A 72,089-nucleotide genomic window follows, 5' to 3' on the forward strand; every position below is an offset into this window, starting at 1 on the left:
GTGTATAAAGACATCTTCGGTGTCAGTCCATAGGTCCATATATTACTGAGACCCAGTGCAAGTACACAAAAACAAAAAACAAAACAAAAAATCAAGTGGTACATTCACCGACATTCATACAAAATAAGACTGAACAAAATAAAACCATAAATAAGGCCATGCACCATTGAAAAAAAGTGTGTTGATGCTGAGAAGAGGACAAACATGTTGGTTTGGCAAGCATCCTGTCAGCACAGTGTGGATCGGAAAATATGCGAGCTGCTTGAAAACTCCATATGTAAAGAGATAGTTGCCCACTTAGCCTGATCCCAGATCTGTTTGTGGCATCTTAACAACCTTAATCATTGATTAATTGTCATACTAAACAGCACAAACAGATCTAGGACCGGGCTAAGCACTCAGCTTTCATCTGCTTCCAGGTTGATGTTGTTCCCAAACTTGGCATAGAGCTGGACCTTCAGATCACCCAACAAATGTTGTATCTTTGACACCTTCCCTTCTAGGTCTTTAATCTCCTGCTGCAGTAGTTCCTGTAGCCACAAACATTGCACGTTAATATAACTATTTATACTAAGGTTTGACATAGTAATAAATCAGAATTGTTCAAATGATTTAAGTTGCATTCTTAGTAATAGGGTCAACCATAATACCTTGACATCTCGGCCTTCGGCTTCATTATGAAACATTAATTAAAATGAGTTAAATAGCCCATCCATGTTTGCCTTAGGAACAGGCATCCCGGTTTCTGAGGTTGGCCCATACCCCTAACTTCTACATGAGTCATATCATAGCAACCAATACCTTTGCAGCTTCCAACATCTCTTGGGTCTCTTCCTGGGTGTGACTGATGAAGACGTCTCCAATCTGATACGGGACGAGCAGAGTGTCATCCTCAGCCATCATCAGGTCATCACTGGCATCCTGCAGATTCTGTAGAGATTTCTAAGAGAAGAAAGCAGATTGCTGGTAAGGGCTAGGCGATATGGCCTAAAACTCATATCTTGATTAGCTCAAACTTATGGCCGATTCACAATATATATTGTGATTTAAATTATTTTATCAAAATAGTTGCTTTTTGTTGTTGTTGCAATAATCACTGATCTGGCTTTCAGGTCTGTCTATAAAAATGCCCTTATTGATACAAATTTAACCAGAACCATGCATAATGCACATTCACTAATAATGTAGTAGGCATTATAGAAAATGAACACCGGTCTCATAAACAATCTCTCAAGCACAAGCCAACATGCTAGTGAGTAGCGAGCTAATATTTATATTTCAAGTTTAGTCAACTTGGATCTAGGTGTAATTTCACAATCTCTGAATTCAGCTAACAACACAAAACAGTTACATTGTTATGAACACAACCTTTTGTCTGTCTCAACTGTTTGAACAGCATGCTAGCCTGTCCACTTTGTTCAGATGTTGAACTCAAGTGGCCTACTTTATTTCTCAGAATGAGAACGAGTTGACAATTCATGATATAATTGTTTTATGCTTATTGCTCATTTATACAACACACTAAACAGCTAGTATAGAAATCTTTATTTGACTAAAACGCTGCTAGGGATACGTGGTACAGTAATGCACCCGCGAAAAACTGAGCATAACATTTCCAGAATGAATGTTCATTGGTAACGTTACATCGGTTTTAGTAGTGTCTGCTCTGCTCGAAATTTGAGGAGTTATAACATGAACTGGGTATGGTTCGAAATGTTAACTTCTCTATTGCAGTTAAATAATGTCTCCATATGACCGATTGTTGGACCAAAATAGCGAGTCGATAGCGAGTTGAACCCGTTTGTCAGAGAGGAGGGGCTTTCAGAAAGAGGCGAAGCGATAGGTTTCACTCTCGCCAAAATATATCCAAAATAATCCCAATGCGTTTATAAACGCTTATTTTGAACGTACACTTGACGCCTGTCTTCCCACCTTTGGGACAACGATTCCCACCCATTGTTAGGGCGGAGACATGACCATCTCGTCATTATATACAGATCTCTGGTGTAAATGGGAAAGTGCACAGAACGTGCGAACGAGACCAAAGATACAGCATGACAAGTGGACATAAACGCTCATGAAAACGAAAAATACAACAAAAATTATTCTGCGATACAGGCCTTTGGAATATCGCGCAAAAACAAACGAAATACATAATATATATTGTTCAGACCTAATTTATGGTTATAGATAGACTACTGTATATAATATACCGGTAGTGACATAATGTACTAGAATAAGAAACAAGTCTAAAGAAAATCGAATTATTCTGAATTTCATGATCATTACACTAGATTGACCAATTACCTTTTTTCCTTCTATTTCATCTTTAAATTCTGTCATTCGATTTGTGTTTCTGGCAAATGTATTAATCTTCTTCTGGTCTTCAAATGTGACATTGACATCTTCAACTGCCTGTGAATGAGAAGAAAATACAGCTTGTAGACAATTAGCCTGGCTATATTGATATCTATAGGTAAAGAACAGAACACAATTAAACTTGTTAGATAGAAAATAGGGATAAGAAAAGTGAACAACTAGCAGGATACCTTATGGGAGGGGATGTAGGTAGCAAGCTAGGCAACATATAGCTGCATAGGATAACAAACTAGCTGAGTGTTTTTATCCAAATGGTACCATCATTAAACTAAAAACCATAGCTAAATAAATCAGTGAGTATCCTAAGAAATTGTAGATAGATTGGTCGTTTGTAGATCATCTTAGCATCTTAGCTAGCTAGTAAAGTAACCGAACGTAAACTGGCAACCGGACCGTTAACGTGACTACTGCTGCTAGCAGCTTGCTCACTAGCTGTGATCCCAACGCACGAGGAGAGCACGAATATCAATATAGTTTGACAATTATGTATTTTACCTTTATTTAACTAGGCAAATCAGTTAAGAACACATTTGTATTTACTATAACGGTCTAGGAACAGTGGGTTAACTGCCTTGTTCAGAGGCAGATCTAGCAACCTTTCAGTTACTGGCTCGACGCTCTAAACACTAGGCTACCTGAATTGATTTGTTTACAATCTAAATTGTTTTAGATAATTACTTAACAAATGATATGGGTGATTCATTCAAACAAGTTTTAGCTTACAACTGTCTTCTTCACGATAGCCGCCATCTTTCTTTTGCTTCAGGAAGAAGTCGACTTCTTTACATACGATACGGTTAGTGACGATCAGTACCAAAGATCCATACCGCCACCTAGTGGATATTCTTCTTTTATGGTATATTGGTGAACGCACAATTTAATGTCATTCCGCCACCTACTGTGTGGGATGGAAACATGATTCCCAAAAAAGGAACACGATACCAAAACAACTACCAAACTACCAAAAAATAAATAAAATAAACTAAATAAAATAACTTTTATGTAAAAAATAATATGAAACAGATCTCATTCCTACACAGGCTCAAGGGGAACCTGGGAGGGCGGGTCTTCCGGAGCCTGTACCCCTTTCAAGTCTTCAGATGTAAAATCCTTAAGTCCCAAAAACCTTTCTGCCGCAGCCAAAATAATGACCAGTTTCTTAAATGTCTTTGAGACTTGTGCCATACAGTTTATAACTGTGGTAATGAATGCCACAAAATCCACCTTTTTAACACCCAAAACTATCTTTTGCCTGGCAGCAAACATTTACTGCAGGCTGTGGTGCGTCCACTACCATCTCTTCAATAGCATCGCTAGTTTTATAAAATATTTTAATCACCTCCTCATAGGAGATTCAATTGACTGCTCTAACTTTTGCCACCTCAATCTCCTTCACCCTTACAGGGCACTCCAGGAACTCAGGATAATGATCCCGACAACAATTGCAATACCGTCGTCCTTCTACACACCGTTCTTCAATAAATCAAATTGTATTGGTCACATACACATGGTTAGCAGATGTTAATGTGAGTGTAGCGTAATGCTTGTGCTTCTAGTTCCGACCGTGCAGTAATATCTAACAAGTAATCTAACAATTTCACAACAACTACCTTATACACACAAGTGTAAAGGAATGAATAAGAATATGTACATATAGATACAAGGTTCAGTAGATAGTATAGAGTACAGTATATACATATGAGATGAGTAATGTAGGGTATGTAAACATTATATAAAGTGGCATTGTTTAAAGTGACTGGTGATACATTTATTACATCCGATTTGTAATTATTAAGTGGCTAGAGATTTGAGTCAGTATGTTGGCAGCAGCCACTCAATGTTAATGATGGCTGTTTAACAGTCTGAAGGCCTTGATAAAAAAAACAGTTTTTCATTCTCTCTGTCCCAGATTTGATGCACCTGTATGGACCTCGCCTTCTGGATGATAGCGGGGTGAACAGGCAGTGGCTCGGGTGGTTGTTGTCCTTGATGATCTTTTTGGCCTTCCTGTGACATCGGGTGGTCCTGGAGGGCAGGTATACTCTGTTCTCAATATACTCTGTCTGTCTGCACACACTTGAAACATGGCCTAATCCTTTACAATTCTTACACTGCAATGGTTTGGGGACAAAATCTCTTACAGCGTATCTTACATAACCAAGATTCACATGCGTAGGTATTTGCTCTTTATCAAAAAACAACAGGACTGACAAACTTTCTTATTTTTCTCCATTCACCCAGCGGGTCAGACGCCGGGCACCAATCACACTAGGAATTCTCTTCAGGGATTCAAATATCTGTCGTCACCCCTGAAATGACCCCTTTGACTGGTGCTCTACTTCGAAGTTAAAAACACAAAACTTCTGTTGTCCGGATTCTTTTGAGGCTCACTGCAATCTTCCTCTGTTCTTCAGAAATACAATGCATCAAAATAAGACAATTGCTGGTCACTCTGACAGACCACTTTTCCCAGCGCATACTTCACAATTTTTGACACCTCAAAGGGGTCTCCCACATATGCATCCTTACTCAACAAACACATCCCAACAAGAAGTGATTCATTATCATTCCTACAATCCTCCAGTCCAATTTTAGACAATTTCCTTTTTGTTCCGTTTTTTCGATACGACTTTTGTCCATTCAGAACATTCATCTTCACCAACTTTGCTCGACGCGCTGATTGATTCAAACTTTTCATCCACTTCCGCCATCTTTCCTCAATTGACACAGTCCCACCATTCTCATGTGCCCATCCACCTAGAAGATCTTGCATGAAATTAGTCATTAAATCTTTTTTACATGCCAAATTGATCATCTAATTTCATGGCCTCATTTTAAAACCACAAAATGTATTGATAACTGTATTGTCCTGCAAATGATTTCTGAAAGCCAATTGAACCAGATCTTCCAAGGGAACTACAAAGACTTATGGCACTAAAGCTCGAATATGGAATGTTTTGCTTATAAAAAATAGTTCCAAAAAGTGGGCTTAAGCATTTCTACATTTCCACTCATATGCCAACCAGAGTCACTGCATTCCAAAAGTACAACAACTCTACACGTGATTGGAGTAACCGGAACTTCTGCTCTGTAAATAATCAGAACAAACAGAACTGCTCCCAAGTTCAAATATTGGCAGAATGCATGAGTTGTCGTAAGGCAGCTACGGGCAACGTACTCAGATTTTATTATAACAAAGATGAACATGGCAAAAACAATTTAGAAAGTTCATTTAAAATACATATATGGTAGGGTTGGTTTAGATAACAAATAGCACAAGATCAATGTTCTATACTATAAACATCTCACTGATGGTAAATGCATAGTTCAAGTGGTGCTCCAGAGATTTTGTATAATTTCAGCCAGTAGTTTTGAAAGTAGTGCTCACGAGCCAAAACCGGTCCCCAATTCATAAATAGGTTACACATTTTTAAGTGCTTGGGATCCCAGACTGCATCTTTAAAGATTCCTTCTTTCATTTGAAATATCTTGGTTAGCTCTTACATAAAGTTTTTTAATAGGGGTTGCATGAAGTCTCCTGTGTGCTGTTCAAAGCATGCCTTGCGGGATGTCAAAAATCATGTTCACAGTGCGACCACAGAGGAATCCGTTATGCAAAATGCACAAAATAAGAAAGCATCAAGGACTAATACAGCATACTCTACATGGGGTAATGTGATTTTTTCAGACCATAATTATTGTGTTAATTCACAAAGGTCATTCTTGCATGCTTTGGCTACAGTAGTGGGAGTGATTTGGCATGTCTCCAAGTGTCACGACTTCCTCCGAAGTTGGCTCCCCTGCCTGTTCGGGCGGTGCTCCTCACCGTCCTACTAGCCGCCACCGATCCCTTTTTCATTTGTCTGTTTGTTTTGTCTTATTAATTTCCCCTGTGTTTCTGTTGTTTGGTTTAATGAGCTTCCCTATATTTAGTGGGTAGACCCGCCCTTGTTTTGTGCGGGATTGTCTTTATGTTACGTGTGTGCATTTTAGGTAGAGGTGGATTTATTTTCTTAACTTGGCACCTTGTGTTTTTTGGGTTGTCAACGTTGTATGTCCGCGCCCTGTATTGTTGGGCTTATCATTTTGTGTGCCGAAGTAAAGAGCACTTTTTCCCAGTGGAACTCTCTGCGTCTGATTCCTTCATCCACCTAGTCCCGCGTGACAGAATCCCGCACCTCATATGGAATCAGCAGGAGCAGCCGCACCTCCTCTCCCATCGATGGAGGAAAGGGTCCTCCATCATACCAGTGTTCTCCACAGGATTGGTTCTGCAATGGATCAAATGATGGAGAGGATGGATCAATGGGAGAGGAGTGGCCTTCCCACCTCATCTCCAGCACCCCCTCCTCCTGCTACCACATTCGGCTCCAGGGCTCTTCGGCTGGCGCTCCCACGGGAGTAGGCCGAATGTACCCCTGTCCCAGCGATTCAGCAACATGATGGAACGGCAGTGGGGTGTCAGGGTTTCCTCCTACAACTGGAACTTTACCTGGCGACCGTTCGTCCTACTCCCTCCGGAGAGGAGAGCGTGAGCGCCCTCGTCTCCTGTCTGACTGGACGAGCCCTAGAGTGGGCCAACGCAGTGTGGAATGGTCCAGACTCGACAAGGGATCATAACCCCGAGTTCACCCGCCGATTCCGAGCTGTATTCGACCACCCACCAGAGGGTCGTGCGGCAGGTGAACGTCTGTCCCACCTGCGTCAGGAGACGAGGAGCATGCAGGACTTTACCCTGGAGTTCAGGACCTTAGCCGCAGGAGCGGGGTGGAACGACAGGGCCTTGATAGACCATTTCCGATGCAGCCTCAGGGAGGACGTCCGCAGGGAGCTAGCGTGTCGGGACACCACCCTCACGCTGGAAGAGCTCATTGACATGGCCATCCATCTCGACAACCTGCTGGCTGCCCGCGGGCGTTCGGGAACAGGTCCTGTCGTTTCCACCTCCCAGCCCTCCTGCTCCTATCCCTATGGAGTTAGGAGGGGCGGCTTTGAGGGGGACCGAAGGAGGAGTGTCCTCCTGCACCAGTTGTGGTCGGCGAGGACACACGGCCGACCGGTGCTGGAGGAACTCGTCTGGGAGACGGGAGGGCAGACGGAGCACTACTCAATCACCCCAGGTGAGTCAGCACCAAACTCACCCAGAGCTTCCTGTCGGTCATACGTATGTGTTAACCTCTTTCCCTGGGTTTTCTCCCTCTCTACAGCATAAGGCGCTAGTCGGTTCAGGCGCAGCTGGGAATTTCAAGGATCGGGGGCTCGCGTTAAGGCTAGGGATTCCCCTTGTGTCGTTAGACCTACCATTCCCCGTGCACTCCTTAGATAGCCGACCATTAGGGTCAGAAGTGGTCTGGGAGGCCACGGAGCCGCTGGACATGGTAACGCAGGGGAGTCATAAGGAGCAGATTAGTCTGTTCTTTATCGATTCACCTGCATTTCCAGTGGTGTTGGGAATTCCCTGGCTAGCTCAGCACAATCCAGTGATTTCCTGGCGACAGGGGGCTTTTAAGGGGTGGTCAGAGGAGTGTTCAGGCAGGTGTATAGGAGTTGCTGTTGGTGCGACTACGGTGGAGAGTCCAGACCAGGTTTCCACCGTGCGCATTCCCTCTGAATATGCCGATTTGGCTATCGCCTTCAGTAAAAAGAAGGTGACCCAATTACCACCCCATCGTCGAGGGGACTGCGCGATAGACCTCCTGGAAAACGCTGCACTTCCTAGGAGTCACGTGTATCCATTGTCCCAGGAGGAGACAGTAGCTATGGAGACATATGTTGCTGAATCGCTGGGACAGGGGTACATTCAGCCCTCCATATCACCCGTCTCCTCAAGCTTCTTTTTTGTGAAGAAGAAGGATGGATGTCTGCGTCCGTGCATTGATTATCGAGGTCTAAATTCCATCACAGTGGGGTTTAGTTACCCACTACCTCTCATCACTACGGCGGTGGAATCATTTCATGGGGCGCGCTTCTTCACAAAACTGGACCTGAGGAGTGCGTATAATCTGGTGCGTATCTGGGGAGGAGATGAGTGGAAAACCGCATTTAGTACTACATCTGGCCATTATGAGTAAGGCGTCATGCCATATGGGTTGAAATATGCTCCCACCGTCTTCCAATCCTTCGTAGATGAGATTCTCCGAGACCTGCTCGCATGTGTCTCTGGTGCGTAAGGTACTTGGGCGACTGCTGGAGCATGACCTGTATTGCAAGGCGGAGAAATGTGTGTTCTTCAAACAAGCCGTTTCCTTCCTGGGTTATTGTATTTCCACCTCCGGGGTGGTGATGGAGGGTGACCGCATTACAGCCGTGCGTAATTGGCCGACTCCGACCACGGTGAAAGAGGTGCAGCGGTTTTTAGGGTTTGCCAATTACTACCGGAGGTTTATCTGGTTTTGGTCAGGTGGTTGCTCCCATTACCTCACTGCTGAAGGGAGGACCAGTGCGCTTGCGTTGGTCAGCAGAGGCGGGCAGAGCTTTCAGTCATCTGAAGGAGCTGTTCACCAATGCGCCCGTGTTGGTGCATCCGGACCCCTCTTTAGCGTTCATAGTGGAGGTGGACGCGTCCGAGGCGGGGGTCGGGCCGTGCTGTCCCAGCGCTCGGGCATGCCACCCCAGCTCCGCCCTTGTGCCTTCTTTTCGAGGAAGCTCGGTCCGGCGGAGCGGAACTATGAAGTGGGGGACCGGGAGTTGTTAGCTGTAGTCAAGGCTCTGAAGGTGTGGAGACATTGGCTTGAGGGGGCGAAACACCCTTTTCTCATCTGGACTGACCATCGTAATCTCGAGTATATCCGGGCAGCGAGGAGACTAAATCCACGTCAAGCTAGATCGGCCATGTTTTTCACCCGGTTTCGGTTCACCATCTCGTACCGGCCAGGCTCCCAAAACACCAAAGCCGACGAGCTTTCCCGCCTCTATGATACCGAGGAGCGGTCCGTTGAGCCAACTCCGATCATTCCACCTTCATGTCTCGTGGCACCGGTAGTATGGGAGGTGGACGCGGAGATAGAGAGGGCCTCACAGTTAGAGCTGGCCCCCCCTAACTGTCCAGCGAGGGCTCAGTTCGTGCCGAGGGGGGTCCGGGATAAGCTAATCCATTGGGCTCATACTCTCCCCTCCTCGGGTCATCCTGGCATCGAGAGGACAGTGCGGAGTCTTAGAGGGAGATACTGTTGGCCCACGTTGGCTAAGGACTGCTCGGTGTGCACTCAGAGCAATGATCCTCGGTACTTGCCTATAGGGAAGTTACAGCCCCTCCCCGTTCCACAACGGCCGTGGACACACTTATCGGTGGACTTTCTTACCGACCTTCCCCCGTCCCAGGGAAGTACTACGATCCTGGTCGTTGTTGATCGGTTTTCTAAGTCCTGCCATCTCATCCCGTTGCCCGGTCTCCCTACGGCCCTGCAGACCGCTAAGGTTAGCGGGAGAACAGCAGAAGAGGAGCTCTGACCAGCACCACAGTGAGGCCCCCGTGTTTGCACCGGGGGACAGGGTCTGGCTCTCGACCCTAAACCTGCCCCTCCGCCTACCCTGTCGGAAGCTTGGGCCGCAGTGTGTGGGGCCATTTAAAGTCCTGAGGAGAATAAACGAGGTGTGTTACAGGTTACAACTTCCTAGGTATTACCGTATTAACCCCTCGTTTCATGTGTCTCTCCTCAGGCCGGTGGTGGCTGGTCCCCTGCAGGAAGGTGAGGTTCCTGAGGTCCCTCCGCCCCCTCTGGACATCGAGGGGTCCCCGGCGTACACAGTACGTGGCATTCTGGACTCGAAACGCCGGGTGAGGGGCCTACAGTACCTCGTGGACTGGGAGGGGTATGGTCCGGAGGAGAGATGCTGGGTTCCAGTGGGGGACATTTTGGATCCTTCTCTCCTGAGAGACTTCCACCGCCTCCACCCGGATCGCCCGGCACGTCAACCTCCGGGTCATCCTCGAGGCCGGTGGCGGCGCGCTGCGGGAGCCGCGCGTCGGGGGGGGGGGGGGGTACTGTCACGACTTTCGCCGAAGTTGGTTCCCCTGCCTGTTCGGGCGGTGCTCGGTGGTCGTCGTCGCCGTCCTACTAGCCGCCACCGATCCCTTTTTCATTTGTCTGTTTGTTTAGTTTCACCTGTGTTTCTGTTGTTTGGCTTAATGAGCTTCCCTATATTTAGTAGGTAGACCCGCCCTTGTTTTGTGCGGGATTGTCTTTATGTTAAGTGTGTGCATTTTAGGTAGAGGTGGATTTATTTTCTTAACTTGGCACCCTGTGTTTTTTGGGTTGTCAACGTTGTATGTCCTTTCCCTGTATTGTTGGGCTTATCATTTTGTGTGCCGAAGTAAAGAGCACTTTGCCCCAGTGGAACTCTCTGCGTCTGATTCCTTCACCCACCTAGTCCCGCATGACACCAAGGAATTTAATGGAGGAAAGTCTGTCAATTGTTCATGAGACTCACTCACAGCTGAAAGAAAGTTGCTCACAGGCTATTATTTCCTTAAAAATTGTACTATCAGCGTCTGAGGACAATATTAGTTATTTTTGTTTAGTTTCAGGATCCTTCTCCTACTTAATTCACAGTCCCGGACAGACAGAAAATTATTGGTTGCCTTACTCATTAGTTAGTCATTTTTAACTATAGCCTACAGCCAGCCGTTCCTAGGCAGCTGTCACGTTCTGACCTTTATTTCCTTTGTTTTGTCATTATTTAGTATGGTCAGGGCGTGAGTTGGGGTGGGCAGTCTATTTTTGTTTTTCTATGATTTGGGTATTTCTATGTTTCGGCCTAGTATGGTTCTCAATCAGAGGCAGGTGTCATTAGTTGTGTCTGATTGAGAATCATACGTAGGTAGCCTGGGTTTCACTGTGTGTTTGTGGGTGTTTGTTTCCGTGTCTGTGTTTTTCACCACACGGTACTGTTTTAGGTTTCGTTCATTCCACGTTTATTGTTTTTGTATTCAGTTGTTCATGTGTACATTTTCGTATTAAAAGAACCATGGACACTTACAACGCCGCATATTGGTCCTCTGATCCTTTTCGCCTCTCCTCTTCGGAAGAAGAGGAGGAAATCCCTTACAACAGCTTGGCATCGATAATGAGTATAAGCTGTTCAACTTCAACTTGATTGGGCCACTAAAACACAAACTAAACTAAACTGATACTGATATTAGTTTTGTCATAAATTTGTAGTATTTCACTCAGTCTGGATCAATTGCTATTCCCTGGAGAAGCATCTCTGTTTTGATTGCCTGTTATCAACTTTCGGTTTGCTCTATGAAAGCCAAACAATTGACTTATTGTGGCAGGTCCATGGATGATGATCCACATTGATTAGATTATAGAACCCTTTGTCTTGATTAACTCTTAGATGTTAAGTCCCTTTATGGGCGACTTTGAGCGGTTCAGGACCGGTTCTGACTAATATTTTGATCTACAAAGCGCTCTATGAACGGCATAGGGTACTGTGCCTTATAGTGCCAGAAAGTCCCATTGGTCTGCTCTCTGCTACCACTCTCTCATAGAGATGACTTGAAGTGTCAGGTTTCAGACCCCACATTTGCATAGGGAGTGACGTGTCAAATTATCTGGCCTATCCAGACAAATCATTTATTTGCTCTTCCTCTGAGTGACATAGCCCAGTCTGGGAGATGGCTTATTAACGGGGACACTCTATCAAATCCAATAGTTGTGGTTTCATCTCACTGTGACATTCAGCTGGATTTAGATCTCTCAACATGAAAATATACTAAATCGTGTCATAGAATTGAAAGAAGACCACCTTCTCCTGGTCACTGATGGACGAAATCACTTTCTGCTTAAAGCAGATGTTATAACAAGTCTGCACAATTTTGAATAGCGTCTCTGCATTGCTCAGTGGACATTTAGGAGAAAATTCTCAGTCTTCAGTTATATGACATAGTGCCAATATTGTACGGTTACTTAGTAGGATCGTATTCATTTTACAGTTATAAGGTGGAATCTTATAATAAGTTGCTTATAATTACATTTTTACTATATTTAGAAAGCATTTAAGTCATTTCAGGCCTTATTACTCAACTTTTGTTGTAATAGGAAAAACATCTTAAATGATTTCATAAAATTTGTACTATGTATTTGACCTTGTGTCCTCAAAGGTGAGTACACCTAAGAAATTAATAACTTTTCTTTGACCAGAAATGTGAGTTCCTGACCTTTCTTAAACTATGCATCATTACCAGTTATTGTTTATGGCCATCTCATGAAACATAAATATGTTTCGGTATGTCTATTTAGGCGGAAATCTATTCAAAAGGTTAACAGTGATCTTTTTTTTATTTTATTTTTTATTTTATTTCACCTTTATTTAACCAGGTAGGCCAGTTGAGAACAAGTTCTCATTTGCAACAGCGACCTGGCCAAGATAAAGCATAGCAGTGTGAACAGACAACACAGAGTTACACATGGAGTAAACAATTAACAAGTCAATAACACAGTAGAAAAAAGGAGAGTCTATATACATTGTGTGCAAAAGGCATGAGGAGGTAGGCGAATAATTACAATTTTGCAGATTAACACTGGAGTGATAAATGATCAGATGGTCATGTACAGGTAGAGATATTGGTGTGCAAAAGAGCAGAAAAGTAAATAAATAAAAACAGTATGGGGATGAGGTAGGTAAAAATGGGTGGGCTATTTACCGATAGACATATTCAAGGTCGGAACCATCATCCAGGGTGGTGATGCTAGTCAGGCGTGCTAGTCAGGCGTGCATTTGGTTTTACTAGCGTTTAAGAGCAGTTGGAGGCCACGGAAGGAGTGTTGTATGGCATTGAAGCTCGTTTGGAGGTTAGATAGCACAGTGTCCAACAGGATCTACTGTTAGGATCATTATACATAATAGTATGTGATGTCATTGATCTAAATTAATCCAGCTTTCAGGCCAAATAAAAAACTCTACATGACCATAGATTTATTTGGTGATATGCTGTCAATTACATTTTAGTTCATTTTAAACTTTTGTTCATGATCATATTGGCCATGAAGTATTTTTTTCTTCTGTCATATTAAGTCATTTAATCCTGTAGTATAAATAAAACACTGTAAAATAAAGCTGTTTTTAAGATGTATAACAACTTAATATCAAAGTATGTAGTCAGCATCATGTGTCAGGTATTTGGATTACTAGTAAACCACTAAGCAAATAAGCAATGCTTCCAATGGTTCCACATATCCTACATTCACATCCTGTTTCAATCCCAACCACACCTTAGGCATCATGAGTTTACCTCTCGCTGCAGTTTCTCATGGGCTCTTTGAGAAATACAGTATTGTCATCTAAATCTGTCTGATAAAGCAAAGCTTGTCATCATGTTCTTATTTTAAAATTTTCAGAGAGAATTCAAGAGATTAGCATGAGTACATCAGAGATGCTCTGACAGTTGACAGAGTATTTTTGCTGTGGTTGTGTGTTTGGTATTCAAATAGATCCCTTTTTGATGAGTAAGCGATAGCCCCACCCCTTTAAGAGCAGGGCTAAACTCCTATGTCCATATTCTTAGTTGAGCAGGTTGCAAAGCAGCAAGTTGATCTCTAACTTGCTCCCACTAATAGCTGGAATACTACAGACAGATTGTAAACACACAACTTTCACAGCAGGGGTGTGCTATTGCTGCTTTTACTCTGCCATAGGAGTTGGCACAAGGTAAGACATAGCCTCAAATACTTTTGTCTTCGAAATGCCACTGGTTTAGTGTAGTCCATTCCTTCTCTATAGCTTTTTTTTTTTTTAAGTTGTATCTATTAGCTTTGCTTCAAATAATATTCATTTATATAAGATGAGTATCCTAATTTATTGATATTTATAATCATCGCATTTGAATTCATCTAACTTCGTTGTTGTATTTGGAGACTATAGTATTGTGATACAAGAATGAAGTATCTCATTCTCAGCATTGATGTTACGACATATGTTGCACACACACACACACACACACACACACACACACACACACACACACACACACACACACACACACACACACACAGATAAACAGTTTCTTCTGCAGGTTTCAACTGCGATCAAGATGGGCAATGAGCATTCTAAAAACAAGGTATGTTTGATAATAGCCTTCTTTGACAGCATGCATGTTTTACTTTGAATGTTGGAATACAGGGGAAAGAAGGCTGGTTGTGGCATTTTACACCCAATGGAAGTGTTTGCTGTCTAATAATAGTAGTTTCAAGTTTCAAATTACAGGCAGTAAAATATTAGAGATATTACGTGTGCACATGCATCTAATACTAATTGATGGTCCGTACAAAATGAAGTAACGATGAAAGTGATATGATGAAAACAATGATGACAAGAGAAGCTCATGCCAACCATCTTTCTTCTCATAGGCTGAGCAGGCTCCAGAAAAGCCCCTGCATGGAGGATTGAATGGCCATGCTGTAAGCATCTCATCCAATGGCCTGGAGAATGGTGTGTCTATGAGTGATTTGATAGCCATTTATCCTGTTGTCACCTGATTGTTACCCCATGATCAATAAGGCCCAAACTGTGGGCCCAACTGATTGCAACACCTCTGTCTATGATGTCTATCATGGTAACCAAGTTATTTATGTACTACTCCAATGGGATGACATGACACTAACACTATCCTTTGTAATCAATCTTGAATTGCTGGATTAGTCTGGATCAATTACCAAGTCTCTCATAATTCTCTGTAAATACAGCCGTCTGTCAGTGCTATTGGGCGGTGTTCAATGTTAACTATAGGCGTAGCCTTCAACATAGAGGATGAACAGATGTTTGATCAGTCCTTGTGTATATTGTCTCACTGGATCAACAGTTTTGTACAAGGATTTGCAGGCCAAGTACATATGTATTTTCTTTAAGGGCGATAATATTGATATTGGTCATCTAATCACTAGCAAGTGAGCAGCTACAGCCACTATTTCCAGACTGTGTTTGTTTCACACGACTAGCCTGTGTGTCCCCAGTAGCACATAGTTTTACATACAGCACAAGGAAAGGTTTGGCTTGCATTTAGCTTAGGGTAATGAGCCTAGCACTGCATTGATTAGTCATAGAGGTAGTATCGTTAGGAAACTCCTTTGGTAAAGTTGCATGCCATTTCCTACACCCTCCCATGTTCTACTGAATTACATGTTGGGAACTAAGATTAATCATATTTATCCTCTTAGATAAAGGTCCTGTTTTGGGGACCTTCTTATTTTTATTTTTTTTTTAAATGTAAACTTAATTTAACTATGCAAGTCAGTTAATAAGAAAAAAATAGTATTTACAATGATGGCCTAACCTGGCTGAAACCTAACCCGGACGACGCTGGGCCAATTGTGCGCCGCCCTATGGGACTCCCAATCACAACCAGTGTGGTTCTGGTACCGGTTCCGATCGACATTTTTCCCTTATAAATCGATCCATGGACATAGTAGGTCGAAATGGCTTTCATTGAGCGATTGCCCTGGCTCCCACCGAAACAGTAGTATTTCTTTCCGTGCATATGTGACGTAGGATATGACATTTGAAACCCCGTGAAGCTGGGATATGCCTCCTACCATTTCATTCGCACTTCCGACTGTCCATTAACTCCTGGCTGAACCCTACATCAAAGCACATAAATATGCTCATTTTCTCTAACATTAAACATACAGATTTTTATTTTTCCAGTTAGTTATAAGGAATGTGAATGTTTATAGTTAGTTATTTTATCATTTGATTATGCTATATTTAGAAAGCATATAAGTAATTTCAAGCATTATTCATACAGTTTTGTTGATATAAATATTTCATATTTTTCATATTTTTATCATATTTGTACTGTGTACTTGAGCAATTTATTAAAATAAATACCAGAAAGCTGGGATGTTAACCTTTCTTTCAGTATGCAGCATTACTAGTTATTGTTTATGGCCCTCATGATAAATAATTACTTTTGGGGATTACATAGATTACGTTTTCAATTATGTTTAGGTACATTTAATTGGCTAATTTCCATTACCGGACATAAAAAAAGATAATAGTCAGGTATTACATGATGCCTGTGTACAAAGGATGAATCATATCAAATAACTTTCTTTGTCACACCAACTAACTGACTTATATCTTGCAGTTATCAGTGAAGCAGCTGTGGAGCAGAACAGTATGCCTCCCTCACTGCCTCCCTCTGAAGAGTCAGGTATAGTGGAGGCAGATGGCAGTGGTCTTGGGCCTGTGGTGGTGGAACAGAAGTCTGCCATCAAGGAGGTTCCAGAAGTGGAACCAGAGACACAGAATGCTAAGACTCAAAACACACCGGAACCAGAACTGGAACCAGCCACCCAAGAGAAGGAGGAGCCCAAGAACAGCACGAAAGAAAAAGTGAACATCTTTGAAAATCTGTTCAAGAAGAAAGCTAAGCCTCAACCCACCCCCAACACGGATCCAGCCCTGGAAAAGGAGGAGCCCATAAAGGACAAGATTGTGGAGGAGATTGAAAGTTCTGCAGAAGATCAGAAAGTCCCTGTGGCTGTGACCGATGGGATCCAAGCTGTAAGTATCTAATCAGTGATCCCTTCAAATTGGGTTGGCATTAGTTCCATTTCAGTTTCACTCAGTGTACTGATAATTAATTCATGATCATCAGCTCCTAACTTGAGATTGTTACATTTCAAAATCGAAATGATTTTGGTTATTCCAAAGTAGTTAACTACGCATATAGCCACTGTAATGTGAGGTGTACTGTGAATTGGCAACATTTATTTACAGTAATATTGCATCTGTTGCGAGAAAAATTCACAGATCATTCTTCACTTTCCAGTGTATAACAAAGCCTATTACAGATCTAACAAACATCCCTGTTTATTATTATTATAAAGGAGACAAACGAAGGCGTAATTTCCTTGCAATCATCCATTGAACTGGATTGGAAAATATTGATGGCTGCACATTTGTTTCCAATGCAACTTCCATTACTGTCTGATTTTCGCCACTGAAACCACTGAAGAGCAGCCAGAAACCACTGAAGCTCACCCAGAAACCACCGACGAGCAACCTACAGACAAGAGTGTCAGCCCACCTGAAGAAGAGCCTATGGAGGATAGTGTCAGCCCACATGAAAAAGAGACAACAGAACTGGCCATTGGTGAAGAAGTCACAGAGGATAAAACTTTAGAGGAGTGCAATGCACCTGAAGAAGAGCTGGAAGACATTGCAAGTGTTAACGAAGATACAGCTGCTGTAGAGTCAGCAATGGCTGAAAAACTTGCATCTAGCCCCATAAGAACTGTACAGTCTAAAGTGAAGAGTGTCAGCCAACCTTAACAAGAGCCTGAGAGTGTAAGCCCACCTGAAATGGCTGAAGAACTAGAAGAGATGAAAGAACTTCTTGAAGATGTAGCTTCTATAGAGTCAGAGGAACCTAAATCCAGCCCACCCAAAGAAGAAAGATGCCACTATCCTTTCTTGGTGTTGCAGAATGATATTACTCTAAGTCATATTACCTTAAGGAATATTCAAATACAATTAAATATCGTGAGATAAGAATGGGGGATTTTCTTACAAAATCAACACAACCCAAAACAAAACAAGAAATTTGAGTTTGCTGACATTTTTCAGAGCAAAAGAGACAGAAGTCTCCAACATTGCTGAATATCAATGAGTGTGGGTGGAAACAAGCATTAATAAAAGGATGATTGTTGATGGTGCCCCGAGTAGGCAGAGGCATGGTTGGAATTGTGCTTCAATCTCAATGCTGCGTCTAACAGACTCCTTGCTAAGCGTTTCAGCTTCACTGATAAAACACTCACATTTCTGAGGGCTCATTCTTTGCCGTTGTCTATAGGAGCCACTTGCTGAGGTAAAGGAGGATACAGAGACTTCAAAGGAGCGTCCCAACCCTAGTCCAGAGGCAGAGGAGGTCAAAAGCCCCAAAATTGCAGAGGAAAGCAGTCATATTCAGGAAAACCAAGAGGGAGAGAGTCAAACAGAAGAGAATCCAGTTATGAACTTCTTCAAAACACTAGTAAGTTGAATTTTTCTTTGGATTTAATTTGTATTGTTTAAAGAGTTGTTTTAACAGTAAGATCCATAAGTGAATAGATATGCACACAATATTTGATCTATTTGCCTAAAGTTTGTAAACTTATTTTGAGAAAAATGATTTCAAGCCTTTGTAAAAGTCCAACTGCGAAACCACTACAAACACTATTGAAGAACCATCATTTATTTGGTATGGAAAAGAACGTTTGCCATGCTGTCCTAATTCCAAATATGCCTCTGAATAGCAAAACATTTAGCCTAATGCTTGATTATGGTATGGTAATCCTAACCTTCTGTTGTGAAGTAAGGGACCACAGATAATTAAATGAGAAAACAGTGTTCCATCAGTGATGTCATTGTATTTTAAGACTGTATAGTGCTGTCAGTGATCATTGTGTGTGGAAATATGTGTAGAGGCGTCTCTGAGAAAGAGTGACCACGTCTTGAAGGAATGATTACACAGGCAGCTATTGTCATTTCTCTTCATCATGCCTTCTTTTGGAATCATGCCTCCATAAAGAGTTAACATAACCCCAGCCCCATGTTAATCAAATCCTTTGAACATGCGGGAATGTGGTGGTCTTTTGTTCAGCCTATAGTGTGAGCTCACAAGGGAGGCCTGTGCCATTGGAAGTTGAGATGCATGAAAATATAGTGAGGGAAGGCCTACGCCATCCCCAGAGCACAATGGCCACCCCAGTGAGAGAGCATGTACTGTATGTGCTTTGCCAAGGACCTCTTTGTGTGCCATCAGTTAGACAACCGTAGATGTCAATGGCTACAGTGCCTTCTAAAAGTATTCATACCCCTTGTCTGATTCCACATTTTGTTATTACAGCCTGAATTCAAAATGGATTAAATAGATTTTTGTGTTTCTTCTCACCCATCTACACACAATAGCCTATATTGACAAAGTGAAAACATGTTTTTAGAAATGTTTGCAAATGTATTGCAAATGAAATACAGAAATATCTTATTTACATAAGTATTCGCAACCCTGGGTCAATACATGTTAGAATCACCTTTGCTAGTGATTAAAGCTGTTAGTCTTTCTGGGTAAGTCTCTAAGAGCTTTGCACACCTGGATTGTACAATATTTGCCCATTATTCTTTGCAAAATTCTTCAAGCTCTGTCAAATTGGTTGTTAATCATTGCTAGACAACCATTTTCAAGTCTTGACATAGATTTTCAAGCAGATTTAAGTCAAAACTGTCCACTCAGGAACATTCCCTTTCTTCTTGCTAAGCAACTCCAGTGTAGATTTGGCCTTGTGTTTTAGGTTATTGTCCTGCTGAAAGGAGAATTAATCTCCCTGTGTCTGGTGGAAAGCTGACTGAACCAGGATTTCGTCTAGGATTTTGCCTGTGCTTAGCTCCATTCCATTTTTTATCCTGAAAAACTCCCCAGTCCTTAACGATTACACGCACACCCATAACATGGTGCATCCATCACTGCTTGAAAATATGGAGTGTGGTACTCAGTAATGTGTTGTATTGGATTTTCCCTAAACTTAACACTTTGTATTCAGGACAAAAAGTGTATTTCTTTGCCACATTTTTTGCAGTATTACTTTAGTGCCTTGTAGAAAACAGGATGCGTGTTTTGGAATATTTTTCTTCTGTACAGGCTTCCTTCTTTTCACTCTGTCAGTTAGGTTAGTATTGTGGAGTAACTACAATGTTGCTGTTCCATCCTCAGTTTTTTCCAGTCACAGCCATTAAACTCTGTAACTGTTTTAAAGTTACCATTGGCCTCATGGTGAAATCCCTGAGTGGTTTCCTTCTTCTCTGGTAACCAGGTTAGGAAAGACGCCTGTATCTTTGTTGTGACTGGGTGTATGGATACACCATCCGAAGTGTAATTAATAACTTCACCATGCTCAATGTCTGTTTTTTACCCATCTCTCAATAGATGCCCTTCTTTGCTAGGCATTGGAAAACCTCCCTGGTCTTTGTGGTTGAATCTGTGTTTGAAATTCACTGCTCAACTGAGGGACCTTACAGATAATTGTATGTGTGGGGTACAAAGATGAGGTGTTAAACACTAAATCATGCTAAACACTAGTATTGCACAAAGAGTTAGTCCATGCAACTTATGTGACTTGTGAAGTACATTTTTACTCCTTAAATAATTTAGGCTTGCCATAACAAAGGGGCTGAATACTTATTGACTCAAGACATTTCATCTTTTCATTTTTAATTAATCAAGATGTGTAGAAACATAATTTCACTTAGACATTATGGGGTATTGTGTATAAGCCAGTGACAAAGAAATCTCAATGTAATCCATTTTAAATTCAGGCTCTAACACAACAAAATGTGGAAAAAGGCCAGGGGTGTGAATACCATTTGAAGGCATTGCATATGACTAACTGAAAGACATCTGTCCTATGAAAATAGTAATTCCACTGTTCCCTGTGACTGTAACTCTCTTAAAATACTTTGATATGGCTGATATCTACTGTAGGTATCACATTTCATTTGAAATATTTTTATGAAACATCACGATACACTTAAATGCTAGATTTGTTTTATAGAAAACAAAAAGTAGCGAACAATTTTGCCTGCCATCCAAGATTGTACACAGACACTCAATAAACACTGAGTATACGAAACATTAAGAACTTCTCTTTCCATGACACAGACTGACCAGGTGAATCCAGGTGAAAGCTATGATCCCTTATTGATGTCACTTGTTAAATCCACTTCAATTAGTGTAGGTAAAGGGAAGGAGACAAGTTAAATAAGGATTTCTACGCCTTTAGACAATTGAGACATGGATTGTGTATGTGTGCTATACAGAGGGTGAATGGGCAATATTTAAGGACCTTTGAACTCGATATGGTAGGAGGTACCAGGAGCACTGGTTTGTGTCAAGAGCTGCAACGCTGCTGGGTTTTTCATGCTCAACAGTTTCCTGTGTGTATCAAGAATGGTCCACCACCCAAAGGACATCCAACCAACTTGGCGCAACTGTGGGAGAGGAGGTATTTGGTATTTGTTATTTTATTAGGATCCCCATTAGCTGTTGCAAAAGCAGCAGCTACTCTAAGGAGGGGGCAGGGGGGGGGGGGGGGGGGGGTTCAACTCAATATTAGGAAGCTGTTCCTAATGTTTGATATACTCAGTATATATCTGTGTGTTACCTAGGTGACTCCCACAAAAAAAAACAAGCAAGAAACAGCCACCCCTGCTGTTGCAAAAGACCAGGTAAGCATGTATTTTCATTTGAAACATAATGCATTATGCAAAAACACCAAATTCAATTATTCAATACAGAAACAGTTATGCACAGAGTTTATTTAGTATACTTTATAGTCTACATGTAATGCTATGCAACCATGTGCCTTTGTTAAAGTCATCTAAAAAAATAATGAAAGCTTTTCATGACGCAGCCTTACTTTACCTTTACCTTACTGCTTACACCAACAAAGGTGAAAAAGTAACAAGTGAAAGACATCTCACTCTTACCGCTTATCACCTTCATCCCATTGGTAACATAAGGCCTCATTCAACATTGCGGCTGTTAGCATTTACACTTGAATTCTATTCTGTTCCAGTAGCAACATATTAATCTACATTGAGAGACTTTTGGATGACTGTGATTGTGACTGTTATTGAATTCCTCAGGGAAAAAAATTACGAATTCAATCATTTAAAATAAATACATTTAATCCCAATTAAGTTAATCAAGTCAATGATTCTTGAACCTAAAACAAGTAGTTAGTAGTGTCAGTAGTCGTAATTGGCATCCATCTTCTGCTGAAGACCAAACACAGCTGAGAAGACCTGTGCAGGTCAAGGGGCACCTTCCTCAGCTGTGAAGCCTGTTGCAAAAGATGCCACTGCAGGTCCTCTAAGCAAGCTATTTAGAAAGAAGATATATGATCTCTTCACGGAACCAGAATGGTGATCTCCTTTTTACCAGCACTAACTATTGTTTGTTGTTACCAAACATTCACAGAAAGAGGCCCAACCAACAACAACAACTACTGTGAGTACTAACTAAATACATAAACATAAATAAATCATGTTTTGTGAGCTATTAACTAGATGTCGGTGATCAACTATTCCTATTTTCCATTGTGTGTCTCTCTCGAATAGGCTGCACAACTAGTGGATGCTCCAGTAACAGCCAAAGGAGGAATGTCAATCCCACCATCCCCAGCCCCAGCCCCAGGCCTAGGCCCAGGCCCAGCCCTAGCCCTAGCCCCAGCCCCAGCCCCAGCCCCAGCCCCAGCCCCAGCCCCAGCCCCAGCCCCAGCCCCAGCCCCAGCCCCAGACTCATGTAAGATGGAGGTTAAAGCTGAACTAGCTGCCCAATCTGTGACCAACACACCAAAAGAAGAACCAAAGGGTGCTGCCAAAGAACCAGAGGCCGCCAAGCCGAAATCTGACCGCCCGTTCAGCAGACTTTTCAGCAGAAAGGTAAGCCAACTCCTGTAGAACAAGGCACTTAGAGGCATTCTTTGGCAGCAGATAATATTTTGTAAAAGAGAACATAAAACATAAATGTGTGTCAGATTGTAACAGTTTGATGTGAATTTGAGGCACTGATAGGCCTCAAGTCTAAAATCAAGGTTAAGTCAACAAGTGGAGCCAGAGCCCCTGCCAAGCCTGCTGCAGCGGTATGACAATACAACATTCAGCCATTTTGAAACTAACAGAGTTAAGCTCACTGTGACATCCTTCATTTCATTTAACTGTATTCAAATCATTGCATCTTGTGGGTACAAGATCTACTAGCTATATCATACAGACTGCTGCCCTTTCTCTTGAGCAAAGCATCAATACAGATATCAAACAAAACAGTCTCTCAGAGCAGTCCCTCAGAGCATTCCTGTAAATGTAAATCTATCCCGATACTTCCAGTGACATATTGTGACATTCCCTAGAGTTTTATTGCTTATGTTTTTCTCAATGTGGAATCAACACACTTTAGATAGTGCTGCATGTAGCTGGACTGATGGCATGACTTGTGGAGAATGGGCTGAGGTCTGCATCTATTCATTCATCATCTGTGAACATAAATAGCATAACAGCATCCCAAACAACATCAGAAATCCAACTAAATCTAATTCAGTCATTTTAACCCAAAGAAACAGCAGACCAAGTATTAATTTCATACAGAAACTGAATTACATTTTCATTCTGACTGTATGTGTTCATACAGAAACTGAATTACATTTTCATTCTGACTATGTGTTCATACAGAAACTGAATTACATTTTCATTCTGACTGTATGTGTTCATACAGAAACTGAATTACATTTTCATTCTGACTATGTGTTCATACAGAAACTGAATTACAATTTCATTCTGACTGTATGTGTTCATACAGAAACTGAATTAGATTTGCATTCTGACTGTATGTGTGCATGTGCGACTTTGTGTCTTTATTTGTGTGGTGAACTGTGCTTCTACACACCTATGGGTGCTTTGCCATGCAGACCATACAGTAGAAGGTCTAGTTATATGGAACATGTTCAGATTAACATCGTTCTGCTCTCCTGTAGACAGTGGAACCAGTGGAGCCACAGCCGGTTGTGGAAGTACAGGTAAAAGGAGAGAACTCTTGGCATACTCCATCCTCACGTGCCATCTTTGTCTCTTTCTGTTGGGTTGCATGGTGAAAATGGGTGTTCACGCTATCAGTTACAGAGGAGGCTGGTGGGAGGAGCTATAAGAGGACAGGCTTATTGTAATACCTGGAATGGAATCAATGGAATGGAGTAAAATACATTCTCCATGTGTTTGTGTTTGGTACCATTCCAGTGACTCCATTCCATCCATTACAATGAGCACATCCTCCTATAGCTCCTCTCACCAGCTTGAATTTGAGGCACTGATAGGCCTCAAGTCTAAAATCAAGGTTAAGTCAACAAGTGGAGCCAGAGCCCCTGCCAAGCCTGCTGCAGCGGTATGACAATACAACATTCAGCCATTTTGAAACTAACAGAGTTAAGCTCACTGTGACATCCTTCATTTCATTTAACTGTATTCAAATCATTGCATCTTGTGGGTACAAGATCTACTAGCTATATCATACAGACTGCTGCCCTTTCTCTTGAGCAAAGCATCAATACAGATATCAAACAAAACAGTCTCTCAGAGCAGTCCCTCAGAGCATTCCTGTAAATGTAAATCTATCCCGATACTTCCAGTGACATATTGTGACTTTTCATTGAGTTTTATTGCTTATGTTTTTCTCAATGTGGAATCAACACACTTTAGATAGTGCTGCATTTAGCTGGACTGATGGCATGACTTGTGGAGAATGGGCTGAGGTCTGCATCTATTCATTCATCATCTGTGAACATAAATAGCATAACAGCATCCCAAACAACATCAGAAATCCAACAAAATCAAATTCAGACATTTTAACCCATTATCATTCTGACTGTATGTATTCATACAGAAACTGAATTAGATTTTCATTCTGACTGTATATGTGCGACTTTGTGTCTTTATTTGTGTGGTGAACTGTGCTTCTACACACCTATGGGTGCTTTGCCATGCAGACCATACAGTAGAAGGTCTAGTTATATGGCACATGTTCAGATTAACATCGTTCTGCTCTCCTGTAGACAGTGGAACCAATGGAGCCACAGCCGGTTGTGGAAGTACAGGTAAAAGGAGAAAACTCTTGGCATACTCCATCCTCACGTGCCATCTTTGTCTGTTTCTGTTGGGTTGCATGGTGAAAATGGGTGTTCAAGCTATCAGCTACAGAGGAGGCTGGTGGGAGGAGCTATAAGAGAACAGGCTTATTGTAATGCCTGGAATGGAATAAATGGAATGGAGTAAAATATGTTGTTTGCATGTGTTTGTGTTTGGTACCATTCCAGGGACTCCATTCCATCAATTACAATGAGCACATCCTCCTATAGCTCCTCTCACCAGCTTCCTCTGATCAGTTACAAGTTGTTTCATTCATCTCAGCAATAAAGTGGCCCTAAGGGGCAAACCACATAATATCTATTTTACAGTACCAGTTTTGGTACCTGAGTAGAGATTTTTATCACCCTCTTATCTCTTTCTTATCTGTTTTAGTGGGTTATTTTCTGGTTCTTCCAGGTGGTGGACTCTTGTGGGCTCTTACACCTTCCTTAATCCTGACAATCGTTTATAATTAAGTTTTCTCTTTTGCTTTTTCGGTAAAGAATGTAGACTTCTCAAAGACAGACACTCTGGAGGCCTCTGCCACACTAGAACCACCACCACCTGCACCGGAGGAAGAGAAGACACCTGCTGCCTCCAAAGCCTCTCCTTTCACTTCCTTTTCTCTTTTCAAGACAAAGGTAAGGCAGACATTTACTCACATCTCACTTTGGTTCTCAACGGGAACTACTCATGAAATGTAATTTTGGAAATACAAGAAAATGTGTACATGTGATAAACAATAACAGAATGGTGTGATAATTTGAGGACCTGCTAAACCAAATGGCCTCAAAAGCCCAGACAGCTTCAACAAGTGGAGTCCGACAACTCAAGAAACCTTTCAAAGGGCTAAATGACAATACTTGCCAGCCAGTGTGAAATTACCAAGAGTGATCTCACTGTGTTCAGCTTATGCTATGCTGGTACTACCATGTTGAAGTATCCTGCACAAATAATGAAATATCCTCCATAAATAATGAACATTATTTGGTACAGCAATTGATATGTTGCATACACATGATAGCGAAAACAGCTGGTAGTGATACTTTCTAATTTCTCATCATGTTATGATGTTTACCAGCCAGAGCAATGCTCCCATTTATGTAGTCATTCCATTATACAGCCACTATTTAATTGCATCAGTTGTGCTCTTGTATTGTGCTAGTCAGTGTGATAATGTGTGTGCTCAGCTTTAACTGGTGAGAGCAAGGAGGCAACATCATATTGGAAGCCCAATATTGGAAGCCCAATTTAAGAGGAACATTAAATGACCCAAATTACACTTTGAAATTGATCTCTTGATTATTTGTCATAATTCAATTAGGCAGCTGTGCCGAAAAAGGAAGTCCCTGCCCCAGCTGCAGAAGCGGTAGCTGAACCAAGTGTAGCCAAGGATGAACCAAAGGCCCCAGAGGACCCTGCTGTTGACAGCAAGCCCGTGTCAGGGCCCTCCGAGGTTATGGAGAATTCCCCCGTCCTACCTAAAAGACTGGAGAAGAGGAACTCCATCCACTTGTTCTTCAAAAACCTGGTAGGCTGAATTTGCAACCACTAGATGGCCTCGGCAACTCCCTATGACTATGAACTATACTTCACTATGAAATGTCATTGAAAGATATTGCTTTGGGCAAAGTAATGTGAGGGAAGCAAATGTAGGTTCTTACATGCAGTTGGAGCTATATTGATAAGCGAAATGACCCTTCCCTTCCCTTGCAGGGCAAAGGCCAGTCAGATGCAGGAGTACAAACAGAACCAGAGAAGACCAAATAAAACGGAAACACCCTTTCAAACTTCACATGCCATATCTGGAAATTAACTTTTGATTTGTTAGATACATTATGTTTCTGATCACACTATTGAAAGGATGATGGTAAGAGCAAGTGGTTTGAGGGAGAGAGGTGGACTGGTTTGTTCTAGTCTAATCTGTGTGGACGATTTCAGAGAATTGTTCTTTGTGGAGGAGGTAAATATATTTTCTGGTTTAAAGGCTTGATAGGTAGAGAAGAGTGCTTTTGTAACATGTACTGAGAGCAAAATCCATTTTCTATACAGTATGTACCCTTCTTTTAACATACATGTCAAACTCATTCCACTGAGGGCTGAGTGTCTGCGGGTTTTTGTTCCTCCCTTGATTGATTGATTAATTAAGGTCACTAATTAGTAAAGAACTCCCCTCACCTGGTTGTCTAAGGTCTTAAAAACTAAACACCCGCAGACACTAAGCCCTTCATGGAATGAGTTTGACACCCCTGCTTTAACATATTAATATGTGTAAGGATCTAATGCAAATATTACGTTTAGCATATTTGTTCCCCTCTTCACATACACATTTTACTAGTCTGAGAAGAACTTGTGGAGTGCATGCAATGGTTTCAGATACATTCATAGGACTTCTTGGAGAAGAGATGCATAAAGCTTAGCTTGGGATAGAGAGATAGTAATGGAATAAACTCAAAATGTAATGGAGGAGTTGGTGAAATGGTGGATATTCCTGCCAAGATTTTTTTATTTAGGCTAGACACATGCAATTTACAATGTAGGCTTTAAACTTTGCAGGAACTGTACACGGATGCAAATATATGCCAAACACTAAATTACAATTTATGATTATAATCATACACAGGGGGACCTCACAATCATTACTTTTTTTGGGAACTACACAGATCATCTGGTAGTCTATATAGCTAACTGCACAGTCATGAATCATATTTGATTAACGTTTCACTGAAGTATAAAGGTTTGTTCTAATTTGAGTGCACTGCTTTACATGTGTGTGCCTGTTTGAATGCAGATGTTATAATCTTGGGTATCTTGTCTCTTAATTTCTGCACCTATAATTTGATGAACTGGAACTGGAAGTAGAATATTTATTGTGACAGCAATTTCCGGGGGGGGGGGGGGGGGGGGGGGGGGTTCTACTGAGCTAACATATGGATTTATTTTAAAGATCATACCATGGATCCTTTAGCTATTTAATTTTTCATTTAGGTAAAATATTGAATTTGGCCTTTAATGCTACAACCTATAGAAATGCTTGTTTTTATTATGTTAATTAGATTGACGCACGGGTGCGTTGATCAACTCTAGGGGGTATTTAAAGCTATTTTTTTCTGTAACTGTTAAGAGAATAAATGTATACAATTATTTGTTTTCTTGTTTTCTATCTCACAATTTAGGCCAAAAGCTATCAGTATAGGGAAATATGAAAACATATTTAGAGTGAAATTAAATGTCCCTGTAATATATTGATTTAATGTTATCAAGCAGGACTATCAAGTGCTGCAATACCTGAAAAATACATGACCCAACAAGTTTATCAACACATCTTGTATTCCCGAAGTAGGGAGCCAAGCTGTCTCAGCTATGTTAGAAGACCACACCTTGTTAAATACAAACACCAAACAGCACCCTTGCTAATTACCCAAGCAACTTGGTCAGGCATTCATGTTAGATGAGAAGAAAGGAGAGCCTTACATAGTATGAAACATCCACACAAGCAAATAATTTTACCAGCTGATCTGAGGGATTGTAAGCTTGCCTGTCATAAAGGAGTGACTCTAATCTTTTTATAGTATCCTAATATTAATTTGTGTGGGGATTCATAGCAGAGTTTGCATCATGGAGTCCTCTGTCTGTGGAGGAATGTGTTTTAGATGGCTGCGTCTGAGATCATACACCTTTAAGTGATGAGTCAATGTTCCTGAAGTAGTAACTCATACTGCTCCTTTGTTAACTGAAGCACTGTTATACTTGCATTGCCCCCTGTAATCACTGTGATCAGTTCAAATTGTGCATCAAAGTCATTTCACAAGAAGTGTCCGGGAAAAAGACAGGAAGGAAGGGAGCGATGCTACGGGTATGGTAGTAACAGAGGGTTATTTGGTCCATTGTCTGTCCTTTTCCCCATGCGGATCATTTCAATTTAAGATGCAATATCACATTTTGTTCTGACAGTAACCATATAACACTAATGTGTCTGAGAGAAGTGAGTTAAATTGTATTATCTTCAGAAGAGCTGAAGTAAATGGTAGCACATGATGGACCAGGAGTAAAACAGCAGCTGGGTTGTTCCACCACTTCTGTCTTTTGAGAAGTGTAACTTGGTAAAAAAAACAAAAAAACATTTGATTTCACCTAATGTTTACATTTTCATAAAGAGCACATGTTCAATGCAATTAAAACACAGTCTCCCATCTCAAGAGGTTTAATAAAACAATTACTACAGTAATTGTCAAATAAAGTAACAAGGTTGACTGTAACAGGGTTGACAATGACAGGGTTGATGATTAAGTGAGAATTCTCGACCTGCTCAGTTTTCCACCACAAAACACCAGCAAATGGTCAAAAAGAGTACACCAGCTCACCTGATTCTACACTATGATTTGACTTTTAGATGTTCAATGTTTCTTTTGAAAAACAACTTCTGAAACCAGAGTTCAGTTCACGTAACAAGGTTGACCGTAAAATGAGGGACAGACATAAATTAATCTCTAATTACATTAAATAAATAAGCATTTGTTAAAGCAACAAAATAACTAGGTCTTTACAATGATGGTCAAAACTTGGAGAAATGTAGGGGTTAAGTAGATTAAAATCTTCCTAGAAGTCATAGAGGGTGCATGGAGGGACATGTCAAAATGTGGATATTTTGGCACTTTTGCAAGCCTTTATTCATATACAAAATCTGAATGATTGAATTATCCATGTGGTCTATATTAAAGGGTACTTCAAATAATATAATATGCTTTTAAACTTCTATATTGGCCCACAATTTCTACTTAAGATATCAAAGGGGATGCAAAAGACCCTCGTTTTGTGGAGGGCCTTTTTCAAAAAATTTGCTTTGACTAATGAGTTCAAATCAGACAGACAGCTATGAAGAGTGATAGACTTTATGATAATGCATTCACTGACTGATACATCTGAACTTACTTTGACTTCACTTTTGTGGCAGTATAAACACTCTGGAATATGTCTAATGCCAGATGTTTCATAGTCATATTCATAGTGAATCACTATGCCACTACAACAGGTAGAATGTTCCTACACTCCATAATTGTTGAGGTGCTTCTGCAGAAGACAAGAAGGGTGCAGCATAGCAACATGGCTAGAAACCAGTTTGAACGTTGTGCAATAAGAAGATTTAACCATAATATCTCCTAGTTAAGAAACTGACATCCTCCCCCAGAGGCGATAATCTATGACCATGCTGGTTCAGTTGATCACAGGACAGTAAGTGTGAGTGTGTGTGAATGAATGCAGACCACACAGCGCCGAGTACCAAGAGGGGGTAGGGGAGCCAAGGGACCAATGGGCTGCTTGGGAGGCCTATGGGGACTGGGGAGGGCTGCTGTCAGCACTAATGTTTGTCAAGGCTATGCAGCGCTGTGCTGCTCTGCTCTCCAGCACCATGCACACAGGGAGGCATGGGGGATCACATTACAAGGACCAATGAAGACACAACATATTCCCAGGCCTTGCAATAAGTTTAATGGCAATATCCAATCACCAGATGATGTTAAACTAACTGATATACTACATTGTCAAGTCTTTATCAGCAGGCAATTGAGCATTATGTGGATGTATAGTATTCAGTATTCAGATGTATTCAGACGAACAGAGGCACTCTTTAGAGGTGTTGCACCGGAGGGTGTTTTTGTCATGTATTTTGTGAAATTCTTTTGAGTTGAGTTGCTGATCTTGTTGGTTTGAGGGGCTGGGTAGACATGGCTAACAACCTTGTTTAGATTGTTGTTGACCTTAAAGCTCATGAAGTGTAATAACTTTCCCAGTTCTTAGCAGTGTAAATCTATGGGACGCATCCTCTTATAATATCAAGTTCTTTCTGGCTTTGCAGATTAAAGTGATCAATCGAAGGTCCATATTCCAATGAATATAACATAAATACATGACATTCATAAGGAAATGTGTTTTGGGTGTATACTGCAATACAGGAAAGAATAACTGTATTTCCGAGCAGCGAATGCGTTAGAAGACGACTGTCAACACAAAATAAAAATGTCTCTATGAAGCAGATGTAGAATATAACAAATCTTGATCTTGACCAGATTAGAATATTACAACTATAAGAAATATTGTACCTTAGGTTGCAAGAATGTTTATCCTTCTTAAATGCCTACAATTGATGATGAAAACGTCTTTCAGACGGAGCAGCAGTATGGTTATAAAGTTGATCCATGAATCTGGAAGGGAACAATGCAGTCAGCTGTTGCTGACACATTCAGACAAGATCAAGTCTACTTGCATAATAGTCTGTGAGGACGACCTGACTCATGCATCCATCCCTCCATCACATACCAGAGCTGCGGGTTGAATACAAAATAATTATTTGTTTTGCTAATATGTTAAAAATTATATGCACACTTTTCTCACCTACTCTATAATACAAATTGTTTTGTTTTCTTATTTTGTAGAATAGAGGCTGATATTAGCTTTAATAATATACCAATGACCTGAAATATAACAATTCATTTAAGTTCACTTTTGGGAAAAATGTTAGTTATTCTTTTTTATTTGATTCTATTCTATTCTAAATGTCTGTTAATACAAACAATAGTGTATTGTACTTATTTTGTGTTGCCAATACGATATATTCTTGGCATATGTTCTTTTGTGTCTTCTTGCAACTCAAATCAGAGGCAGACGTGTGCTTTATTGCTCCATGAACTATTGACTGAACAGAGCAACTTCTTTGCTCTGTTAGGATCATCGGACAATACAAGCTGTAAGCAACAAGTTATGCACCAGGACTAGCTATGGAATTTCATGTTTAGATCGCTCATCAGTATCAGACATTATACTGCCATTCCAGATTGCTAGCTTTTCACGAAGCCTTTGTGGCCAGGGAACAATGAGAAATGAGCGGGAGGCCACCGTGTGTGTCACATGTGGTGCCTTTGATTAACATTCTAGACTTGTTTGTATGACAGGAACTCAGGATAAAGCAAGGACATAAAAAAGGCTACAAATAACCAAATGTTGTTTTATACACTTAAAGTAAAATAGGTACAGTATTGCTTCTTTATTCAACAATAAGCAATATGTTGGTGAAGAATAGAATCCCCTCCTTGGCCATATGTTCAGTTCAAGACATTTACATAGGCCAAATAAATGAAGCAATGATCACATGAAATTATGATCAAAACTTAATTTGAATATAAACATGACACTGGAAATCTATTTGGCTGTCAACACAATATTAATGTATCTATGGTGCCAGAAAGATATGACTGCTCTGTGAGTTTGTTTCTCCCATAACAGGTTTTATTTCTGACATTGATGTATTATGTAGCCTAAATTCATGTTTCTGACACAAGCCTGGTGGGTTATTGAGACATCAAAATCATGTTACTCAGAGACCAGAATACCTCCTGGGGACATTTTCTTGGTGTTTGCTATAACCTGCTCTGTAGACAACAGAGGGAGTTGGACATGTCCCAAATGGCTGTGGTGGTGCTCCACACAATTGCCTGTGTGTTCTGGGTTCTTTCTGGGTTCAACATGCAGGCTGGGTGGAGCTACTGTACATGCCAACGTTTCAGCCAGTTGCTGGAGATGTTTTGGCAAATGCCTGCAGACAGCAGTCCATGTGGATTTGTTCACTGTTCTTCACCCTCAACAGTTGGGGATGGGTTTCATTGAGAACATACATTTTTTTAAAGAATGGTTCAGTCTGGTGTGATGAATGCCTTCTTCATTGGACATCAAATCAAATCAACATTTTATTTGTCACATACACATGGTTAGCAGATGTTAATGCGAGTGTTGCGAAATGCTTGTGCTTCTAGTTCTGACAATGCAGTAATAATCAACAAGTAATCTAACCGAACAATTTCACAAGAACTACCTTATACACACAAGTGTAAAGGGATGAAGGATATGTACATAAAAATATATGAATGAGAGATGGTACAGAACGGCATAGGCAAGATGCAGTAGATGGTATAGAGAACAGTATATACATATGAGATGAGTAATGTAGGGTATGTAAACATATAAAAGTTGCATTGTTTAAAGTGGCTAGTGATACATGTATTACATAAAGATGGCAAGATGCAGTAGATGGTATAGAGTACAGTATATACATATGATATGAGTAATGTAGGGTATGTAAACATTATATTAAGTGGCATTGTTTAAAGTGGCTAGTGATACATTTTTACATTCATTTTTTTATTATTAAAATGGCTGGAGTTGAGTCAGTATGTTGGCAGCAGCCACTCAATGTTAGTGGTGGCTGTTCAACAGTCTGATGGCCTTGAGGTAGTAGCTGTTTTTCCGTCTCTCATATTCATCTCAATGTCTATTTTGTTGACTATGCCAATGAAAAACAAGGAGATCTTATAATTCTTATGTGTTTTCTTCTATATAATTCTGTGATGTAATAATTGTTTTAAGTCTAACCAGCAATGCAAGTAAAACTATCTAGAGCTCGTTGTTCATTAATCATCAAGTCTCTAAATGAACTAAAACTAACAAAGCTGTAACATAGAACCTTTATCACTTAAGAGTTGTTTACCTAAGCTAGTAGAAAGAGGAGGATTAGGGTGGGGTTAACATCCAACATCCAGAGACAGTGTGATTGTGTTTGGGTTTCCTGACTATCTTGAGCCATCACAAAATCAAAAAGGGTGAGTATTCATGAGGTAAAGTAGTACTAATACATACTTTCTGTGAAAAAGCACATTGTGAATAGAGTAGTCAATGGCATAATAATTGAAAGTGGAACCACAATGAGATCCATGCTATTGCCAGCTGTCAGAGGAGCTGGGGTGGGGGAGGGGTGAAGCAGTTGCTTTGACATGCATGTACTCTGATGAAAAGAGGAGGAAATGTGATCAATTGTACTAAGAAAGAATAAAGTATTGGTCTTAACTTTACATTGATTATTAGTAAATACATGTAGAAATCAAGTTTTGTCTAGCTCACCTTGAATACAATGTATGTTAGTTCACTTCATAGATTTTTCATTTTCCATTCAGTAGATCCCTGTATTTCATGGTTGCATTGTAGGCTATGGTACGCTATGGATTGAATTATCATGGTTATTTCTGAACATTTTGGTGTCTTACAATAGGACAAGTATTCATACTTTTTGAGTTTCCATAGTCTACATCTGACCAAAACTAAAATATAACCTGATTTCCAAAAAACATTCAAATGTGTATCTCAAATAAGAAAAAAGGGTTGAATAGCCTAATTACTTTTGCAGTGATAATTTGATATAAATACAAAGCTATAAGGCTATCACTCAATGCTGGAAACACACAGTGACCTGTTGCTGCATAGCACATCATCCCACATGTAGCTGTGAGTTGCAGGTCCCCATCCCCCCTCTCCACACGGTGCTCTGTTCTGTTGCAATGGGAAGTGGAGTGAGAGACATGTAAAAGTCAACTCTTTGTCTGAACAACATGGCGTTGAGACTTTTGCTTAGAACAAAGTTCATATAACATTGCTATTTTATTTAGGCCTATTTGCTAACTAACTGTGACTGTCTCAAATGGGAAATGATGTAGGATACAACCAAATGTGTACCATCCCATATACAGAATAGAATCACACTGTTATCTTTCAACAAATAGCCAATAATCTTATCTAGGCCTGTCCTCTAACTTTCAGACCAACTCAATAGGTGACTAACCATCCGCATGACACAACCGCCATTACAATGAGGGCAGTCCACCTTGTTATTGTTCTTGTGTTTTGTAATAGATCTACAGACGTTCTGTTACCTTGCTTTCATAAGAGATAAATATGTGTGTGCAATAGATACATATGTGTGTGCCCCACTATTGTTTATTATGTAATTATGTTACATTGTATTATACATTTTACTTTATATAATTATTTACTTTGTCAAAAATTGCGACCACGTGACTGTTGTCCCTGTTTCGCTTTTGGGGCTGTAGTGCACGCTCTACTTCTGTCCCCGATTCGTTGAGCGCGCGCCTCACAATTCAACAGCTCCACATAGCGACTTGCAAACATTGAGTAAGAACAATATGACCGAAAATTGTAGCAAGGTGAACAAATTTGTCTAGCTGCTATTATTCATGAATTGGCTAGTTTAGCGACAGGATGTAACACGCAGTTTATTTCACTTAGATATATAATTTCGATTAATTGAACGTTTACCTGGAAAGCCTGAATTGGTAGGTATTGGTGAGTTATCTGCAGTTTATATAAAACGAGCGTATTGATTGATTGCTAGCTAACTAAATTAGCTAACGTTATTCAACTATTTCGTAAAATGAACTGAAATGATGGTTAATTAGGATATGTTTCATTTCCTATCTTTCACCCATTAACTATGTCTTTGTGCATGTTAAATTAGGAATTTCCGCGCTTGGCTAGCTAGAAAGCTAATTTGCTGAATTTCGCAATGTTTGATAGGAAGTTGCTGTCCCCGTGTCTATCAGTGGTTAACTGGCTAACGTTAGTAGGATGTAGCAGAATGAGTTACAGAAGTGACTGTATTGAGTTCTAACTATATTGAAAATAATCCAATAGAAAAGCACGATTTATTTTTATGTGGGACATTAATAACTAGCTAGCTATGTACTTTAAGCCTTCACATATTAGCCTTCTAATTTGGCTTGCATTACAGATTCATAACCTTTGGATTAACTCGACGAGTGGCTCATTTGTCTTTTATCACGTTGCATGTGTTGGATAACAAATTGGAGACCTGTTTGCAAAGCTGATTAAACATCAGTCAAATAACGTGCTACTTTACTATCTTATATAAAATAGGTGGCTGACTGGGATGGGTCACAGAGAATCCTAATATTTTAAGACTATATTATTTTCTCATCATGTTTGATGACACTTCCTTAGTCGACAACTTCCACTGATTGCCAGCACAGGTCATCTTGTCTTGGCTTGTTGAACAAAGAATGAACACATTCTGCTATTTCAGTATGGAAGTGGAAACCAAAATAGTTAAACAAATATTTAATGATTTCATTTAAATTACAAGCTGTTTGTAGAGACTATCAAACTGTTTATGCAATGCCATACTTTTAATTAGGATGTATTCATGTATCTAGTTTGTCCATTTATTCCACATTTTATCCAACTGCTAAAAATATAACCACAAGCCAAGGCTTTGCATTAATGGCAAACTGTCAAATGATGTGTTAAATATGTAGCCATGTGCAATAAAATTATGCATTCTTCACAGTACTATATGCTAAGAGGAAATCTCATATTCAGTTTCAATTTGAGAACTCAATTTCCTTGTTATTTGAGGTAGCTTGGTGCCTTTTAGCATTCATAGGCCTCACCTTGCCATAATGATAGGTCTGTGCTCTCTGGGATCCTTGGGATGTCCCTACCCCATTGAAGTTGAAATGTAAAATGGTTAAGGGTAGGGGTTAAGGTTAGGATTTAGGGTAGGGATGTCCCAAGGATCCCCGGATAGCACTGTTCCATGATGATACTACATTAGCCTAACCTTTTCCTTGTTATTTTGTGTTTTACAGGAATCTACCTACGAAGACGAATCACTGACAATCTTCCACATTGATATTCAGAAACGTCATCCAGTAACTCCTTACTTATAGAATACTTAAGTATATAGATCAATTGCACAACTTTTTAGGAAATGCCAACTCACCTGTTGCCATATGTGGAAAGTCCAGATGGACTTGGACAAGACATTCTAAATATTAGTAGTGGTGCTAGCATGCCAGGGTCTGGCTCCAGCATGACTCCTCACAGTGCCACCATCACTAACAAAGCCGAGGCTCAGCCCGAGGGAAGTCTGCTGGAAGTCCTGGACTGTGTGTTTTGTGACCAGACCTTCACACACCAAGATGACCTGGGCCCACACGTCCTGACCCAGCACCCCACAACACTGTTCGAAACGACAGTTCTGCGTGTGGAGGCAGAGTTCTTGATCCCAGGTGAGAGGGCCCGGTCCAAACCCAGGTTGCCATCTGTGAAGGAGGTGGTATTTAGCTGCGTTGTGTGTGATCAGGCCACAGAGGGTGCCAGTGAGCTGGAGAGCCACATGAGGACACACAAGGACTGTTTCACATTTCACTGTAACTTTTGTGGCCGGCGGTTCAAAGAACCCTGGTTTCTCAGGAACCATATGAGGTTCCATAAGGCTAAGGCCCAGCAGAACCTGGATGGTCCAGTTATTATCAATGAAGTCATCCAAGACCAAGTCCCAGAGCCCGTAATCACCCCTTACAAAATGTGCTTTACCTGTGGCTTCTTTTTTCCCGATAAACACCATTTGGTGGAACACAGCAAAGTACATAGTAAAGAATTAGAGGCTGATGAAAACAGAGAGAAGGATAGACAGGAAGATCCCCTCAGTCAACAAGGTTTTTTACAGGTACTCAACCTTCGCCCCCTCTCTGAGGAAAGTAGTATACCAGAGAGATCTTCTAGGGGGATTGCCCAACTAGACCCTTTCAACACCTATCAGGCCTGGCAACTTGCCACCAAGGGAAAGATAGCAGTTTGTCCAAGTATGGCTAAAGATCTAGGCCTAATCCAAGACCACAGCTCTAACAACGAGGACTCTGGCTCAGATAAAGAACTGACAAACATCTGGTCAGAAGGCCAAGAAGGTGACAAGTGTGTTAAAGACAACTTGGGTAGAGAACTGAGATCCAGACAGACTGCTGGAGAGACCCCATCACCAGAACCTGATCAGAAGTCAAGTCGAAATGACAAGCCGACGCACTGTGAGGACTGTGGGAGGACATTCAGGACGTACCACCAGCTTGTTCTCCACTCCAGGGTGCACAAGAGGGAGAGGGGTGAGGAGGAGAGCCCCACCGCCTTCATTGATGGCAAGCTCTCCAGAGCAGGGTCCCCCAAAGAAGAGGGGTCTGAAGAAGGGTCAGATGACGGAGCACCGGGAGATGCCTTATTTTCAGGTAAATACAGCAACTTAATGTTTAAGAAACAAACATTTGTTTTCTAATGAGGAAAGGTGGATTTACAGTTTTTCCCAATTGTTAACACACGTTTGCTGAAACTACATCTCTGGTACTCAAAACTCTGAACACAAAACAGTTAGCCAATTTCCCCAAACCCCACAGACATCTTCCAAAATGAAACACAGAAATCAACATCATGTACTCCCTGCTCAAAATGAAACTGCATACAAATGAGAAAAAAATCATCAAATGAATCTAACTTAGTGACAACCAAGATCACACTGTGACATATTCAACACACTGTCTAGGGATGCACGATATATCGGTGAACATTTCTGAATCAGCCAATATTAGCTAAAAATGCCATCATCGGTATCGGTTCGATGTTTAGTTGTAGGTAGGTACATTACGTAATAACGCCACGTAAATTTTGCGCGACACGTGTAACACAGCATTCCAAACCTAGCCCACACAATGTCTGCTGTATGGATCGAGCAGTCAACAAGTCGAGCAGTCATTTGAAAGAGTAAGGAAAATTCAGCGAGACAACTCAAAGGCGAAATCCATTAACTCCAAGATAATGGAATTCATTGCCCTTGACAATCAACCGTGGGTGATGTTTGCTTTCGCCAACTGGTCAAGCACCGGTGCACACTAGCATGTGTACTATTTTTCAGATGTTGCCGTACCGGAGTTACACAGTAATAGTGTCACTGCTATTAGCGTCACGATATACATACTATGGAATGCCGTTTGGGTCTTTGCTTGTCACAAAAGATAAGAGTAGCACTGTCAAAGCTGTACAAAAGTCTGCAAACACCGGCTACGAATGATGTTTACAATACCGCGTTGGTAATAAAGCATTATTTGTTCGACTGCAACTTCTGGGGTAGCTAGCTTTAGCTTGGTACCTAGCTAGCACCAATATAACCAGCCTGAAAACAATGACCGGTCAAAACTGCAGTCATTTTCATTATTCTTAGCAATGATTTAGGAATCCTTGTAAGTATTAGCAAGGTTGCCACTTGTTGTTTGCCTATTGAATTTTTACTTAAATAGCTAGCCAGCTACTTAACCCTGTTGCCCAAAGCTAACGTTATAAGCAGTCAACTAGCTTCATCTGGCTAGTGAGGCACGACCAGACCGGGTTATGTGTTGTGAAGCTAGCCACAATAAGGATTAGGCACAATAGTGGAATTTACAGTTTGCCTTTAAAATAAGTGTGTCATTGACAGTGATGCAGATGAATACATATAGTACAATTATGCCACACTTCACTTTTGAAGGCTAACCGCAAATCCACTGTTGTGGCTAATCCTTATTGTGGCTAGCTTCACATAGATGGGTCCGGCCACCATTAATCAAATAAGAACTTATAAATTAGGGTTATTTTAGATGACACCTAGCTATATAGTTAGCTCGCTAACTATAGCTACTAAAATGGATTATGTCGTGTTATTTGACGTGTATCTTTTTTGACACGCAAAGACACAAACAGTTTTCCATAGAAATCCTGATTTGAAAATGAAACAACTGAACAACGAAACAGCACAGCAGGTAAGTGAAAGAAATCGGTTTTGATTACGTTTTACTGGTAATGGGTACATACGTAAATGCCAACAAAAATAGTTTTTGATCAGTGTAGTGTGTGTAACCTTTATTTAACTAGGCAAGTCAGTTAAGAACAAATTCTTATTTACAATGACGCCCCGGACGACGCTGGGCCAATTGTGTGCCGCCCTATGGGACTCCCAATCACGGCCGGATGTGAGAGAGCCCGGATTCGAATCAGGGACTGTAGTGATGCCTCTTGAGCTGAGATGCAGTGCCTTAGACCTCTGCGTGTGTGTGTGTGTGTGTGTTAACTATTTAACTGTACTAGAATGCTTAAGGCTGCTAAAATCTTAAATATTGGTTCAGTATTGTTTTTTTGGCAAGGAAAATATCGGATATCGGTTTCGGCCAAAAATTCAATATCGGTGCATCACTACTACTATCAGAACATATTTCAGTGTAAAGACTAATAATTTGTTAGTGGGGCAAAAAAGTATTTAGTCAGCCACCAATTGTGCAAGTTCTCCCACTTAAAAAGATGAGAGGCCTGCAATTTTCATCATAGGTGCACTTCAGCTATGACAGACAAAAGGAGAACAAAAAAAATCCAGAAAATCACATTGTAGGATTTTTTTATGAATTTATTTGCAAATGATGGTGGAATAACTTCGTCGATATAAAAGGTTAACAAGAAAGGCACTCTCTCGGTCACGCGCATGAAAAAGCTCTGTGACACTGCAGGGTCCACTCATTCAGACTTCTCTCACTCCCTAATTTTTCAGAATACAAGCCTGAAATTTTTCTAAAGACTGTTGACATCTAGTGGAAGGCATAGGAACTGCAATTTGAGTCCTAAGTCAATGGATACTGTAATGGTATTGAATAGAAAACTACAAAACAAAAAATAATCCTACTTCCTGGATGGATTTTTCTCAGGTTTTCGCCTGCCAAATCAGTTCTGTTTTACTCACAGACACTATTTTAACAGTTTTGGGAACTTTAGAGTGTTTTCTATCCAAATCTACCAATTATATGCATATATCTTCTGGGCCTGAGTAGCAAGCAGTTTAGTTTGGGCATGCTTTTCATCCAAAATTCCAAATGCTGCCCCCTAGCCTAGAGAAGTTAAACACGGTTTCCATGCTTGTTCAATGAACCATAAACAATTAATGAACATGCACCTGTGGAACGGTCGTTAAGACACTAACAACTTACAGATGGTAGGCAATTAAGGTCACAGTTATGAAAACTTAAGAGGACTTTCTACTGAAAAACGCCAAAAGAAAGATGCCTAGGGTCTCCTTAGGCATGCTGCAAGGAGGCAAGAGGACTGCAGATGTGGCCAGGGCATTAAATGGCAATGTCCGTACTGTGAGACGCCTAAGACAGCGCTACAGGGAGACAGGACGGACAGCTGATCGTCCTTGCAGTGGCAGACCACGTGTAACAACACCTGCACTGGATCGGTACATCCGAACATCACTCCATCAGGGCTCAGACGGTCTGCTATAGGCTGAGAGAGGCTGGACTGAGGGCTTGTAGGCCTGTTGTAAGGCAGGTTCTCACCAGACATCACCGGCAGCAACGTCTCCTATGGGCACACACCCCCTGTCGCTGGACCAGACAGGACTGGCAAAAAGTGCTCTTTACTGACGAGTCGCGGTTTTGTCTCACATGGGGTGATGGTCAGATTCGCGTTTATCGTTGAAGGAATGAGCGTTACACCGAGACCTGTACTCTGGAGCGGCATCAATTTGGAGCTGGAGGGTGTGTCATGGTCTGGGGCGGTGTGTCATAGCATCATTGGACTGAGCTTGTTGTCATTGCAGGCAATCTCAACTCTGTGCGTTACAGGGAAGACGACATCCTCCCTCATGATTTCCTGCAAGACAGGAATGTCAGTGTTCTGCCATGGCCAGCAACGAGCCCGAATCGAAATCCCATTGAGCACGTCTGGGACCTGTTGGATCGGAGGGTGATGGCTAGGGCCATTCCCCCCAGAAATGCCCGGGAACTTGCAGGTGCCTGGTGGAATAGTGAGGTAACATCTCAAAGCAAGAACTTAATGCAGCTGGTGGCCACATTCTAGTAACAGATACTGACTGTTACTTTTGACTTTGACCCTCCTTTGTTCAGGGACACATTATTCCATTTATTTTGGTCACGTCTGTGAAACTTGTTCAGTTTGTCTGTTGAGTCTTATGTTCATACAAATATTTGCACATGTTAAGTTGGCTGAAAATTAACGCTGTTGACAGTAAGAGGATGTTTATTTTTTTGCTGAGTTTATGTACTGGAGACATTGGACCTATTCTCATTTTGGAACGTCCAGATAATAGATGCTACGGTGAAGCGGCTCAGATTGGCCTGCGCACTCTGCCCAGTCTCTCCCAAGGTCAAACCACATTTGCCTAAATTTTGTCAGATTACTCTCCTTGTTCCTGATTTTCCTACACCTCTACACCTACTTCCACCTCTACCTGTGAAGTGTAAAAGTGATCAATTGGTAATTGAGCTTAGCTTGTTGAACAGTGTTGCTTTTCACTTGCACACAATATTTTAGTTGTGAAGGTCGTGCCAAAGATAATTGTGTTGTTTTGCCAAATGGTTGTAAAATTGCAATCTCAGTGTAAGACAAAACATGTGCCAGTACTATTCCAATTTGGTGTATGCTTCTGGTAAATTAGTTACAGGTTTGGGTTGTTGTCCCTCATGGGCAAGTTTTAGTGTGTAAAAATTGGGAAAAACCTGTAAATGGCCATTTTATTTTCAACGGTTCCCTCTACTGGTCATTTACAGGTTATGCAAATCCACTTGCTTCACACAAGTTTTTGAAAGTAGACTATTTGATTTCTTCACATGACCCAATCTCCTGTTTTTGTTTTCTCTACAGATAAAAGTGAAGATGGATTTGATCAAATGAAGGTGAAACATCTTGTGTCCTCCAGGGAGTGTAGTTACTGTGGCAAGACATTCCGTTCCAGCTATTACCTCAACATTCACCTCAGGACCCATACAGGTAAACATTATATAATGCTGGGAAGCCTGATTTGTTATTTTTAGTGCTACATGGATATTGATTACTGCATTGTTGGGTTTAGAGCTTGCAAGAAAGGCATTTCACTGTACTTGTGCATGTGACATTGGAACTTGAAATAGGCTGCACAATTGGGAAATGTAAGTTGAGATTTATAGCTGTTATTTGGGTCTAAGGTTTAACATGAAGTTGGATGGGCTTACTCTGAGTGCTAGAGGTGTAACTGTACTGAACCGTTCGGTAATGAGACCTCGATTTGGTCCGCACTGTGAATCCGAATGAATACATACAAAATTAAGTAAACACTAGGCTGATAGGCTATTCCGAAGCTGCGTTGTATGCCTCTTGTGTAAATCGCTTTGTAATAAAAATTACAATCTTAATTGCTGTATTTCAGGCTGTCCTTTTGAGGCGCAACCAGGAACTAGTTCTGTTCTTTTGTAAGAAAACAGCATAGGCCTATACAATTTTTACATATTGATTTCATACACATGTTGCACTTTATTTTAGTGTTGTTGATGAGTAATCATTTAAGAAAATGCAAAGTGAAATGTTGGTATTCCTGATTGTGCTCTCATCAGGCATTACATGAACAAAGATGGAATCAGGAATAAACAGAAATGAACTACAGTAACTGTTGGGGGTTTAATTTTCCCGTTAACTGTACCGTGACCCCAAAACCGCAATACGCACCAAACCGTTACACCCCTGTTTTCTGTATATAGTACTTTCAGCATTTAATTCATCTGAAGACTGTATTTGCTGTTAGGATCATATTATGCTTATGCAATTATTTTGTCTTTCAGGTGAAAAACCATACAAATGTATATACTGTGACTATGCTGCAGCCCAGAAAACCTCACTGAGATATCACTTAGATAGACGTCACAAGGACAAACCTTACACTGACATCCCCAATAAGCCTGTGATATCTGTGCCATCTCCCAGTGAGAGAGAATTTGCCAGAAACGGAGACGACAAACGGGTCCCCAACCGATCCAAACTGTGGCCAGCTCCCAATGTCAGGCCTACAACCAAACCTTGTGCCATTATAAAACCAGAGGATAGATTTAATAGCATCGGTGTCAAGATTGCCAGCCCACTTGCTCAAGTGAATGCTGAGTATGGGAAATTGATTTCTACGGCTGCTCACTCTTCTTCTGCACACATAAAATGCCCCGTACCTGTTAACCTGAAGATGGAAGGACAGGAGACAAAACACCCCGTACCTGTTAACCTGAAGATGGAAGGACAGGAGACAAAACACCCCGTACCTGTTAACCTGAAGATGGAAGGAAAGGAAATAAATGATGAGGGCTTCAGCGCACCCTTAAATTTGTCCTTAAAAGTTTCACTTTCCATCTCCGCCACCCTAATACCAAGGAATGTGTTGATTTCCAATGCCTGTTCGTCCTGTGCCTTCAGCACTATGTATCCAGAGGTCCTGCTCATACACAAGAAGCTGCTTCACAAGGAGAAGTCTGACATAACTAAGAAGAACAGAAGTCTAAAACTGAAGCGTTATACTGGCTGCCCCCCTGCCCTTGAGGGCAAAGATGTCACCCTGCTGCCTCTTGTAGATCGGAGACACCCTCGCCGGACCAAATCCCCAACCCCTCAGTCTCCTGGAAAACGTACAGGAAAGACTCACCCCTCCAACCCTCATGGGCCTAAACAGTCTCTCATCAATGAACCCCGGAAGGCGATGGGAGCCCTGGGCCTGGACAATCAGCGGTACAGGATGATGATGATGCCGCCTACCACCAGCCAGGGCCAATCCAGGTTTACAGAGCCAGCAGAACAATCCAACACCAATGGTAGAAAATATAGCAAACCTGTAATGGAGAGACAGAGGCAGAGCCCATCGGACAGCAGAGTGGCAAGCGGCTTAAGAAGCGGTCCTGTGAGGAGCGGTAGTGTTGTAATCTGGCCCTCAGATGCTGCCAGGCTATGCCTCTCCAGCCGGTTTGGTAGTCTTCCCCCAATGGACTTTGGTGGTGAACCTTCCAGTAAGAGGCAGAGATTCTCTGTGCTCCCCGGAAGGGAAACAGACACTGTTGATACTGGCTTTAGGATGGAGGACAGGTACAACAGACTGCTTCCCTCAGGAAGAGATGTAGCCTCTCCCTCTCACAGGCTGCAAGCCTATGCCCCAGTCAAAGCGTCCAACCCTCCAGCCTCTGCAAGCAGCAGCAGCATGGAGACTGACTGGAATATGATCAACATCCTCCGTTCCTACACCCCCAGTGACCTGGCCTCCCTCTACCATCCCACTGTGGCTAACCCCAGTCATGGAGTGCAGACAAACCCAAGAGGTATGAGCTAAAAGCTTTATCTTATGTATTTTCTACACATTTGAAATTAATTCATCCCATTTTCATGATGTTAGTGTAGTTGTAAATGTCGTGGGGTTCCATATTAGAGTTGGACAGCTATATCATATTGCCATTATTACGCTTTGTATCAAACTTACTTTAGGGTTACTCCTAATATTGTCCTTCTCTTCCTAGGGAGTAGGCCATTACTCTACCCAGCTAGTATGCTACAGAGGAGAGCCTATTCCAGACCCATCAGTAATGAATGTAGTGGACCCACTGACGAAAGGGCTTAACTGTTCTAATGGTAGGCTATTGTTCTGGTTGACTTCACCAGCCATGTTGTAAGTAACTTTGTCTTAAGTTTTGTGTTGAGATAAATAGAATACATTTGATAGCCTTCCGTAGGTTTCAAATACACTGAGAAGTTCATGCTACAATCGTCTTTTGAGAGTTTACCTGGAGGAAAGGCCTGACCCATAAATGACCTACCCCCACTGATCTATACACATCCATCTAATATAACAGTTGAGGTAGTTGACAAATGACTGTTTGAATATCATATTGTTATTGTTGCACTAGATAAAACATGTATAAATGAGAAGTGTTAAGAGGAAGTTACCTTTTGTTTATTAATACGCTGGTCTGTCTAATATGACATACAGTCAGCAATCAAAGGACCATGTTTTTGTCAAAGCACTGATGTTGGGTAGGGTTTTATCTGACCTACAGCTTGAGTTCTTAGTTTACAAAACAAAAGCTGTATATTGACGTATCTTGCCTCAAACTCAATTTATAGACTGTTGACGCTCATAGTAGGCAGTTATTTTTGTGATGATATGAAGCTGCAGTAGCTATCATGTCTACTATTGAGCCAGTGCATATTTGAGTTGGGAGCAACATGTCTGTGCTTATAAGTAGTAGTTATTCACTGGATAAACATGATCAGAGCCTGAAGCCAGGGATTCCTGCTACTGGGTATTATGTGAAATGTACATAGAAAAGGCTGCTTGTTCTGTTCTGCCTATGGATTCCTCACAACCGACTATGCTGTAACAGTGGTAAAACATGGACCGAATATCTGAGGGATTCCAGTTTTTGTGCGCACAAATACTGTTCAGATGTTTCTTTTTTTAGATCGACTGTTTTTCCAAACGGTATTCAGGACTCTGTTCATGTTATGCAGGATCTTAAGATAGTCTTTTGCCTTAGGTTGGATTGTGTTAACTTGTCTGCCTGCTTTGAAGCTGTGGTCAACTACTTGTTGATTCTGTATATAAGTCAGGGAGAGCAGAGTGAAAGCCTTACTGCAGGAATAGCTCAACTGAAAAAACAATTGTCTCAGGTTTCAGAACTCAATTTGGGCTCTATGATTCTACTTCATTTATGCATTAACTGTTACAAATTAATGCACATGGTGTAGGAAGCGTTCTGAATTTTTCAAGCAATTTGGGCACACCAGACCTCTGTTATTTCATATTTTGCTATTATAATTTTTAAGGTGTTATTTATTTCTGTACATTTTTTGTTTTCTCTGTGTGTGTGTGTGTGTGTGTGTGTGTGTGTGTAATGTAAAAATATATCGCTCAAGAGTTGTATGACTATCACCATGAGTCAATGACATTTGGGGCATAGACGAGTAGTGTTATAATATTTGTTTGTGCTGTTTGAAAATGTCTACAGGTATCTTTCCAAGTCTTACTATAGGCCTACCACCTTCCTGTTTATGTAACCTTGAAACAACTTTTAGGACTTTTTTTTTTTCGTCACTGGAAATGGACTGTTTCAGACTTCTCCTTTCCTGCTTTCATAAGCAAATGGTTATTAAGTTATCATTTAAATCTAAGTTTGGTTTATGTATTAGCCTAGGTAATTATTGTGACGGATACTGGACTTAACCTGGTTAGTTGAATTTACTCCGATTTGTCTGCCTATGCTGCTCTACAGTACTTTATACAGTGATTTCACCCAGTGTGGTTTACGTTTGCCTAATAAATGATAGCCATGTCAATACATGCATTCATTTTTTTCTTCAGTGTTCACTTTTCTATGTTGTGATCTCATTGTTTGGTCTTTTGACTTAGATCAAGTGTAATTGTTGTCTTGAGTAGAGGGATCGAATAAACATTCACACTCAGACCTTCAGTCTGCAGAAATGAAAAATGTTGGTTAAATGTCACTGCAATTGATGTACAAATGATTTGACATTTTTGAAAATGTGTATAATTTTTGTAATTGTTTACATGAGCATAGTGTTTTAATTTGTCATACATTTTATACATTGTGTACAGTGTTGAGAAATTGCCATATCTTCTGTTACATCTTAGTCCATGTACAGGTAACTGCCAAAACAATGGAAACACTTGAGTAAACGAGGGAAACAAAGTATATTGAAAGTGAGTGCTTCCACATAGGTGTTACTTCTGAGTTAAGTATGCAATTAACATACTATGATTAATGTAATTATTTTTGCTACCATGCCTATGCCTTCATAGGATGACAATGCTCCCATCCACAGGGGAAGAGTGGTCACTAAATGGTTTGATGAGCATAACTATCTCATCTGGACAAGAGGAATATCTATGTAAGAATGCTGTGCATTGACTACAGCTCAGCATTCAACACCATAGGACACTCCAAGCTCATCAAGCTGGAGACCCTGGGTCTCAACCCCACCCTGTGCAATTGGGTCCTGGACTTCCTGACGGGCCGCCCCCAGGTAGTGAAGGTAGAAAACAACCTCTTCTCTGACCCTCAACACTGGGGCCCCACAAGGGTGCATGCTCAGCCCCCTCCTGTACTCCCTGTTCACCCACGACTGCGTGGCTATGCACGCCTCCAACTTAATCATCAAGTTTGCAGACGACACTACAGTGGGCTTGATTACCAACAACGACGAGACAACCTACAGGGAGAAGGTGAGGGCACTCGTGAGTGTGGTGTCAGGAAAACAACCTCCCACTCAACATTAACAAAACTAAGGAGATGATTGTGGACTTCAGGAAACAGCAGAGGGAGCACCCCCCTATCCACAACGAATGGACAGCAGTGGAGAAGGTGGAAAGTTTTAAGTCCCTCGGCGTACACATCACAGACAAACGGAAATGGTCCACTCACACATAGTGTGGTAAAGAAGGCACAACAGCGCCTCTTCAACCTCAGGAGGCAGAAGAAATTTGGTTTGTCACCCAAAACCTGACAAACTTTTACAGATGCACAATTGAGAGCATCCTCTCGTGCTTAATCACAACCTGGTACGGCAATTACACCGCCATCAACTGCAAGGCTCTCCAGAGGGTGGTGCGGTCTGCACAATGCCTCATCAGGGGCAAACTACCTGCCCTCCATGACACCTACATCACTCGATGTCACAGGAAGGCCATCAGACTGCTAAACAGTAATCACTAACTCAGAGTCTGCTGCCTACACAGAGACCCAACACTGGCCACTTTTAATAAATGGATCACTAGTCACTTTAAACAATGCCACTTTAAATAATGCCACTTTAATGTTTATCTTGCATTACTAATATATGTATGTACTGTATTTTATAACATCTTTTGCACCTTGCCTATGCCGCGTGGCCATCGCTCATCCATATATTTAAATGTACATATTCTCATTCACCCCTTTAGATTTGTGTGTATTAGGTAGTTGTGGCGGAATTGTTAGATTACTTGTTAGATATTACTGCACTGTCAGGACTAGAATCAAACATTTTACTGCACTCGCATTAACATCTGCTACCCATGTGTATATGACCAATAAAATTGGATTTGATTGTATGTTGGTGTTTCCTTTATTTTGGCAGTTACCTGTACTTTGGTTCGTTCATTGTCTGGATAATGTCTTAACTGCAAGTAAACGCCAGAGGGCAGTGTATACAAACTCGAGTGCAGCAACACAGAGGTGTTTCTGTGCTGTGTGGATGCTGTACATTCTCATCTTTATACAATCAATGATTCTGATAGACTGGTGCAGGAATGCTTACCTGCACATCTTTGATTTGTGTCTGTTATCAGGGATGTGTTGATGCAGGGTGACATATTTTGGGTAATAAAGGGGTTGAAGTATTTTGGCCATCCAGTAAATGTAAACAGTGTATACAATTGTGTAGATTGGTGGTGTATTCCTATGTTAAGATGGTTGTGTACTTTAGATTGAGAAACCATACAATAGCACACCATTGACTGTCCCTGGCCTAGCATCAGAATCATGAGAAAAGGAAGAGAGACTGACAAAGCGTATCAAAATTGTGCATTCTGTCAACACTAAATTACAAGGGACAGTCTCCACCACATTGAACACTTTAAACAGTTTTTTCCCCTTATTTTTGAGTACACCACATCTGTTTGCTGTTTGTTCCCCAGAGCCAGTGCTCTGTAATCTATTGCATTAGTTCACATTAGTGCATAATATCGCCCATGGGCCTTGGTAATCATGAACGCAAAATGAGCATTTCACTAAGCATCACCCTCAGATCCTTCACACTGTGGAGAACCAAGTGCAGAGAGAGGACGGAAAAAGACTTCATCTGATGACACACTTCCTGTTCCAAACACTCCAACTCCACACTGATACTCTTGTAAATATGTTTCACTTTTCAAAACTCGCTTAAGGGTTTCATGTTTAAAAAAAGTCACAGTAACAAGCAAATATATAGGACCACTTAGAAAAATACAATCTGTTTGCAGCCATTATATTGTTTCCGCATAGTTCAAGGGAGTTCAAGAATCATGTTAATGTTGTTGATTTAAAATATATTTATATATTTTTTTACATAGACGGTTACACAGTTAACATTCAACAAAACTACCCCATCACCTTGTTTGAGCTTGTTTATGTAGCCAGAAAGCAGGTGACCCTCCTGAACTTTTGACATATCATCAGATCAATGTCATTCAATTTATGACATTGCTACATCATTCTGATCTCTAAAAGCCATTGCCTGTTCTATGATGGATTTTAGATATACTCCTTTTCCTAACAAGGTCTGATAACTGTGAGACTGGAGACTACTGTGTGCCAGGGCTGGCTCCCCTGAGATTGTTAGACCCATATCCACTGGGGCTGTCATATTCACAAGAGCCCTTTCTTTTGCTGATACAGGGATCTGGTGCTGAGCTTCCTATGTAACCTACCACATAATGGATGGTATACCAAGTACTATAGTGAAAACGATAACACTAGCCATCTGTATGTTCAACAACATTTAGTTTACAAACTATTGTTAGAAAGCTGCATTGCTCTAAAATAGCTACATTTATTGTACAATTGAGTGTTGTTTAACCACCTCAATCTAATATCCATTTTATGATTATATTCATCCATATAGAAAGCATTTCAGATTCAATATCCATGAGTTGGCTACTGCATCAAGTAAGCCCGTTTTGAAAGTTTAGATGCCTCTTTTGTGTCAACTTCTATTTGTTTTTCATGATGATTTCATCATGTTTGCTTTACTTACATGGAGTTTCAGTCAGCAGCCAGTTTAGTGCACAATTCAATACCCAATGTTCTTTCTCGCCGACGTTAACTGTCATTCATCTTTACATTGAGTTTTGGAAGAAACATATTATTGGTGGAATTTCTCTTGTTTCATGTTCAGGCCAAATTCTTCTCAACCAAAGAAGAACAGCAGACAGACAGATACAGTAACGCAAATGGTGCTTAGTACAGTAGCCTATGCATTACAGTAATAGTGGTATCATCATCTTCTTTGTGCTGCAATGGATTTCTTCTACTCACTCAAAATGTAAACCTCACATTAGTCTCTCTGTGTAAGTGCTCTTTCCTCTTTATTTTCACTATCGTCGTCACTCATAATTGTCCTCTCCAGATTGTCAACTTGCATGAATTAGCAATTGGGCCAGCCGAGCAGACGCACACTGTCAATTGTTGCCTATCCTGTCAGAGTTTGAGGCAGAGAGTCTGCAGTTGTGTCTGTGATTGCTTAACATCGTCATTACATCCCTCTGAGGAAGAGGAACAATGTAATGGTTCCCACACCAAAAGCCCCTGGCCTCAGGAAAGGGATTTGGATGTCTGGAGAGAACGGGGGCCATATGGAGTAAACGGGAGCAATATGGAGAGAATGGGAGCCTTATGGAGAGAATGGGAGGCATATGGAGAGAATGGGGGCCATATGGAAAGAATGGGAGGCATATGGAGAGAACGGGGGCCATATGGAGAGAACGGGAGCAATATGGAGAGAATGGGAGCCTTATGGAGAGAATGGGAGGCATATGGAGAGAATGGGGGACATATGGAGAGAATGGGGGACATATGGAGAGAATGGGAGCCTTATGGAGAGAACGGGGGCCATATGGAGCGGGTGTAGATAATGGATGACGTGTCATGTTTCAAGTTTATTTGATGTTGGTTTGATTTAGTCATTGTGGATTAAAAAAATTAGGATGAGTTTACTAAGTCATTTAGCAACACACAGAAAATGTTTATCTTGCACTCATAGTAAAGTTGTATGCAGTGCCTTCTATTTTAATTCACTGTGTATATTTAAGCAATAAGGCCAGAGGAGGTGTGGTACATGGCCAATATACCATGGCTAAGGACTGTTCTTAAGCACGACGCAATGCGGAGTGCCTGGACACAGCCCTTAGCCATGGTAATGTATATTGGCCATATATCACAAACACAGAGGTGCCTTTATTGCTATTATAAACTGGTTGGAAACATAATTAGAGCAGTACAAATAAATGTTTTGTCATACCCGTGGTATACGACCTGATATACCACGGCTGTCAGCCAATCAGTACTCGACCCACCCAGTTTATAAAGACAATTTAACCCTAGGTACAGTAAGGTTGTATATATACAGTATATAGCAAAACAGGACAGGAAAACACGGGTGGACCTGGACAAGAATTCGGCCCTGGCATTTTATCCACACCAGCCCACATCAATGCATGCACCGCCAATCCCCCAGTTACTGGCGAGACATGGTTCTCCTCTTTTTTAACCAGCTCCTGTTCAAAAAAAATACAATATGAAGAAACACCACTGGAGATACAACTCACCACTATAACTGTTCCTCTGTCTGGAGATACAACTCACCACTATAACTGTTCCTCTGTCTGGAGATACAACTCACCACTATAACTGTTCCTCTGTCTGGAGATACAACTCACCACTATAACTGTTCCTCTGTCTGGAGATACAACTCACCACTATAACTGTTCCTCTGTCTGGAGATACAACTCACCACTATAACTGTTCCTCTGTCTGGAGATACAACTCACCACTATAACTGTTCCTCTGTCAGATGAACAGATACAACACCACTATAATTGTGTCTCTGTGTCTGGAGATATAACTCACCACTATAACTGTTCCTCTATCTGGAGATACAACTCACCACTATAACTGTTCCTCTGTCAGATGAACAGATACAACACCACTATAATTGTGTCTCTGTGTCTGGAGATATAACTCACCACTATAACTGTTCCTCTATCTGGAGATATAACTCACCACTATAACTGTTCCTCTGTCTAGAGATGCAACTCACCACTATAACTGTTCCTTTGCTCGAGCCATTTTGTTTGCCCTCCCTGTTGAGCTGTATATCTGTCTCAGCATCTTCTCTGCTGTCAGTCTGTGCTTCTACAGTGCCTTGCGAAAGTATTCGGCCCCCTTGAACTTTGCGACCTTTTGCCACATTTCAGGCTTCAAACATAAAGATATAAAACTGTATTTTTTTGTGAAGAATCAACAACAAGTGGGACACAATCATGAAGTGGAACGACATTTATTGGATATTTCAAACTTTTTTAACAAATCAAAAACTGAAAAATTGGGCGTGCAAAATTATTCAGCCCCCTTAAGTTAATACTTTGTAGCGCCACCTTTTGCTGTGATTACAGCTGTAAGTCGCTTGGGGTATGTCTCTATCAGTTTTGCACATCGAGAGACTGACATTTTTTCCCATTCCTCCTTGCAAAACAGCTCGAGCTCAGTGAGGTTGGATGGAGAGCATTTGTGAACAGCAGTTTTCAGTTCTTTCCACAGATTCTCGATTGGATTCAGGTCTGGACTTTGACTTGGCCATTCTAACACCTGGATATGTTTATTTTTGAACCATTCCATTGTAGATTTTGCTTTATGTTTTGGATCATTGGAAGACAAATCTCCGTCCCAGTCTCAGGTCTTTTGCAGACTCCATCAGGTTTTCTTCCAGAATGGTCCTGTATTTGGCTCCATCCATCTTCCCATCAATTTTAACCATCTTCCCTGTCCCTGCTGAAGAAAAGCAGGCCCAAACCATGATGCTGCCACCACCATGTTTGACAGTGGGGATGGTGTGTTCAGCTGTGTTGCTTTTACGCCAAACATAACGTTTTGCATTGTTGCCAAAAAGTTCAATTTTGGTTTCATCTGACCAGAGCACCTTCTTCCACATGTTTGGTGTGTCTCCCAGGTGGCTTGTGGCAAACTTTAAACGACACTTTTTATGGATATCTTTAAGTGGCTTTCTTCTTGCCACTCTTCCATAAAGGCCAGATTTGTGCAATATACGACTGATTGTTGTCCTATGGACAGAGTCTCCCACCTCAGCTGTAGATCTCTGCAGTTCATCCAGAGTGATCATGGGCCTCTTGGCTGCATCTCTGATCAGTCTTCTCCTTGTATGAGCTGAAAGTTTAGAGGGACGGCCAGGTCTTGGTAGATTTGCAGTGGTCTGATACTCCTTCCATTTCAATATTATCGCTTGCACAGTGCTCCTTGGGATGTTTAAAGCTTGGGAAATCTTTTTGTATCCAAATCCGGCTTTAAACTTCTTCACAACAGTATCTCGGACCTGCCTGGTGTGTTCCTTGTTATTCATGATGCTCTCTGCGCTTTTAACGGACCTCTGAGACTATCACAGTGCAGGTGCATTTATACGGAGACTTGATTACACACAGGTGGATTGTATTTATCATCATTAGTCATTTAGGTCAACATTGGATCATTCAGCGATCCTCACTGAACTTCTGGAGAGAGTTTGCTGCACTGAAAGTAAAGGGGCTGAATAATTTTGCACGCCCAATTTTTCAGTTTTTGATTTGTTAAAAAAGTTTGAAATATCCAATAAATGTCGTTCCACTTCATGATTGTGTCCCACTTGTTGTTGATTCTTCACAAAAAAATACAGTTTTATATCTTTATGTTTGAAGCCTGAAATGTGGCAAAAGGTCGCAAAGTTCAAGGGGGCCGAATACTTTCGCAAGGCACTGAATGCCCTTGTCTGCCTGTCTGCTTAAGCCTTATCGTTGTCAAAGCCAAACTAACGACTAAGGCTATATTGCAAATTAGTGCCTGTCATATGTGTTCCCCCTAAATCAACACTTACCCTAAGTGTTAATTACTATTCCAGACTAACATTTTTCCCTGGTGTTACTTGTGCCACGAACTTCTACAGTTGGTGGCACCAGCCCATGATTTGGTCGGACCCAAATCATGAGTAATCGTCTTATAAATTAATTCATTGTGCTTTATTAAAAAGTCTAATAAAAAAAGTCTAATAAATAGTACCTACTGAGGTACTCAGGAAATGTGTTGTTTCTTCTAACGTCCAAGCAGGAATTCATCATTCAAGATATTTTGATGTACAACCTAATCCAGTGATTGTCATGAATTATGAGATAACAATTAGACGACAGTTGCTATTTTAGTGTCAAAATAGGAATTTCAAGATGTTTTTTTTTGTTCAATGGATTTTAATTACATACATCTTAATGTGCAATAATTAATATCATAGACTAATTAATTTGTGGTTCACACCTGAGGAAGTGGAAACTCAAAATACAAGCAGATCGTTAACTCTAAATATAACACCCACTCTTAGTAGCCATGTAGTCAGTAAATGTAATATTTTTTTTTTTTTGCAATTGTAGGATACTATCCATTAAACCTATAGGCCTATGCTCTCGAAATGGCCGGTGCGCATTTGGCCTGCGTGCAGCTCTGTATCTCAAAGTTATGTCAAATACCTTCGTTTAGTGCTGGGCGATATGGCCAAAATATCATATCACAATATTTTTCAAATTTTGAAGGTACTTGACAGTATTTTATGTTTTCTTAATGATAAAAGTTCTAAATATGCTTCATGAGTAGTTCATGACCATAGGTTGGCAACACATACATTATAACTGCTTTCAATGGGGCTTTCTCCATTCTGATTGTTTTATACTGTTCAAAATCATTTTCAGCATTTTCAAACATTTCTGCATTTCCTCCACCTTTTTTTGTTATCATTTCCACACTTTGCCACGCAGGGCTGTTTGATATTGGAAAACATCTAGGCCTAGTTAATTGGTGAACTGTTGGAATCATGGAAAAATAATGATTATTCTAATTCTACAGTTGGAATAACATGGGCAGCACCTTCACTACATTGTTGTTTGAAATGACATCGAATGAATAAGCCAGGGAGGAATTATTGACAGGACAGGAACCAAAGTGTCGGTCAGTGTTTCCAGGTGGCACTAATGAGACGTTTCATTACATGTTTTCTTACCTCATGTACACTATATATACAGAAGTATGTGGACACCCCTTCAAATGAGTGGATTTGGCTATTTTAGCAACGGGTGTATAAAATTGAGCACAGAAAACATTTGCAGTAGAATGGCCTTACTGGAGAGCTCAGCGACCTTCAATGTGGCACCGTCATAGGATGCCACCTTTCCAACAAGTCAGTTTGTCAAATTTCTGCCCTGCTAGAGCTACCCCGGCCAACTGCAAGTGCTGTTAGGCTCAGCCGCGAAGTGGTAGGTTATACAAGCTCACAGAACAGGACTGCCGAGTGCTGAAGAGCATAGCGCGTAAAAATCGTCTGTCCTCGGTTGCAACACTCACTACCGAGTTCCAAACTGCCTCTGGATGCAGTGTCAGCACAAGAGCTGTTTGTCGAGAGCTTCATGAAATCTATGGCCGATCAGCAACACACAAGCCTAAGATCACCATTCACAACGCCAAGCGTCAGCTGGAGTGGTGTAAAGCTCTCCACCATTCGACTCTGGAGAAGTGGAAATGCGTTCTCTGGAGTGATGAATCACGCTTCACCATCCAGGTAGAACCAGGTAGAACATTTCTAGGCTCCATGTAGAATCCTTTCCACAGAAGGTTCTATATGGAACCAAAAATGGTTCTCCCTGGAACCAAAAAGGGTTATCCTATGGGGACAACCGAAGAACCCTTTTGGAACTATTTTTTTCTAAGGTTGTAGATAGCTACGTTTGTTCTGACTCTTAGTACATTTAGCAAGCTAGCTAGCCAGCTAACTAGTGATTAACATTAGCAACTAACAATATTAATTTTAACCACAACTTGCTAAGAAAAGACAAACTAGCAGACAGTATTTTGCAGACAGTAAGAGTTGTGTGTCACATTAACCCCTCTAGAGTCTAAGCCCTGTCTAAGCCAGGGAATTTAAAAAATAAGGTATCAAAAATATATTACACAATTATTGGATGAAACATTGAGTTTGGCGTTACTGCTATTAGCCAATAGAAATGCATTGATTAACAGATTCACTACATGGAACTGTCTGTCCTGTATCTGAGAGATCAAACATTTGTTTTTGTTTTTTACATGTATTCATTCCCTTATTTTAGGCACTAAACTATCTCCATATATTTCCATCATTTTTTAAAACTGGTACCAGGACCTTCAGACGAGTCTTGTGAGTCTTGTGGGTGTCCTAAAGCAAAACAAACAAACCAAACATTGAAAAACCCAAACCGGTCTGTGCATCAATACCGGTATATAGTAAAATAGTGTATACCCTCCAGCTTTATTTTGGTTGTAAAATAGATGCTATTGAGCAGAAAGCTAAGACCCTCCTCTATTTGACTGGGTCAAGGAAACAAAGCTTCCAAATTTGTAATGTTATACTATTTGAATGCATTTTTACTCTTGAGCGAATGGGGGGAGAGGAGTGTGGCTTGCTCATCACAGCAGCAAGCCCCTGTGAGGACACTTACATTACAGGAATCATGAGGATAATGCACAAATCATGGTTTTAGCCGCTCCCCAAAAATAGGACTTTTTGAGTGAGGTGACAATGTACAATGTGCTATTTCTACATTTATAGGCACCCTTTCCATTTTTTATAATCAATGATCTTGGCTGTCTTACTGATGACAGAGTCGGAGCAGGTCTCTTTGCTGATGCCACGTTCGACTTTGAAACCAGGCCGGCCCATCTTGGTAGGACCAGGGCTGGCCGTTGCCCACTGATCAACCGAAGTCTCACTATAGATTATTAGCTGCCGGCCATGTCACCTTTTTAATTGTTTTATTTCTCTCTCTCTCTCTCTCTCTCTCTCTCTCTCTCTCTCTGTCTCTCTCTAACTCTCTCTCTCTCTCTCTCTCTCTCTCTCTCTCTCTCTCTCTCTCTCTCTCTCTCTCTCTCTCTCATATATATATATATATATATATATATATATATATATATATATATATATATATATATATATATATATATAAAATATGTGTCAATTTCGACTTGCCCACCCAGCAAAAAAAAAATGGTCCAGCCCAATTGCCAGATGGCCAACCTGCCACTGGGCAAAGAGTACAATATTTCTCTACGTTCCAAAGCTTTCTTTTTGTCAGGGGGGCACTGACTGTCTATTTACTCCCCCCACCCACCACTCTTTTCCTTATGTACTCTACCTGCATGTGAAATAAGCCTGGCACCTCACCTCTGTTATTCTCTCTCCCTGCCTGTGTCAGAACTACACTTAAGTGCTGTTTCTGATACCCATGAGTAAACCCCATAAAAGCCGCCCCATCGCCGCAGCATTATTGTTTCTTGATTGATGGATGAGGGCTGACACTTCAATGAAGCCATTTCCACTGGCATCTGTATCGGATGATGTGCAGCGTATATTTTCCATCCACGCCTCATTTCTCGCCTGTGTCATTCTTGGAACTTCATTTACACCCTGCTCCCTGAAGGACCTTTTTTTTTCCATCTCCCTTTTCTCTCTCTCTCGTTCTGTTTTCCCCCCTCAGTGCTATAAAATAATGCTATTTCTTGTCGGCTCCAAAGGGGCCTGGGGTAATTTGCAGAGCCATGATGAAACAAAAGACATGGAGGGGTTATTTACAGGAAGTGTACTGCTGACAGGGTCCCACTGTTGTGTTTTTTCCCCCACTTTTTTTCTCTCACTTTTTTCACACTTCAGATGCCAGATCCATAGGCACAATGTCTGGCCAATATGTCGATCATTATCTCTCATGTTTTGAGTCAAAAAAAGGTCTTTCTATACTGCAGAATCCAATGTATTGACCTAATTATGCTGAATACATCTTATATCCGTGCAATGATTGAGGTGGCTTTTCTGAGAAATGTTTGCTCATATGGAGAACAGATGGCTAGGAAGCATCATTGTGGCTTTCTGGGATGACAGCCATGAGATTCCCCCTCAGGTGCCGTTGGAGCCCCTTTAGAAGGGGAGGGTGATTGGTGGGACATGGCACTTCCTAAATAACTCTTATCTGTTATCTGCCTGAGTTTGCCACCTCGAAGCACTCACTAACAGGACACACACGAGCTGCTATACAATGTGTGGCCTAAATATCATACAGTTGCTCAGGTTGCTCTTACACTGTTGTATATAGCTTGACATTGGGGTTTCCTGATGTGGCTGTATTATTCTATAAACAGGTATTTATGTATATCTTTTTTAAGTTATGCATTTCCCACCCAACAAGAGATACAATATATAATTTGACATACAAGATATGTCAAAGTAATAGATCCTGCCTAATGTCTCAACACCTTTGGATTCATAGGGATTGATACACGGTCTTTGGTCACAAGGGGAAAAGTGTAATGGAACCACATTCTCGTTTCCATTATGTATTCATCATCGTAGCACTGCATTTGGCCTTAATGAACTTGACCTTGCCAGTCATCTGACATTTTAATGCAGCAGCAAACGATGATTGTTTCCCTTCAATGATATTAGGGAGCTGTTTGTTTACTATTACGACAGAGGCATTTTCTCTTCACAAACCGACATGGCCTCCTGCATTCCTGATGGTTCCTCCCTCTTCTATTTTCTTCACAGGACTCCAGTCCAAAAATCAAATCAAATTCATTTATAAAGCCCTTCTTACATCAGCTACATCAGAAACCCAGCCTAAAACCTAGCCTAGAACCTAGGAAGAAACCTAGAGAGGAACCAATGCTATTTCCTCTTCTGGCTGTGCCGGGTGGAGATTATAACAGAACATGGCCAAGATGTTCAAATGTTCATAGAGGACCAGCAGGGTCAAAAAAATAATAATCACAGTGGTGTAGAGGGTGCAACAGGTCAGCACCTCAGGAGTAAATGTCAGTTGGCTTTTCATAGCCGATCATTCTACTGCTCCTAATGTCTCTAGAGAGTTGAAAACAGCAGGTCTGGGACAGGTAGCACGTCCGGTGAACAGGTCAGGGTTCCATAGCTGCAGGCAGAACAGTTGAAACTGGAGCAGCAGCATGACCAGGTGGACTGGGGACAGCAAGGAGTCATCAGAGAGAGAGAGAGAGAAAAAAAAAGAGAATTAGAGAGCATACTTAAATTCACACAGGACACCGGATAAGACAGGAGAAATACTTCAGATATAACAGACTGACACATAAACTATTGCAGCATAGGGAGGGAGTAGTGGTCCCCTCCTTTATGTGTACATTAGACTGGTTTCCACCCTGAGAAGGCAGCAGAAAAGGAGAAGTGATTGGCCACCAGAGTGTATTTCCCCTGTGTCCGCATTGCCGTGCCATTCTTTATCAATAATCACCCTGAAGGGGAGCGCTGCTCTTGTTTGTTTGGGATTGACCTCTCTGGTGATGGGGCTACACAGACTGGGGTCATCTGTAACAAAAGGTCTTCCATATAGACCTACAAAGGTCCTGCTGCATAATGTAGAGAGAGAGAGAGAGAGAGAGAGAGAGAGAGAGAGAAATGGCACCTCAACTGTGTCCATCCTGGGAGGAGAGTGTAACCACATAAGAGCCCTTCCAGCCCTGTCACCACTCCATCGGCCTCATCTCAAATCTGTCACTGCCAGTGCATGATGGGCATGCTGGGAAAGGCAGAAAACAATGTTTTTATCCCAGTGCTAGAAGTGGGATGTGTTGTGCTCATGATTATTGTGGATAGAGCTGAAAGAGAGCTAGTTGCACGTATTTCACAAAGCAGTACCCTCTCTCCTCTAATGCGATGTGACACTGAATACTACACACAGAGAAACTAGTAACCTCAAATTGGGTTATGTTTCCTACCTGCCAGTAATCCAGTTGATAAACACTATACATGGAGATTTCTTGGGAGCAGGAGAAATCAGATTACTGTGGGCTGATCTGGGAGTTTCAGGGTCTAAATTGGCTTCTACACTGAACAAAAATATAAATGCAACATGTATAGTGTTCGTCCCATGTTTCATGAGCTGAAATAAAAGATCCCAGAAGTGGTCCATACGCACAAAAAGCTTATTTCTCTAAAATTGTGTGCACACGTTTGTTTACATACCTGTTAGTGAGCATTTCTGCTTTGCCAAAATAATTCATCCACCTGACAGGTGTGGCATATCAAGAAGCTGATTAAACAGCATTACACAGGTGCACCTTGTGCTGGGGGGCAATAAAAGGCCACTAAAATGTGCAGTTTTTCCACACAACACAATGCCACAGATGTCTCAAGTTTTCAGGGAGCGTGCAATTCGTATGCTGACTGCAGGAATGTCCACCAGAGCTGTTGCCAGAGAATTTAATGCTATTTACTCTACCATAAGCCGCCTCCAACGTCGTTTTCGAGAATTTGGCAGTACGTCCAAATGGCTTCACAACCACAGACTATGTAGCGTTATGTGGGCGAGCTTTTTGCTGATGTCAACGTTGTGCCCCATGGTGGTGTTTGGATTATGGTATGAGCAGGTATAAGCTACCTACATTGAACACAATTGCATTTTATCGATGGCAATTTGAATGCACAGAGATACCCTGACGAGATCCTGAGGCCCATTATCGTGCCATTCATCCGCCGCCATCATCTCATGTTTCAGCATTGTTACGTTCCCCAGTTTATGTGTTGTAGTTTGTGTATTTGCTTTAGTTTGTGTATTTACTTTCTTTGCTTTGGTTCCGTCCAGCCCCTTTTCCGCATATTACCGTGTAAAGGAATAAAGTCCTTGTAAACGGTACCACATTCTGCCTGTTGTCATCCTTACTCGCACCTACAGTCCATACCTCTTTCACTTCACGGAGAGTTTAGTTGTAGCAGGGTGTTGCGTTCCCTCTTCATAGAGGCGTGCGTAACATAATGGGGGCTCATCCGGGATTTTTCCATTAAACCCACCGGACCCTGCTGCTCTGAGCTCTCTGTGGTTAGTGATTGAGGTGTGATGGTAGGTTGTGAGTTTGGATGACTTGTTTAGTTAGTGTGTTCAGGAGACTGCGTTGTATAAGATGGCTGCCTCAGCCATCTCCAAGTTTTTTGAAGCGCCCTCTATTGATTGTTAGGTGAGGTTTCGTAAAGTAGACCTAATAGCTGTAGCTGACCATTATGGATTTGTTTTCCCTGAGAAAACCCTAAAGGCTGAGCTTTTGGTGCTAGTCAGGGAGGGTTTAGTGAGAGAACGGATTCTCTCATTGCAAGGAGAGGAGACGGGTAGACCTTCTGATGCCAAGTCGGAGGACAGGGCGGAGGAAGGGGTCCTTTACATTGCCCCGATTCGATCCTTTATCTTCTGCTTCGGGTCGTTCAGATGGGACTGCTAGGCTGAAGGTGAGGCTGGCTCGGTTAGAAATGGAGCAAAAAGATAAAGAGACAGATGAATTTTGAACTTGAAATTAGGAAAATAGAAGCTGACAAGGAGGTGAGGATCCGACAACTGGAGCTAGACGCTGGCTCCAGTGCGACTCCACAAGCTGCTCATCATCAAACCCACTTCGACGTGAGTAAAAACATAGCTTTAGTCCCTCCATTCTGAGAGTCGGAAGTGGATTCTTATTTCTCTGCGTTTGAGCGTGTGGCCACTGCGCTGCATTGGCCACTCAAGGTTTGGTCGCTCCTGTTACAATGTAAATTGTCTGAGAAAGCCCAGGAAGTAGTAGCTGCTCTCTCCCTGGAAGACAGTTTACACTACAATACAGTTAAAACTACTGTGTTGCGGGCTTATGAGTTGTTGCCTGAAGCTTATAGACAGCGCTTCAGGAACCACAAGAAACCCTATCACCGTACATTTGTTGGATTTGCTAGGGACAAAGAGTCTCTGTTTAGTCGCTGGTGTTCAGCCAGCAAAGGTAACACCTTTGCTGATATTCAGGAGTTGATGCTGTTGGAGGACTTTAAAAGCAACCTCCCAGATAGAATTGTAGTTCATTTAAATGAACAGAAAGTAGTGACATTGGCCCAAGCAGCAGTGTTGGCAGATGAGTACGCTTTGACACACAAGACTGTCTTTGGTGCACCACGTTTTGAAGGCCGGACGATTACGTCATCAGTTCCTCGTTCAGGTCGCTTTTCCTCTGACAACCCTAAGCCTTTTCATGAAATCCGTGAATGTTTTTACTGTCACCAAAAGGGTCACGTGATTGCGGACTGCCCAGTTTTGAAAAATAAACCGCAACAGTCCCAGTCACCGTCCCCAAAAATGAAAAGTTTGGGTTTAGTCAAGTCTTTGGCTCGTCCATTGGATCGAGTTATTAATTCAGCATTTGAGAAACCGGATCCTTTCTATGCTCCGTTTATCTCTGCCGGTTGTTTCCTTAACAGGAGAACCAGCTGATCAAAAGCCTATCCAAATCCTACGAGACACCGGGGCGGCGCAGTCAGTAATCGTTACTGATGCTTTACCCTGGTCTCCTGAAACGTATTGTGGCTCGCATGTCATATTACAGGGGATAGAGTCAAAAACTGTACCTGTACCATTACACTGGGTCCACTTAGTGTCAGACTTGGTATCAGGACATTTCCGTGTTGGTGTAGTGTCTACACTGCCAGTAAAAGGAGTCACATTGCTACTAGGGAATGATATTGCTGGTGATAATGTCACTCCTGTGTTAGAGGTAGTAGACAACCCAGAAATTAGAACTACAGATGAGAAATTGGTTCAAGCATTTCCACATGTTTTTCCTGCTTGTGTGTTAACGAGGGCACAATCTCGCAAGCTAGGAGATGTGGTGGATTTGGCTAGTTCCATTTTTGAGAATGTTATTAAGGTCGAAGACAATGCACCGAGTATGCCTTCTGCAATGCCGACAGTTTTTACCCCCGTAAAAACTAAGGCAGGGGAAAACGAAATTGTGCCCCAATTACATTACATTATTTTGTCTGTCACCCCAGAGAAGGTGATTGAATGTCAAAAAGAAGACACCAGTCTTCGCAAGTGTTTTGCTTCGGTAATTTCCATTGAGGAAGCTAAAACTAGAGAGACCGCCTACTTTATGGAAGCAGGAGTTTTGATGCGGAAATGGGCATCTCATGACACCATTAATGACTGGAGTGAAGTGTCAAGTGGTTGTTCCTACACCGTTCCGACAGCAGGTGCTGTCACTCGCCCATGACCAGGCGTGGTCCGGACACTTGGGGATCACAAAGACTTATAACCGGGTCCTTCGTCATTTCTTCTGGCCAGGTTTGAAGTCTGACGTGGTCCAATTTTGTAAAACCTGTCACATGTCAACTCACTGGGAAAGTGAATCAAACAGTTCCTCGAGCGCCGCTCTGCCCGATTCCTGTGGTGGGGGAACCGTTTGAAAGAGTGATAATTGATTGTGTAGGTCCATTGCTGAAAACCAGGTCAGGTAACCAGTTCCTACTAACAATAATGTGCAGTGCTACTCGATACCCAGAGGCTATTCCTCTCCGTACTATAACGGCTAAGACTGTGGTGAAGGCACTAGTGAAGTTCTTCTCTACGTTTGGACTCCCTAAAATAATCCAAACTGATCAGGGATCCAACTTCATGTCAAAACTGTTTTCAAATGTGTTAAAGACATTGTGTATTTCTCATCAGGTCTCCAGTCCATATCATCCAGAGAGTCAAGGGGCTCTAGAACGCTGGCATCAGACGCTGAAGGCAATGCTACGCAAGTATTGTATGGATCCCAATACTGACTGGGATGAGGGGGTGCCCTTTGTCCTATTTGCTATAAGGGAAACGATACAAGAGTCCTTATGGTTCAGCCCTGCTGACCTTGTGTTTGGACACACCCCACGGGGTCCGCTTAAAGTTTTGAAGGAGCATATCTTATCTCCTACACCCAGTAGCGCCCCTAAAAATGTTTTGGAATATGTCAGTAAGATGCGGGAGAGACTGCACGCCGCATGTGCGTTAGCCCAAAAGTCTCTCTCCTCGTCTCAAAAACGCATGAAGTTGCATTATGACAAAAAGGCTGTTGGCCGTTCATTTGCACCAGGGGATCAAGTTTTAGTTTTGTTGCCAATCCCTGGCTCATCTGTCAGCACGTTTTTCTGGACCATATCTGGTGGAAAAGAAACTCAATGACACCAATTATGTGATAAAGACACCAGATCGAAGGCGATCTTCCCGTGTGTGTCATGTTAACCTTTCTGATCTCCCCATCCTGGATCCGGGATCGTGAATACAGACTCAAGCTCATTACCATAACGCAAAGTTAACTATTCATGAAAATCGCAAATTAAATGAAATAAATATGCTAGCTCTCAAGCTTAGCCTTTTGTTAACAACACTGTCATCTCAGATTTTCAAAATATGCTTCTCAACCATTGCAAAACAAGCATTTGTGTAACAGTATTGATGGCTAACGTAGCATTTAGCATTAGCATTCAGCTGGCAACATTTACACAAAAAAACAGAAAAGCATTCAAATAAAATCATTTACCTTTGATGAACTTCAGATGTTTTCAATGAGGAGACTCTCAGATAGCAAATGTTCAGTTTTTCCTGAAAGATTATTTGTTTAGGACAAATCGCTCCGTTTTCTGCGTCACGTTTAGCTATGAAAAAACCCCTGTATCCAGGATTGTGTAAATCTATCAGCAAGCTCATTAGCATAACACAACTTTAACTATTCATGAAAATCGCAAATGAAATGAAATAAATATGCCATCTCTCAAGCTTAGCCTTTTGTAAACAACACTGTCATCTCAGATTTTCAAAATATGCTTCTCAACCATAGGAAAACAATCATTTGTGTAAAAGTAGCTAGCTAGCGTTAGCATTTAGCGTTAGCATTTAGCGTTAGCATTTAGCGTTAGCATTTAGCGTTAGCATTTAGCGTTAGCATTAGCGTTAGCATCCAGCATGCAACATTTCAACAAAAACATAAAAGCCTTCAAATAAAATCATTTACCTTTGAAGAACTTCTGATGTTTTCAATGAGGATACTCTCAGTTAGATAGCAGATGCTCAGTTTTTCCAAAAAGATTCTTTGTGTATTAGAAATAGCTCCGTTTTATACATCACATTTGGCTACCAAAAAAAATCTGAAAATTCAGTCCTCAAAACGCGAACTTTTTTCCAAATTAACTCCATAATATCGACTGAAAACATGGCAAACGTTGTTTAGAATCAATCATCAAGGTGTTTTTCACATATCTCTTCATTGAAACATCGTTCTTGGACACATGGTTTCTCCCCTATATCAAATGGAAAAGTACGAGCAGCTGGCAATTGCGCACCGAATTCCACGCAGGACACCAGGCGGACACTTGGAAAATGTAGTCTCTTATGGTCAATCTTCCAATGATATGCCTACAAATACGTCACAATGCTGCTAAGACCTTGGGCGAACGACAGAAAGTGTAGGCTCATTCCTTGCGCAATCACAGCCATATAAGGAGACAATGGAAAACAGAGCTTCAGAAATTCTGCTAATTCCTGGTTGATGCATCATCTTGGTTTCGCCTGTAGAATGAGTTCTGGGGCACTTACAGACAAAATCTTTGCAGATTCTGAAACTTTTCGTGACAAAATATCGCGCTTAAAACGGGAACGTTTTTTATCCAAAAATGAAATAGCGCCCCTAGAGATCTAACAGGTTAACACGCTGAAAACATATTATGTGCGTGATTCTCCAGACAGCTCCTCAAGTAAGCCGGTCCAGCCCGCCGTCTCCAGTGTGGCTGCGGTGGTGCTGAAGCCTGGCTGGGACCTAGATGAGGATAAGGAGGACGGGTTGGAGTTACGCCATACGTTACAGCAAGGTGAACGCCTATGTAATTCAGAGATGCTGAAGAAGTTACCCTCTCAAATGGAACATTTGGATAACGATCAAACTAAGGATCTTATCCTATTGATAAACAGTTTTCTCAGTGTGTTTCAGGACATTCCAAGTCGCACATCCATCTTGGAACATGACGTGGATGTGGGGAACGCTGTTCCTATACGTCAGCATCCGTATCGGGTTAATGCTAAGAAAAGGGAGGTAATGAAAAGTGAGGTAACTTATTTATTACAGAATGACATGGCAAAACCCAGTAACAGCTCCTAGAGTTCCCCATGTATTCTTGTTCCTAAGCCTGATGGTACGTCCCGCTTATGTACGGACTAAGTAAATGCAGTTACAAAGTCTGATTATTTTCCTCTACCTCGCTTAGATGACTGTATTGATAGAATGTGAAGGGCTCGGTGAATGTGGTTGCTGACGCTCTATCACGGGTTTACTAACTGGGCTGGCTTTTGTTATTGCAAAACTAGGTTTTCAATTTTTGTGGTGGGTGTGTTACGTTCCCCAGTTTATGTGTTGAAGTTTGTGTATTTGCATGTGTTTATTTCAGGAAATGGCTTCCTGAAATCCCTCAAGCAGCTGATTTGTCGACTCCAAGGCTAATTGGAGAGCTGACCCCGCCCCCTCGTCAAGACACAGCTGTCTCCAGTTACCCATTCCTTCTGAAGCTATATAAAAGCCAGTGTTCTGTTCAGGAGAGAGAGATTTGCTGGGAGGTCATTGCAGAGAGATTTTGCTAGAGGTTGATTTTGCTGGGAGTTCATTGCTGAGAGTTGGTATGTTCTCTGAGTTTGTTGCTCAGGTAGAGCTTATTTGATGTCTTTTGTTTCTTAGTTTGTTTGTGAAATTGTTTAATATTCTGTTTCATTTGTTTCCAGGGGGGAAGGGGAAGGCACCTTGGGAGTGCTTAGGCAAGAGGCCCGCGGGCATACATATACCCGTAGTATATTCACTGTCTAGGCACACTAGGTAAGACCTGGGCGGCCACCCCCCTGTATTTTGGTTAGGGCAGCAGGTGGTGCTAAATTAGGTAAGTAGTGGGTAGGCAGGTAAGATAGGAGAGGGGGGGGCTTTCAGATTTACTTTCTTTGCTTTGGTTCCGTCCAGCCCCTTTTCCCCATATTACCGTGTAAAGGAATAAAGTCCTTGTAAACGGTACCACATTCTGCCTGTTGTCATCCTTACTCGCACCTACAGTCCATACCGCTTTCACTTCACAGAGAGTTTAGTTGTAGCAGGGTGTTGCGTTCCCTCTTCATAGAGGCGTGCGTAACAAGCATGATAATACACGGCCCCATGTCGCAAGGATCTGTACACAATTCCTGGAAGCTGAAAATGACCCAGTTCTTCCTTGGCCTGCATATTCATCAGACATGTCACCCATTGAGCATTTTTGGGATGCTTTAGATCGCTGTGTATGGCAGCGTTTTCCAGTTCCCGCCAAAATCCAGCAACTTTGAAGAGGAGTGGGACAACATTCCAAATCAAATTGTCTTTGTCACATACACATGGTTAGCAGATGTTAATTTGAGTGTAGCGAAATACTTGTGCTTCTAGTTCCGACAGTGAAGTAATATCTAACAAGTAATCTAACAATTCCCCAACCACTATCTAATACACACATCTAAAGGGGTGAATGAGAATATGTACATCTAAGTATATGGATGTGCGATGGCCGACCGGCATAGGAAAGGTGCAATAGATGGTATGAAGTGTGTGTGTATATATAGATATGTAAACATTATTAAAGTGCCATTATTTAGAGTGCATTGTATAAAGTGACTAGTGATTAATTTATTAGTGGCCAGTGACTGGGTCTCAGTGTAGGCAGCAGTCCCTTTGCGTTAGTGATTACTGTTTAGCAGTCTGATGGCCTTGAGATATAAGCTGTTTTTCAGTCTCTCGGTCCCAGTTTTGGACCTGTACTGACCTAGCCTTCTGGATGGTAGCGGTGTGAACAGGCAGTGGCTCGGGTGATTGATGTCCTTGATCTTTTTGGCCTTCCTGTGACATCAGTTGCTATTGGTGTCATGGAGAGCCTTGCGGTTGAGGGCGGCGCAGTTGCCGTACCAGGCTGTGATACAGCCCGACGGGATGCTCTCGATTGTGCGTCTAAAAGTTTGTCAGGGTTTTGGGTGACATGCCAAATTTCTACAGCCTCCTGAGGTTGAAGAGGCGCTGTTGCTCCTTCTTCACCACACTGCCTGTGTGAGTGGACCATTTCAGTTTGTCTGATGTGTACGCCGAGGAACTTAACTTTCCACCTTCTCCACTGCTGTCCCTTCGATGTGGATAGGGGGGTGCTCCCTCTGCTGTTTCCTGAAGTCCACAATCATCCTTTGTTTTGTTGATGTTGAGAGGTTGTTTTCCTGACACCACACTCATGAGTGCCCTCACCTCCCTGTAGGTTGTCTCGTCGTTGTTGGTAATCAAGCCCACTGTAGTGTCGTCTGCAAACTTGATGATTGAGTTGGAGGCGTGCATGGCCGCGCAGTCGTGGGTGAACAGGGAGTCCAATGCACAGGGCGGGGTTGAGACCCAGTGCCTCCACAGGCCACAATCAAAATCCTGATTAACTCTATGCGAAGGTGTGTCGTACTGCATGAGGCAAATGTGGGTCCCCACCCCTGTTTTCTTAAAAAGCTGAGGGATAGGGCTGGAGAAATGTAACCACTCTCAAATTCATAGACAGAGCTATGGATGCAAGGACTGACCATCCATGATATCAATGTTATAGTTTTAACTATGTTTTGAGGCTATATAGTGTATATAGTGTATGTTTACATTTATATATATATATATATATATATATATATATATATATATATAGTGTACATTTACTTTGAACTAAGCTCATGAGGCATTCATACATTATATTTTTCAAGAATCACTGGGTGCATATCATTAATTTAAAAGTCCAAAAATGGATGTAGCAAGTGCTGATTGCCCCTTTTTAGTTAAAAGATGCAATAAACAGTGATGTTGACAATAGAAGGAGAATCTAGCTAATAATGTTGGATGGTGCAACTGAAAATATTGCCTTGGTTCTGAGGGAGATATGACCAATCTGTAGCTAGCACAGAGAGGCCATTTACATTTTTTTTTTTATTATGTAAATGATATCTTTATCCAGACTAAAGTCAGTCGTCTGCATTGTGAAATCCTGATTTGCAGAGTATTGTACAGTTAGAGAAAGAGCGAAGACTTAAGAAACGTATGTTTTCAATCAGGTGTGTAGAATGTAAACAAGCACTATTATGGCAACACATAATGGGCTGGTTTAACAGGGGACATCTTCGATAAATGTTTTTTTGGTACAATAATGATGGTCTGGTATGATAGCATCCTATAGCTTTGATATGAGAGCATAAAAACACTGGAATCCCTAGTCCACATAGCCCTCACGTGGGACTGGCATGTAACATCCCCTACTTGATTGAAGACCAATGTCTCGGCCTCTTTGTTTTTCTATTTCTTGACATGACACATTAATCTCCGGTGCACCGGAAATCAGACAACCCAGGTACAACACTAATATCCTAGCATTATCCAAACATTTCCTTTAAAAGTAACTGGTACACGGGGGCCCATAAATTAATAGCTGAACGCTAGCTCAAGATGTCTGCTGGGTTCCAATAAGGACCGTTCATAACCTGAGCAATACACTTAGTCACACTTTATTTGGCTAGTCAGGATAGTCCATCTGTAGAGATGCGCTTAAAGATGGTCACACTCTGTTGGTAAGTTTGCTACGGTTAGGGTTAGGTTTAGAATAAGGGTTAGGGTTAGGTTTAGAATAAGGGTTAGGGTAAGGGTTAAGTTTAGGGTTAGGGTTAGTAGATAGTTGAAATGCTACTGATAGTCTGTAGAGAATCTACAGATGGACTATCCAATTTTGTTACTACATTTTGTTATTGAACCTTTATTTTGTCAGGGAAGTCATACTGAGACTAGGGTCTCTTTTACAGATGAGCCCTGCAGAAATACATCAGACACATATCCAAATAAAGTGTCACCATAAACTTTGACATTGCCGCTTGAAAAGTGTCTTCCCTTTTTCATTGTCAAGTGTTACAAATGGATTAAATGAGTTCAGCGATGTTCCGTTGTCATTATCTCCCCAGTGGCACTTTGTTTTACAGACAGTGGGGGGAAAGGGACAGTGCAGATTAGGGTGCCAGGCACAGTTTATCAAACACAATTTAATATCCATAAGAGAAGCGGGAGAATCTGGAAATCAATACTTTATTACTAAATTGTTAGTGGGGGATGAAGAGTAATGTGCGAGTTCAGAGATGTGTCTTAGCGGCCAAGCCACGGGAATTTCCTATTTGGCCCTGTCCGGGGGTATCATCGGATGGGGCCACAGTGTCTCCTGACCCCTCCTGTCTCAGCCTCCAGTATTTATGCTGCAGTAGTTTATGTGTCGGGGGGCTAGGGTCAGTTTGTTATATCTGGAGTACTTCTCCTGTCTTATCCGGTGTCCTGTGTGAATTTAAGTATGCTCTCTCTAATTCTCTCTTTCTCTCGGAGGACCTGAGCCCTAGGACCATGCCTCAGGACTACCTGGCATGATGACTCCTTGCTGTCCCCAGTCCACCTGGCCGTGCTGCTGCTCCAGTTTCAACTGTTCTGCCTGCGGCTATGGAATCCTGACCTGTTCACCGGACGTGCTACCTGTCCCAGACCTGCTGTTGTGAACTCTCTAGAGACAGCAGGAGTGGTAGAGATACTCTTAATGATCAGCTATGAAAAGCCAACTGACATTTACTTCTGAGGTGCTGACTTGCTGCACCCTCGACAACTACTGTGATTATTATTATTTGACCATGCTGGTCATTTATGAACATTTGAACATCTTGGCCATGTTCTGTTATAATCTCCACCCGGCACAGCCAGAAGAGGACTGGCCACACCTCATAGCCTGGTTACTCTCTAGGTTTCTTCCTAGGTTTTGGCCTTTCTAGAGAGTTTTTCCTAGCCACCGTGCTTCTACACCTGCATTGCTTGCTGTTTAGGGTTTTAGGCTGGGATTCTGTACAGCACTTTGAGATATCAGCTGATGTACGAAGGGCTATATAAATACATTTGATTGGATTTGATTTGAATGTCACCCAGGAAGTGATACTTAGTACATATGGGATTATATAAAGTGTAGACTGCTATACAAAGGCCTCTGAATTTACCCTGGTCTTCTCTTCTCATTTTGTGTCTATTGAGAGTCTGATGTGAGGTTCTAGTTTCAATCAGTAAAACGATTACGATCAATAAAACGGACTAAATAATTGAATACCTGCAATGATATTTGTAATTGATACCTTCTGAAATGTGAAAATCAGAAGAAGTTTGTCCTTACAAAACAGCACCACAGAGTCAGAGGGTCATTATTGCTTGTCGTTGCTACTCTTCTAATAGAAAGATGTTGTGGATATGTTAACAGACAAAGAGAGACTAGCAGAGGAGCATGCTAACCTCAATGCTACAATATCTTACCCCAATACACATGTACAAGGCCTATCAGTCATGTTCATCACCAAATACATCAATTTACATAATAAATGACATGCAAACTTCCAATCTGAACTATTACTATATTTGTAAACATTGCGACTCAATAACATTCCTACTGATGGATTGGTTTGCTAATTCAAATTATACCACCTTGCTAGCACATCAAATACCCGCAGTGAGAGTGTTACAGATGAAGGATCTTAATTTTACCTATATTGTCACAGCAAAATATTCCCGCAGCAACAGGATTTTAATGTTTAGTCCACAATGTTGCTTGATCGGTGGTTAGGCTATTAACTGGCTAAAAGTAGGCTACATGAAAAGTGCAATACTGTTAATATATATGTTAGTGTGGGTTTTCAGTGAATTTATTTAAATCAGAAGTTCATCTCAAATAAAATCTAAATAAAATGGTATTGTTAATCAGAAGCTGATAAACGTGTAATACAATTAAGATCCTACATCTGTAAGACAAGCTGCCGGTGTTTCAGCCATCCACATTAT

General features: G+C 41.5%; 3 protein-coding genes across 13 annotated transcripts in view; 2 read left to right on the forward strand and 1 right to left on the reverse strand.

The window, feature by feature from the left end:
* Window positions 1–3,239, reverse strand: part of LOC110532610 (prefoldin subunit 4) — a 4,080-nt gene extending 841 nt beyond the window's left edge. Inside the window, exons 1-4 of the mRNA XM_021616657.2 lie at window positions 3,103–3,239; window positions 2,308–2,415; window positions 802–942; window positions 1–530 (exon numbers count right to left, since the gene is read on the reverse strand). The exon at window positions 1–530 is cut by the window's left edge and continues 841 nt beyond it. Coding sequence (XP_021472332.2) covers window positions 399–530; window positions 802–942; window positions 2,308–2,415; window positions 3,103–3,129 — 408 coding nt within the window. The 5' untranslated portion in view covers window positions 3,130–3,239 and the 3' untranslated portion in view covers window positions 1–398. The remainder of the gene's footprint in view (window positions 531–801; window positions 943–2,307; window positions 2,416–3,102) is intronic.
* Window positions 3,240–13,870: 10,631 nt separating this feature from the next.
* LOC110532611 (nucleolar protein dao-5) lies at window positions 13,871–28,176 on the forward strand. Of its 8 annotated transcripts, none has more exons than XM_021616658.2 (14): window positions 13,871–14,031; window positions 14,376–14,440; window positions 14,730–14,811; window positions 16,466–16,884; window positions 18,176–18,355; window positions 21,523–21,582; window positions 22,337–22,366; window positions 22,477–22,800; window positions 22,923–23,000; window positions 23,889–23,930; window positions 24,960–25,001; window positions 25,536–25,673; window positions 26,357–26,563; window positions 26,749–28,176. In XM_021616658.2, exons 2-14 carry the CDS (start codon window positions 14,414–14,416, stop codon window positions 26,800–26,802), a joined length of 1,683 nt encoding a protein of 560 aa, XP_021472333.2. In that variant the 5' UTR covers window positions 13,871–14,031; window positions 14,376–14,413; the 3' UTR covers window positions 26,803–28,176. The 8 variants fall into 8 exon arrangements, with proteins under 8 accessions (XP_021472333.2, XP_021472334.2, XP_021472336.2 ...); XM_021616659.2 differs by having other exon boundaries at window positions 14,396–14,440; XM_021616661.2 differs by lacking the exon at window positions 24,960–25,001.
* Window positions 28,177–34,976: 6,800 nt separating this feature from the next.
* LOC110532612 (zinc finger protein 217) lies at window positions 34,977–47,022 on the forward strand. Of its 4 annotated transcripts, none has more exons than XM_036988633.1 (6): window positions 34,977–35,207; window positions 36,540–37,952; window positions 42,403–42,528; window positions 43,353–43,744; window positions 43,790–44,861; window positions 45,057–47,022. In XM_036988633.1, exons 2-6 carry the CDS (start codon window positions 36,662–36,664, stop codon window positions 45,155–45,157), a joined length of 2,982 nt encoding a protein of 993 aa, XP_036844528.1. In that variant the 5' UTR covers window positions 34,977–35,207; window positions 36,540–36,661; the 3' UTR covers window positions 45,158–47,022. The 4 variants fall into 4 exon arrangements, with proteins under 4 accessions (XP_036844528.1, XP_036844529.1, XP_036844527.1 ...); XM_036988634.1 differs by having other exon boundaries at window positions 43,835–44,861; XM_036988632.1 differs by having other exon boundaries at window positions 34,977–35,217; window positions 43,353–44,861.
* Window positions 47,023–72,089: the final 25,067 nt, after the last annotated feature.

The sequence above is a fragment of the Oncorhynchus mykiss genome, chromosome 9, assembly GCF_013265735.2.
Source record: "Oncorhynchus mykiss isolate Arlee chromosome 9, USDA_OmykA_1.1, whole genome shotgun sequence".
Classification (NCBI taxonomy): Eukaryota; Metazoa; Chordata; class Actinopteri; order Salmoniformes; family Salmonidae; genus Oncorhynchus; species Oncorhynchus mykiss.

Bases quoted from the DNA above. Each gene is read 5' to 3' on its own strand.
- LOC110532611 (XM_021616658.2), top strand. From the start codon at position 14,414: ATGGGCAATGAGCATTCTAAAAACAAG. The intron at 14,812-16,465 runs GTGTGTCTATGA...TATATCTTGCAG, and splicing joins ATCCAATGGCCTGGAGAATG to TTATCAGTGAAGCAGCTGTG. The intron at 23,931-24,959 runs GTAAAAGGAGAG...GCTCTCCTGTAG, and splicing joins AGCCGGTTGTGGAAGTACAG to ACAGTGGAACCAATGGAGCC.
- LOC110532612 (XM_036988632.1), top strand. From the start codon at position 36,662: ATGCCAACTCACCTGTTGCCATATGTGGAAAGTCCAGATGGACTTGGA. The intron at 42,529-43,352 runs GTAAACATTATA...TTTGTCTTTCAG, and splicing joins TCACCTCAGGACCCATACAG to GTGAAAAACCATACAAATGT. The intron at 44,862-45,056 runs GTATGAGCTAAA...TTCTCTTCCTAG, and splicing joins AGTGCAGACAAACCCAAGAG to GGAGTAGGCCATTACTCTAC.